Below are 60,948 nucleotides of genomic sequence, written 5' to 3' on the forward strand. Positions count from 1 at the left end.
TTTTCACTAAATCTTATTCTGCCGAAGGGAAATAGGACATCGGTAATTGTGAATAGTTGGCAATTAGGTGGGCCTTCGAGGAATAGCGCCACTTTCTCAAAGGTGCCAAACAGATTCACGATTATCACTAACCACCCAAATATGATCTATTTAGGATCAGCTAAAAGACTCAACCCTAGGAAAGCTAGATGAGCTTTGTTGTTTTCAAAATTTGATTTTGTTGTGACATTTAGACCGGGTCCTAAGAATATAAAGATCGATACACTATCCCATAGTTTCTGTCCATCTCAGCCAGAGGACTCTGAACCAGTTCTTATTCTTGCCGAAGGTATAGTGGTGTCTTCTGTTTCCCTATATCTCGTAGAGGAGATCTGTAGGTCTGGAGAGGAGATTTGTAGAGTTAGCCCATGACAATATTCCCACCCAAAAATTGTTTGTTCTTCCTCAGTTCCATCTGCGAGTTCTACAGAATTTCATGACTCAGTTCTTGTAGGCCTCCCTGGGATTAATAACACTCTTTGGCTTGTGACCAGGTATTTTTGGTGGCCTACTTTAGTTCAATACTGTAAGGAATATGAGCTCACTTGGGAGATTTGTGCCCGACCCAAAACGCTCCATACCAGTCCAGTTGGGCTCCATACCCATCCAGTTGGACTCCTCCAGTCCTTACAAACTCCAAAGAGTTCTTAGACACACCTCTCCATGGATTTTACTACTGACCTCCCACCCTCAGAAGGAAAGACTGCTATTTGGGTAGTTGTTGACAGGTTTAGTAAACAAGTCATTTTGTACCTGGGTTGCCTAACTATCAAACATTAAATTGTTTATTAAAAATATTGTATGTCTACATGGGATTCCAGAAAATATTGTTTCCAATATAAGAATTCAGTTGGTTTCCAAATTCTGGAGGGCGTTTTGTGACAAGATCAAAATAGATTTGTCCTTTTCTTCTGCCTACAACCTAGAGTCCAATGGTCAGACTGAACGTGCTAATCAGACACTTGAGCAGTTTATCAGTGTTATACCTCTGACCATCAGTTTGACAGGGTGGAATATCTGCCTTTAGCCAAATTCACTATAAACAATCAGTATCAAGAATCTATGGAGACCTCCCTGTTTTTCTGCAATCTAGGATGTCGCCCTCACTTTGGTTCCTTTTCGAATTCCGAATTGGACATCCCTGAAGTTGGAAAATCCATAGGCAAACTGAAACTAATCTGGTCTGAGATCAGAAAAAGGGGTGACCAAACAGGCTTCTTCTGCAGAAGATACTCTGATGGACCTTGTTTTGGTGGTTGGGGACAAGGTGTGGTTATTCACCAGAAATATTAAACTTAAGGTTCCCTCTGGTAAGCTAGGGCTCAAATTTATCAGTCCATATGAAATTATCAAGGTCATCAACATTGTAACCTTCAGTTTCAAACTCCCTTGTTCTTTCCATATGCCCAATGTATTCCATAAATCCCTACTCAAGATATACTGTTCGCCTGTACCCCCTATCAATAATCCTCCTCCCATCTTGGTCAGGGGCATTCTTGAATACAAGGTACAAAAGATCCTTGATTCGTGGTTTGTAAGACATATCTTCAATACCTCATTCTTTGGAAGGGTTATGGGCCAGAGGAAAGATCATAGGTGTCGGCTAGTAACCTCAATGCCGACAAACTGATCAAAATTTTCCATCAATCCTTTCATGATAAATCGAGCCCTCGTAAGAGGGGAGGGGTACTGTGACATCTGTCATTAACTGCCCTTCCTATCTCTGATTCTGTTGCCAGATTTTGCCGTACTTTTGTTGCGGATGACCAGAATTAACTACTCTGGTTCAGTGTTCTCAGGTACTTGTAGTCCTCTCCGTAGTGGGAGATAAATTAATTAAAATTTTCCATGTTAGCTTCCTTCTGTGTGGCCTGGCCAGGGCTGAAGGCAATTTAAGCTCCTGAAAGCCTACAGTCCACTGCCAGATATAATTTGACTTGCTGTCATTGATATTAGAGGGGGTAATACACAGTATTAAGAACTGGGGTATGTGAACTTTTGATCAGGGTCATTTGGATGTTTTTGGTTGTCAGTAAGATCTAAAAAGAGAAAACACAGTAGTTTGACAATAAATGGCTTCACCCAACCAATAACCATGAGTGGAGAAAGTTTTTTTTGTTATCATTCATATTCTCTGAAACAAGGCCAAGGAGGGAAACATTCTGCCGGGGTATGTAAATTTTTTGAGCACAAGTGTGTGTGTGTGTGTGTGTGTGTGTGTGTGTGTATATATACATACACACACACACACACACACACACACCTCAAAAAAATAAAGGGAACACTTAAACAACAGAATATAACTCCAAGTAAATCAAACTTCTGTGAAATCAAACTGTCCACTTAGGAAGCAACACTGATTGACAATCAATTTCACATGCTGTTGTACAAATGGAATAGACAATAGTGGTAGCATGAGATGGAGTCTACAACCCACAGAAGCTGCTCAGGTAGTGCAGCTCATCCAGGATGGCACATCAATGCGAGCTGTGGCAAGAAGGTTTGCTGTGTCTGTCAGCGTAGTGTCCAGAGGCTGGAGGCGCTACCAGGAGACAGGCCAGTACACCAGGAGACATGGAGGGGACCGTAGGAGGGCAACAACCCAGCAGCAGGACCGCTACCTCCGCCTTTGTGCAAGGAGGAACAGGAGGAGCACTGCCAGAGCCCTGCAAAATGACCTCCAGCAGGCCACAAATGTGCATGTGTCTGCACAGTTAGAAACCGACTCCATGAGGGTTGTATGAGGGCCTGATGTCCACAGATGGGGGTTGTGCTCACAGCCCAACACCGTGCAGGACACTTTGCATTTGCCACAGAACACCAGGATTGGCAAAGTCGCCACTGGTGCTCTTCACAGATGAAAGCAGGTTCACACTGAGCACATGTGACAGACGTGACAGAGTCTGGAGACGCCGTGGAGAGTGATCTGCTGCCTGCAACATCCTTCAGCATGACCCGTTTGGCAGTGGGTCAGTAATGGTGTGGGGTGGCATTTCTTTGGAGGGCACAGCCCTCCATGTGCTCGCCAGAGGTAGCCTGACTGCCATTAGGTACCAAGATGAGATCCTCAGACCCCTTGTGAGACCATATGCTGGTGCGGTTGGCCCTGGGTTCCTCCTAATGCAGGACAATGCCAGACCTCATGTGGCTGGAGTGTGTCAGCAGTTCCTGCAAGATGAAGGCATTGAAGCTATGGACTGGCCCGCCCATTCCCCAGACCAGAATCCAATTGAGCACATCTGGGACATCATATCTCACTCCGTCCACCAACAGACTGTCCAGGAGTTGGCGGATGCTTTAGTCCAGGTCTGGGAGGAGATCCCACAGGAGACCATCCGCAACCTCATCAAGAGCATGCCCAGGCGTTGTAGGGAGGTCATACAGGCACGTTGAGGCCACACACAATACCGAGACTCATTTTAACTTGTTTTAAGGAAATTACATCAAAGTTGGATCAGCCTGGAGTGTGTTTTTCCACTTTAATTTTGGGGGTGACTCTATATATCCATCTCTCTCTATCCTTTGTGTCTCAGAGTCTCCAAATGTTTTGATTAGTTGGAGGGGCCTTATTTATATTTGCAACTGCTAATCCTTTCTACCATGTAGTAGCCAAAAATAAAATGGCAAAAGTATAATATAAAAATAAAAAAAATAGATGATAATAGAAATCCTCCCTGAGCACTAAGCGCGGGGGATATAAAGTTTCATGTATTCCCCAGGGCTCACTGATTGAAGTTCAGTGGAATAGACAAGAATTTGTAATGACATGAAGAAAAGGCTTTGTGTCACCCCCTAGGGGGTCACCGGAGGCTGTACAGGAGCAGAGGAAACAGGCTGCAATAGGTAATAGGGGTTACAAAATGAAGTTCATGTGTCCTCTTCCTAGGGGTTCACTGGAGGCTGTGCAGTGGGAGAGATGGCAGTAACAAGCAAAGGTTAGCAAGAGGGTGATACCAAGAAGAAAAGCCTCTGGATCTCTGCTGCGGAAGCACTGGAGTCTGCACTGGAGTAGAGATCACTAACAAAATGAGAATGGTGATTGGGGGGTGATAAAGTTCCTGTAAACCCCTCTCCTCTTGTGTTCACAAGAGGCTGTGTACTGTAGAAGTAGAGATGACTGTTATAAGCTGGGATTGGTAAGAGGCATGATAGCAGGAAGAAAAGCTCCCGAGTGGCAGCCTTGCCTCACCAACTTCAGAGGATCACAAAGGCTGTGAACGTGACCCGATCCAGCCAGCTGTGAAGCAGCACTTGCTTGGCTCTTTCCTTAAGAGACCGACCACCTCAGACTGCAGGGGTGGCTGGCAACCTAAGCAACAAGCAGAAAGTCGTATAAAAAATTCCTTCCATTAAGAATGAAGAGGATTTTTTGAGGTAATTTTTATTTTTTTTAGGCAGCAACCTACCCCAATCACTGACAAGGATGGATTGCAGCTTTAAATCTGTCACAGGTGCAATTTTATAAAGTTATAGCATATTGCTAGGAACTGCCATAACTTAATGTTCAGTAGAAATCTAACATCTGACACTACCGATCTGAAAAACGAGGGGACGCAGTGCTGGCATCGCTAGATCATCACTTTTGGATCATGGTGGCCTTAAATCATTGGTCAAATCTAATCCTGAGGATGAAAGGGATGTAGGGATCTCTCTCCCTGCACAACAGCATCCCGGTCACACGCTATGCAAGGGAACTGCAGCAGGTCCCATATCAAGCAAATGGGTCTGGTCTGGCTTTAGTTCCCTACACATCTAGGTGGCTAGAAGCGTACGGCAGGGGAAAACTTAGATTTAATACTGCATTCACTTTCTATGAGGTTCCAGATGTCAGAACCCCAAGGTCATAAAAGGGAGTACATAGCCTAGCAAGTGTGTCTTGGAGAAATGACTAAAGAACACAGACGGTGCAATTAAATATTTTATTGTCAGAACCTGAGATGGGAGTTTTGGAGGAAGAAGAGACCAAACAATGGCTGCCATCTTCTCCCTTGCTGTACTGCAAATGGCAATCATGATCAGGTCATCAGATGCAACTGAAAAAAGGGTTTGCCCACTACTCTATTTAAAAAATAAATTAGAATGGGTCCATGTGAGAGAATTATATCAACCTATTTTACCTCCCCCTGTCGATCTCATTTCGCTTGCTCTTCTAGCTTGGTTGGCATCGGACACTTGACTGTCAATCAGCGATGTCCCCTGCTCGAAGAGGAAGCGAGGAACAAGTGGCAATCGAATAGGTGATAGGGGTGGGTTGTTTTTAAAGTGGGCTCAGAAAATGAAAAATAAAACTGGTGGACAATTCCTTTAAAATATTTTTATATATATATATATATATATATATATATATATATATATATATATATATATATATATATATATATATATATATATATATATATATATATATATATATATATATATATATATATATATATATATATATATATATATATATATATTTTTTTTTTTCAAGAAGCATTTTGGATGAGGAATGATGGCAGTACAGTAAGGAAGCACCAGACTATAGTAGCTGTAGTGGCGCACCAGACTATAGTAGCTGTAGTGGCGCACCAGACTATAGTAGCTGTAGTGGCGCACCAGACTATAGTAGCTGTAGTGGCGCACCCGTTCACCCTCAGCATTCACTAATACTACAGCCCTTATCAGCACAACTATTAATAAAAAAATTCACACAAATACCACAATGTGCAAACCTACCCCAGCACAGGACTATCCCTACAACTGTGCTATTACATCACTGTGCTACTGCCCTCTACAGGGCCATAGAGAAAGCTCAAAATGTAGCATGGCCTCTGCGCAGTCATGGTCACCAAGACTTAGTTATCTTCTTCCTTATAATTCAAAATATAGCAAACACTATTTAGGTGTCAAGACAGCAGCGGCGGGCGATACATCAGGTCCGGTCAGGATGGGACCGTTTTCGAAATCAGCAGCTCTTGGTCAGTTCATCAAATGCCGCCAGATTAAGAGAACGGTTACAGTAATGCAGCAATGAACTAGTGTTCTGAACGGCTTTTTATACACTTGGTTTGGTCCATCTCTTTTTCTTCTAAGGAGAGGTATAATCCACTTATCAATATGATAAGATAAATGTTTTAAAAACAGAGTCCTCACATCTCCACGACAGAGAAAGATGCAAATCGAGAGCAAGCAAATTACTGGTTTTTGTTGGTAACGGATTTCGTACAGGCCTCAAAATCAAATCACAGTTAGGAAGAAAAATCAGCAGTAATCCCTGAAGTCCAAGATTGCCACCCCAGAGGTGGAACAGCCACCCTGTACGTAGCAAGAAGGTCCTCTTCACTTGGTAATGAAATGGCAGCATTGTATGCACATCGTAGGGAGTCTCTTCTGGTACACCGGATTAACACTGCTGCACAATGCTCTTCCTTGGTCCGCTGTGGAGAGGCTGTATGAATCGCGAGTCACCTTCTTCGGCCTATCCCAGCTGGATCTGACCGGAGAACGTGGTCAGTAGCAGCATGATGGAGAACCCTGTGAGCAGTCCGGCGTTCTGTATGAGGAACGCAGTGAGGGGGCGTCCTCCTTCCTCATCCTCTTTACTCACTTCATTCATCTCCGGGAACTGGAGCAGAGAGAAGAGAAAAGAAAAAAAAAAACATTTAGAAGAGGAGGAGAAACTTTACCTCTCCATAACTATAAGGACTATACCAAGGAGTCTGGAGAACAATAGGAGATGCATCTCATTTCAGCTCACGTTACATGAGGTCTCTGTCTTTAATCTCCTTGGTCACCCGAATATTAACATACACTTGCAGAATAACCTACAAAGCAAGAAGATTATAGGAACCACGCAAGAACATTTAAGAAGATAAAAATGGAAAAAAACAGAATATGAAGGAACCCAAAATACCAGTGTGTAAGAAGGTCATAGCTGAACTGAAGCAGGCGACGAGAAGAGCAACCAAGGTTATTAAGAGAATGGGTGAACTGAAATACCAAGACAGATTATCAGACTCGGGGGTTATTCAGTTTGGAAAAAGGAAGGCTTAGGGGAGATCTTATTACAATGTACAAATATATGAAGGGACAGTACAGAGATCTTTTTAATAATCTTTTGACACTTAGGCCTGTGACAGTGACAAGGGGGCATCCTCTACATCTAGAGGGTTTATAAATAAAATTGCAGACTTTACTGTAAGAGCAGTGAGACTATGGATTCTTTACTGTAAGAGCAGTGAGACTATGGACTCTTTACTGTAAGAGCAGTGAGACTATGGATTCTTTACTGTAAGAGCAGTGAGACTATGGATTCTTTACTGTAAGAGCAGTGAGACTATGGACTCTTTACTGTAAGAGCAGTGAGACTATGGACTCTTTACTGTAAGAGCAGTGAGACTATGGATTCTTTACTGTAAGAGCAGTGAGACTATGGACTCTTTACTGTAAGAGCACACATGGTGGAAAGGCTAGAAAGAGTCTCAGGAAAAAGTGGCTCTCAAAGCAAGCACAGGTGCCACCACCAAAGCAATGCAACACTTAACAACATGGTATCTGGAATGAAGATTAGAGGTGTCCAGCCAACCCAAGCTATACCACCCCACACCATAATCCCGGAAGTAGGACCAGCGTAATGTTCCTTCTTCATGACATGGCCAGGTAAGATCTGAAGTATAATGCCCAGTGATCCATTCTGTATTGTAAGTGAAATTAAACATCACATACCGAGCCTAAAGGTGTCAAACGTGGTCTACACAAACCATCAGAAGGCGGTATGACATTGGGCTACGAGCCAGACGTCTGGCTACAGGTGATCCATTGACCTCACACCACCACTCTCAAATGCCATCATGGGACAGAGCAAGATGGGAACGAAGGTCTATCCTCTTCAGTGATTTTGTCTAGGATGACTTGGAGACCATGTGGACAACACCATGAAGAGGCCTTCACGGGGGAACATGAAAAAAACGTTCCTGTGACTCTTTCAATGCGACAGCACCAGGCCACATGTTTCTTGTGCTACTCTGTGCAACTTGCATGGCCTAAACTTGTCAACATGGCCTTCAGCGTCTCCAGACTTGTTTCCCGTCGAGCGCATCTGGGACGTCATTGGTCGGCCATTGCACAAGAGCTGCCAGCAGCGGATCTTGATGATTTACGAGCCCAAGTGCAATCATCATGTCAGAACATTCCTAAGTGCCGCTATTACTCCATACTGAATAAATTGAAGAGGTATTGAAAATTATGTTCTTTTTTTTTTTTTTTTTTTTTTTTTTAAATAACATGCAGATCATTAACTCTTTGGTCCATCTTGCGATTTCCATAAATTCCATGACTTTTTTTCTTGGTGTTGCAATTCCAATATTCGGGTGGGAAGGTGCACTGAACCGGTCGGCCACTGCCAAGGGTTTCTTCTGACGAAAACATGACCGGTATAAAGTCAAGGAAAGGGTAGTCTGCGGTGCTTCTTAAATGATACATAAAAGAAAAAAAAAAAAAGTGCACCCACCATACCTAGGAGCGCATGTTTATTATAAATCAGCTAGTATAAATGCACATTTAGTGTGAACAGTGCCTTATCTGTTTTTTTTACTCACCATATCGGCAAGAGCGATGTAGAGAAACATTCCTCCGGCTAAACCAAAGATCCAGTTAGAAGAGAAATGGCTACCGGCAAGGATCCCGAAAGCCAGGCCGAGGTAGCAGCAGCAGGCGGACAAGAAGTTAAAGAAGAGAGCCTGGGGAATGCTCATCCCGGCATTCAGCAGAATGACAAAGTCGCCTGCAACACAACATGGGAGCGGGTTAAATCCACAAACAGCAGGGGGCGCCAGTAAGCAGCCTATAAATAATACCCTCCTGTGACCCGTGTAGTTTATTTCCAAAGTTCATGGACATAAATATACAATTGTGCATCATCACTTCACTACAATAACTTTTTTCCCTCCGGCATACCTGGCACTAATGGTCTGTTAGAATAAGAAAATGAACGGATGACATTTAGCGTCTGATAACTTATTATTTTGTAGCACATGGCACTCCATATTCAGGATAGGATAGAAATTAATGAATTGGCTGTTGTGTATTTTCTGTGTGCCAGGACCTATTCTAGCAGCTGGTTATATGGAGGGGTGCGTCATCAGGTGTGATCGTAACAAAAATTTCCCCCATATATTGTTATAGCAATTAGAACTTTATTTTCCCGATACAAAGCTCCAAATCCCCTGCACAGCCCTAGAGTCAAAAGATACAATTCTCGTTTCTTGCAGCATCCACTAGAGGGAGCCAATTACATGCAGATTATTAGAGAATAAATTTGCTGGTTTCTGGTCCGGCGGCCAAGTGGGTATTTTGTAGCCGCTGGATGGAAAACCTACAAACCACCTGCATTACTAGCTCCTCTTGATTAGCCGGCTAATCAAGAGGATTAGCCGCGATGAGCAAATTAGGTCTCTGTAGGCCAGCCAATCAAGAGGTTTGCAAGGCTTTTGTCCAGTGGCCACAGAACTAGGGTCCTAGGAATCGTTTCGCTCAGACTTTAGTCATCACTTGCATTCTGTCATCCATTCAGAATACCCCTTTAAGTGCTAGCACACGACAGCAGACATCCCACATATAGGACGTTTTGCTTTGCATTAGGCAACATACCGAGTTCATGGGGGAACTCCTCACACAGGATGGCAATGGATGTGCTGACGCCTTGGAAGACAGACACTGTAAAGGAGGCTCCGATGGCCAACCCGTCTATGAAATTATGGAGTCCGTCGCTGAGGGTGATCATCCAGGCGAGCGTGCCGATGTCAGAATACCGGATCCCTTTGAGCCAGTAACAAGAGCTCTGCTGCCCGGGGAGGTCCTGCATCAGGAGATGACATGTAAGGCACGTACATCATCATAAGGGATGAACACCGTGAATGGCAGCGATTTATAACCAACCTGTACGGCCAGGGACCCCACCACCACCTTCTCATCACCCAGGTGTTGGCGGAGGTCAGACTCGCTGCCCCCTGGTGGAGGAATAATGTGATCCAAGTCGCCGTTCTGTAGCTTCTCTGTCACCCCTTCCTCAGCGTCCCTCTTATTGGTGTCAGCTGTATAATGACTGTGTCCATGCTGAGGGAGGGCGAGAAGGAATAAATCATTTATAAACCAGCATCGTGCGAGATATAGCCATCACTTTTTTTTTTTTTTTTTTTTTTTAAATTCTCTTTTCCATTTTAACTGGGGTATCCATAGGAGCCCCAGATACAGGGGAAAAGAAGCCCCTTCCAAATCGCAAATGTCACCGACAGCATACCCAGATCAGCTCTGCAAGGTCACCAAGATAACCAGCAATCATTAGATTGCCAGATCAAGCAGAAGCATTGGCGGCGCCAATACGGCTATATTCCCTATTCAATGAGTCCTACGTAGAGGGTAAAATAGAAGAAGAGGTAATAAATCAATTCAGCCTTCTCCCCAGGGTTCCCAGCTGTAGCTTATAGCAGGAGATATGATCTTTTCCTGCTAGACTGCAAGTACTTTAACCCCGCAATATTGTAAATTTAGGGCACCATTGACCCCCCCCAGTTATAGTGGAAATAATTAACGATAATGGGTGGGGTTTCCAAAATTATTATTATACATATTTGTATAAAAATTTACTACAATAGTCTAAAATATTAAAAGAAAGTAACAAACTTACCAATCTCCTGTGCTTACTCTTCCCTAGTCCCTCACCGGTCACCCGGCTCCATCAATGACGTGTGACTACTGCTGCCAATCACTGGCTGCAGCAATTAGCACCATGATGTCAATGTGCCACCACTGCAGCCAGTGATTGACAGCAGCAGTCATGATTCAGACACATCAATGGTGACTACAAACAGGCAGGAAAGCAGACACAGGAGATGACTACAGAAGTTTTACTTCTTTAGTTATCTTAGACCAGTGGGGTTTGATACCAGAAATTAGTCTACAGATCAGCTAACTCTTGGTGATGCCAGGGATGAAGCCATGCTGTAAAACATTAGAGCAGACTTAGCAATACTGGAATATATTTAGTAAACAGACTAAAACGCGCCAGATTTGTCTGCTACCTGTTCCTCCGCATGGATTTTGGTTCTTCCGATGCGGAGGCCCAATGTGGGCGATGCATAACCTGCCACATTGCCATGTGGCCCTCATTGCCTGAAGACCCACATGGAGGACGGGGGAAGCTGGGTCATGGCAAAAATAGTCAGGTAAGAATAATGCGTTTTATTTCAACGCTCATGGTCTTCATTTTTTTAAAAAATCCAGAAAGACGGTGGTCAGGTGGCTGCCATTTTTTCTGGAATTGTATTGCGGAAATTTTAGACTTGGCCAAATCTGAAAAATTCCTAAAAATAAAATATAAATAAAAATGTAATTTACTGGGAAAATGCAGCAGCAGCAATTCCCAAATTCAATGTTACCATTAGTATTGCTCGGTCTAACAGCAGAGCAGGGGTAGAGAATCCCAAATTGATGCCCCTTTGTAATGAAGGCTTTATAAATCATCAAATCATTTGCTTATGATCCGCAGAACTAATACAGAGAGAAGGAAATTTCCAGCATCTAAAAGTGACCAGTCTGATAATTAGGGAATAGCTAGTTATGCAATTTCCTCAGTTCGCCATTATGCCCCAGATATAGTCACCTAATGGACACAATGCTCGGAATCATACAACCCTACACAAAAGGAGACAGATGCCCCTAATACCCAGGAACGTGTGTGTGTGTGTGTGTGTGTGTGTGTGTGTGTGTGTGTGTGTGTGTGTGTGTGTGTGTGTGTGTGTGTGTATATATTTTTTTATTTTTTTTTTATTATACACACACACACACACACACACACACACACACACACACACGTTTCTCCATAAAAATGGTGATCCAATTAGCGAAAAAGAAAAAATGAAGTATATTTCATTACTTTTGATAATTATTTCACCATCCTCATCAGCAGCGATCGCTTTTCTTGCCGTCGGTTAGAACCCCGGTAACAATACTCCCGACCGTAACCATGACAACAGCCCACAGAAATTAATTAGCAGACCGCCACTAAACGCTGCACGGCCGCCGTCACGTTACCTCATGTTTCTGCTTCAGAAGCATCTTCAGGACCTTTTCAGTAAAAAAGAAAAGATAAAACCCTCCGAAGATGACGGTGGAGGTGGAGATGTAGGAGGCCTCCTGCGGGTTAAAGCCGAATGCCTGCAGTACAGTAAGAAATAAGAGGGTCAGTGGCGGGAGGGATCCAGATAAAGAATGGGAAGGGGGAAAACAAAAAAAAGAAAACATTTTCATAGCCTTATTGCAGTGTCCATTATGAGATTGCTTAAATAGCAACTCCCTAATACGTTACTATTGGAACGGTCTGTATACTGTGATTGGTTAGGAGTCGCTGATATTCCTGCCTCTCCCGCCTGTGTATCTGCCGCCAGCGGACTGACATGAAGGATGAGAGCTGTGTACAGCGCTGCAGAATACAGCGGGTACGGAAAGTATTCAGACCCCTTTAAATTTTTCACTCTTTGTTTCATTGCAGCCATTTGGTAAATTCTAAAAAGTTCATTTTTTTCTCATTAAAGTACACTCTGCACCCCATCTTGACTGAACACAAATGTAGAAATTTTTGCAAATTTATTAAAAAAGAAAAACTGAAATGTCACATGGTCATAAGTATTCAGACCCTTTGCTCAGTATTGAGTAGAAGCACCTTTTGAGCTAGTACAGCCATGAGTCTTCTTGGGAATGATGCAACAAGTTTTTCACACCCGGATTTGGGGATCCTCTGCCATTCTTCCTTGCAGATCCTCTCCAGTTCCGTCAGGTTGGATGGTGAACGTTGGTGGACAGCCATTTTCAGGTCTTTCCAGAGATGCTCAATTGGGTTTAGGTCAGGACTCTGGCTGGGCCAGTCAAGAATGGTCACAGAGTTGTTCTGAAGCCACTCCTTTGTTATTTTAGCTGTGTGCTTAGGGACATTGTCTTGTTGGAAGGTGAACCTTCAGCCAAGTCTGAGGTCCAGAGCAATCTGGAAGAGGTTTTCACCCAGGATATCTCTGTACTTGGCCGCATTCATGTTTCCTTCAATTGCAACCAGTCGTCCTGTCCCTGCAGCTGAAAAACACCCCCATAGTATGATGCTGCCACCACCATGTTTCCCTGTTGGGATTGTATTGGGCAGGTGATAAGCAGTGCCTGGTTTTCTCCACACATACTGCTTAGAATTATCACCAAAAAGTTCTATCTTCGTCTCATCAGACCAGAGAATCTTATTTCTCATAGTCTGGGAGTCCTTCATGTGTTTTTGAGCAAACACTATGCGGGCTTTCATATGTCTTGCACTGAGAAGAGGCTTCCATCGGGCCACTCTGCTGAAAAAAAGGCCTGACTGGTGGAGGGCTGCAGTGATAGTTGCCTTTGTGGAACTTTCTCCCATCTCCCTACTGCACCTCTGGAGCTCAGCCACAGTGATCTTGGGGTTCTTCTTTACCTCTCTCACCAAGGCTCTTCTCCCATAATTGTTCAGTTTAGCTGGACGGCCAGGTCTAGGAAGACTTCTGGTGGTCCCAAACTTCTTCCATTTAAGGATTATGGAGGCCACTGGGCTCTTAGGAACCTTGAGTAATGCAGAAATTCTTTTATAACCTTGGCCAGATCTGTGCCTTGCCACAATTCTGTCTGAGCTCCTTGGGCAGTTCCTTTGAGCTCATGATTCGCACTTGGTCTGACATGCACTGTGAGCTGTGAGGTCTTATATAGACAGGTATGTGCCTTTCCAAATCAAGTCCTATCAGTTTAATTAAACACAGCTGGACTCCAATGAAGGAGTAGAACCATCTCAAGGAGGATCACAAGGAAATGGACAGCATGTGACTTAAATATGAGTGTCTGAGCAAAGGGTCTGAATACTTATGACCATGTGATATTTCAGTTTTTCTTTTTTAATAAATTTGCAACAATTTCTACATTTCTGTTTTCAGTCAGGATGGGGTGCAGAGTGTACTTTAATAATAAAAACAAAATGAACTTTAGAAGAATTTACCAAATGGCTGCAATGAAACAGAGTGAAAAATGTAAAGGGGTCTGAATACTTTCCGTGCCCACTGTATGTCGGCGCTATATAAGCAATGGGCAACCGATTCTCTGTTACAGAAGAGCAGGATGGAGAGAGATCCTGGTATCGGATAAGAGAAGTCATTATATAGTATAGGTGCCCTGCACACCCAGCCAACTACGCGGCAGCACCCTCATCTACCATGTAACCGCACACCCGCCCCCAGCTCCATCATTCACTACAGCCCCACGCAACACCATGTATGGCGTCCACTTTGGCCTCATTCAGACTCCTGGGTTTCATTGATCGAACACATACCCATTAAGCCAAGTTCGCACTGTGCATTTTTGACTATGAAGATTTTTTTCTTCTGCATTAATTAGTCAAGTTAGGCTACATACGATTTTTTTGTTTGTTTTTTTTTTTTTTTATTATTTCAATTTTTATTTTTTTTTGTACGTCATGTTATAGGTAAAACTACTTTGCTTTGGACATTTGTTACTTAACTTTGGATAAAACTTCTCAAACTAATGTGCCTATGGCAGGAGTTTATCCCGCTCTGGAAATGTAATAAAAATAAAAATAAAAAAAAAAAATAAAAAAAAACACATTTTATCTGCGGATTTCCCCTCATTGTTTGGGGATTCTGCAGATAAAGCACATATTTTTGGAAAACAAGAGAAAGTGACAAGTTGGCTGTTTTCAAAATTGCACAAGATGGTCAGCTTGAAAATACTATTTATTATTAATAATATTATTTTAACATTGCAGCCATGAGATTTACATAAATCCCACACACTGCATGTCCGGCTGGAACTGTAATATGCTGCATTTTTGTGTACAAAAATAAGCAGCAATTTTTAAGATAATATATATTTATAATAGTATTTTTTTTAATTAATATCTATACCAGCCTTATAGTCTATCGAGCTGCTGTTCACATTTATTCTATGCAGACCATGCGTCCAAATAAGAGATATATAAAATAATATAAAATATATATATATATATATCTATATCCAATGGAGGCCTGGATTTGGAGTCACCCCCAAAATTAAAGTGGAAAAACACACTACAGGCTGATCCAACTTTGATGTAATGTCCTTAAAACAAGTCAAAATGAGGCTCAGTATTGTGTGTGGCCTCCACGTGCCTGTATGACCTCCCTACAACGCCTGGGCATGCTCCGGATGAGGTTGCGGATGGTCTCCTGTGGGATCTCCTCCCAGACCTGGACTAAAGCATCCGCCAACTCCAGGACAGTCTGTGGCGCAACGTGACGTTGGTAGATGGAGCGAGACATGATGTCCCAGATGTGCTCAATCGGATTCAGGTCTGGGGAACGGGCGGGCCAGTCCATAGCTTCAATACCTTCATCTTGCAGGAACTGCTGACACACTCCAGCCACATGAGGTCTGGCATTGTCCTGCATTAGGAGGAACCCAGGGCCAACCGCACCAACATATGGTCTCACAAGGGGTCTGAGGATCTCATCTCAGTACCTAATGGCAGTCAGGCTACCTCTGGCGAGCACATGGAAATTGCCACCCCACACCATTACTGACCAACCACCAAACCGGTCATGCTGAAGGATGTAGCAGGCAGCAGATCGCTCTCCACGGCGTCTCCAGACTCTGTCACGTCTGTCACATGTGCTCAGTGTGAACCTGCTTTCATCTGTGAGGAGCACAGGGCGCCAGTGGCGACTTTGCCAACCCTGGTGTTCTGTGGCAAATGCCAAGTGTCCTGCACGGTGTTGAGCTGTGCGCACAACCCCCATCTGTGGACGTCGGCCCTCATACCACCCTCATGGAGTCGGTTTCTAATCGTTTCTGTAGACACTTGCACATTTGTGGCCTGCTGGAGGTCATTTTGCAGGGCTCTGGCAGTGCTCCTCCTATTCCTCCTTGCACAAAGGCGGAGGTAGCGGTCCTGCTGCTGGGTTGTTGCCCTCCTACGGCCCCCTCCACGTCTCCTGGTGTAATGGCCTGTCTCCTGGTAGCGCCTCCAGCCTCTGGACACTACGCTGACAGACACAGCAAACCTTCTTGCCACAGCTCGCATTGATGTGCCATCCTGGAGGAGATCCCACAGGAGACCATCCGCAACCTCATCAGGAGCATGCCCAGGCGTTGTAGGGAGGTCATACAGGCACGTGGAGGCCACACAATACTCAGCCTCATCAGGAGCATGCCCAGGCGTTGTAGGGAGGTCATACAGGCACGTGGAGGCCACACAATACTCAGCCTCATCAGGAGCATGCCCAGGCGTTGTAGGGAGGTCATACAGGCACGTGGAGGCCACACACAATACTGAGCCTCATTTTGACTTGTTTTAAGGACATTACATCAAAGTTGGATCAGCCTGTAGTGTGTTTTTCCACTTTAATTTTGGGGGTGACTCCAAATCCAGGCCTCCATTGGTTAATAAATGTGATTTCCATTGATGATTTTTGTGTGATTTTGTTGTCAGCACATTCAACTTTGTACAGAACAAAGTATTCAATGAGAATATTTCATTCATTCAGATCTAGGATGTGTTTTTTGAGTGTTCCCTTTATTTTTTTGAGATATATATGTATATATTTTCTAGCCTTGAAAAACAGATGTCTGAATGAGGCCCAATCCCGCACAACACAGCCACCTTGAATAAAAGGCATCTACCCAATACCAGATGAGAATACAACAGACCGGCCACAGGGGGTATATAGTGTAGGAATGTGAACTGTAAGGGGCGCTACTGATCCATGTGACCTCGGTACCCCCCTCCCCCCTGAGCTTGTAACTCAAATCCCACAGTGAGGCGGCTGCACTATGTGCGATACTTCCATGGTCAGAGTGCGATTCGGGAACATACGTTGGCTGTTAAGACCAGTATAGTTGCAGTAATATCTTACGCCATTAGCTATACAGGTCATTAATGCTGCCTAAGACATATCCAGGATGTACAGAGGCAATGAGGGAAACCATACGCAAGTTGTGCCGACAGTAGCGCCTTCCATAGTAACATATTGGGAGTGCCATTGGAGCAATTACCTAGATGTCCCCCTCCAAAAAAGGAGAACACGTCCAGAGGTAAGCCATCTGTGCTTTTCCAGCCAAGACTACAACTCCCAAGTAGCTGGAAAGGCACTGGTTATCTTACCAGAAACCTTATTTCTAAACATTTTTAACATAATTTTAGATAAACCTGCACAATGTATGGAATAACACAGGGTTTTAATTCTCCATTCACATCTAAAGCAATACTTAACTACTGGATGGTTCTAAAGGGTCTTGAAGAAGGGGAGATCTCACCCAAAAAGCCAGCTGGCTGTCATTCTAGAAGGGAGTCACCAGTCATCACTTAAGCCAAACTTATATATAGACCCAAGAGATTACAGGAGAATGCCCTTTTCGCCTTAGTGGGGCTGGGATGGGGAACAAATGAGAAAAAAAAGAGGTTTTGGTGCCTCAGGTATTCAGCTTGATTTTAGGTATATTCAGTCCTCTGAATCAGAATAGGTCATTCGTTGTTTTGTTGCAGCTCTACTTTTTGCGATAATGTACTGTTGCCTACATATGATTTGGGGATTTTTTTTCCTATATTCCTGGGCAGCATCAGACTGAAAAACATTGGGCCGACCAGAGTATTTAATTCTCCTCCACTCAAGAGCCCCATAGCAGCTGCAAGGTTTGCACTATCAGCTCTCCTGAAGAAGAAGCCAGGGCCCAGCGGAGGATTCTCCATTTCTCTGGTGGGTGGTTCACACCCTGTTCCTGGGCAGATCACACCCTGTTCCTGGGCAGATCACATCTTATCTTATTAACTAGAGCTGATGGAAGAAAAATAAGGGCAGATTTAGAATAAGCAACAAAAACGGACCTAAAAAAACACAGGTTAATTGTCTGAGGCACCAATTTTCTTGTTCCCCATACCTATATTCTGGCTGTATAGGATAGCATAATAGACTATGTTATTCTTTGTTCTAACAAAGGTGCATAAAGGGCTTTTACGTATGGGTGCTAAGATATCAGAGGCACCCGGGCCCCTGCTATATAGAAGGGTACAGTAGGTGGGGGCCTGGTAAAAGTTTCATTAGTACCCAGGGGTTCAAGTTTTGCCTAATTCAGAAATCCCATTTTCATACACCCTATGGAGGAATTCCAAATTATTAGAGGGGGGGACTGGAGCAAATGAGGAGGATTGAAGAGCGATTAGACCATTTCTTGTCCTGAATTGCACAGATACCATTGATATGAACGGGAACTATAATAGACAAGTCATCAGGAGATTTACTTTTGCTGTGAATGGAGAAGAAAACTTGACAAAACTGTAGGAGCAAAACCAAATATAAGAAAAGTGTCCCCCCCCATGCCCCCATGTGGATTGTAAATGTTGTAAAAAGTGGATATCTGCTTTCCCAATCACATGCACCGGACCACACACAGTCTCAGGATCACACGCAGCCCCCCATACCTCGGGGATGAGCTGAAAGAGAGCGTTGGAATAGAGGGTCCCAATGGCGAGAGCAATGAAGAAGAGGAGGAGACGCTTGTAACAGGCTTTCTTCATGAAGGGAACCACGCCGGCCCCCAGGAGGGAGCAGAGAGAAATGACGGTGACACATAGGAAGCCATAACCCCACACTAGGGAAGGGAATCGGGGATGGGAAGAAAGAAGGACGGATGTTACACAAGAAGAACAGAGGAGGAGAACCAGACGGAGGGGAGAGAGAACAGAGACAATTCATGATTACACAGATACAGTCCAATCACATTTATCGATCACAGGCCCTGTGCACATATAACCTGAGGAGTGATATAGGTTTGGGTCCCATCTAAACTTATTTTCTAGTTACATTGGTTGAAGATAATATAAATAATAATAGTTACATAAATTTTAGCAGCCTCCTCCCAAAAACAGCGCCTCACCTGCCCAAAGGTTGTGTGTAGTATTGCAGGTCGGCCTATACATCCATTAAAGGGAATTGTCCCACTAAATACATTTAGTAAATATTCACAGAATCCTAACAACCACACTCCCAAAGTCCTGTGTAACCGGAGTGTATGGCACATGTGCGACCGCCAGAGACCAGCAATTCGAGTCGTGCAGGACCGGACCGGCGCAGCAAGATAAGACTGCTCGCCTGTAGCGACCACCTACAATCTATGGGACGGATGTTTTGGCCGTTTCCATCCATCCCATAGAACTGCACAGACGTAGGGCGCATGCGCGACCGCGCTGGTCCATTCACACCGGGTCCCACTCTCAAAATTAGTGGGAGGTCCGGAGTGATCGTCCATCATCCTGTGCATAGGCAATAAATACATTTAGTGGGGAAAAAAAAAAAAAACCTTTAAGCAAAGCTGCAATTACTAAACCTGTGGACTGGAGCAGCGCTGTTTCTGAAGGAGAGCACCCATGGTTTTTTTTTTTGTTCCGCGTTTTAATACTCAGTTTAAATGTGCACGAGTCCCACGATTTCCACCACTGTCCAGACCAAGGAGTAAAAAATGAAATTATTATAAGAGATGGTTCTTCATACTTGGATCCAATGACCCAGTCACATAACTGATGGATAGGCAACCAAAAACACCAAATAATTCTGCTGTAGCAGATACCCCCAAGAGGGCCGAGTACACCGATTTCAGACCCTGGGTATGTATGAGTTATACTTATCCCGGCCAGTGGGCACAGCCTCTCTCTCCATGCACTTTTATGGAGTGAGACCACACCCTCTAGTCAACCACATCCTCTAGACGGGGCGTGGCTTTGGCTCAATACAAGTGTATGGAGCGAGGCCGTACCCACTGGCCGGGATAGGTATAACTCATACATACCTAGAGTCCAGGGTCTGAAACCCGTGAATCCCCGCAGCACAGCTGAGGGGATTCATAAGTCTGCAGTCACACAGAGTGAATGCAGACTAATGGGTTTGGACCGGACAACCTCATTAAAGAGAACTTGTCTGTACAGTTTTGCCAGTTAATGTAAAAGGTATGGCTGTAATTACACTGTAATACTGATTAAATTGATGCCTTTAGTGAAGACCCTACGCACAATCCGGCCCTTGTGCACTGAAAATCTCATTACCAGAAAAATTCAAAGACTGATTAAAAGAACCACAAAGCGGATTTCTTCCCTAAATTGTATCAGTATTATAGCACAACTACAGCCATGCCTTGCAAAATCATGGTAACAGGTTCTCCTTCAGCCTATAAATGGATATGTGCACCCAGGATATTTTCAGCAGCAAAAAAAAAAAAAAAAAAAATCCACACTAAAATCAGCACCGAGTAGTGTGGATTTGGTGGCAGATTTCGTTTTTTGATCACGTTTGTGCCGAGATGATATCAGCCTATCCACAGTTTGATGTGCAGACTATTACCCTGCATCCAACCTTAGCTGAGGTCTCAGTCCCAACACAGAGCAAGGAAGGGAAGGAGGTTTCTGCATCAGCAAGCAGCCTCCCAAAAGCAGCCTCTAATGGAGGATCAGTTACAGCAGAAACATTAATTACACCCTGAAAGTAAGACATAGAATTAATAACAATGTCAGAAATCATTCCTATATTCTGATTGAGAGAACATATCTGCATTCAATTATCACAGTGGCTGCCATCTCAATTTGTGATTCATGAATTAAAAACACTAATATTATTATCTTCTGTCATTTTAGATTATATTTGCATTTATAGGCTCATCCCATAAATTAGCAGGCAGCCATCATGGTGCATCAAGAGCTTATCCACTGAATTAATGATAGATCTGTCAGCTCATCAAGGACATGGGGGATGGAGGCAGCACCTTCTGAGACGAGAACATTCAGCATTCCTAGATTTAAGGAATGGTATTAGAAGACATTAGCTCTGTGTATCTGTAGCGTTTCTGGAGCTGTAGTGACATGTGATTCATTATTCTCTACCACATATATGACAATTATACAATGGCTGCCCCCCCACCCACCCACCATTACACATATGGATTGTCAATGCATGTTGCATGTGAGTGTTCTGTAGAGCGTGGGCTCCACCCTGTGGTGAAAAACTGGTACTGCACCTCTGGGATCAACTGCAGGAGAGCATTGGACAGCAGCGTGCCAATGGACAGGCCGATGAAATAGATAAGGAATCGTCGGAAGATGGGTTTCTCAACGCATGGGGCAAATAGCACACCCAGAAGAGAGGCCAGGCTGATCACCGTGACTGCCAGGAACCCATAACCCCAGACTGTGGAACAAGAGGACAAAGTGAGGGATGTGAATGCAGTATAGGGTCAAAAAAAAAAAAAAAAAAAAAAAAAAAAAAAAAAACACGACAAATACTAAAACTAGAATTTTTGCAGATCTACATTTGGAATAACTTAAGTATTGATACAGAGTTCAACTAATAAAATCTGCTGGTTGTCAGGCGGCTGTAACATTTACTACATCTTAGGCAGTGGCATAGGGTGCTGCGGGCACAAAACTCTTGAGAATGCAGAATTTATTAAAAATATAATATATATATATATATATATATTTTTTTAAATAACATCTCAGGTGAAATAAGTATTGAACACGTCACCAATACATTTCTAAAGGTATGAAATTCTCACCAGATTTTGCTAACAACCCATCCAATTCAAACCTTAGGTGTGGCCCCGACAGTGCTCACTGCAACTTTCTACAGTTTAGAAATTCTTCTGTAACCACTTCCATCAGTATGTTTTGCAACAATAATGTTGTGGAGGTCTTGACACAACGCACTGGTTTTACCCATCATGAGATGTTTCTTGTGTGGCACCTTGGTAATGAAACACCTTTTTATAGGCCGTCAGTTGAACCACCTGATATTATTTTTCAGTAAGTGGCAGGATTGCTATCTAATTACTGATAGATTTCAGCTGGTGTCAGGATTTTCCATGGCTTTTTGCTCCTCTTTCTCCATGTGTTCAATACTTTCTCTGTGTCATTTCTCATTATTACACACGTTCATAAATTAAGTTCTGTGTAATAATGAGAAACGACACAGGGAAAAAGTATTGAACACATGGAGAAAGAGGAGCAAAAAGCCATGGAAAATCCTGACACCAGCTGAAATCTATCAGTAATTAGATAGCAATCCTGCCACTTACTGAAAAATAATATCAGGTGATTCAACTGACGGCCTATAAAAAGGTGTTTCATTACCAAGGTGCCACACAAGAAACATCTCATGATGGGTAAAACCAGTGCGTTGTGTCAAGACCTCCACAACATTATTGTTGCAAAACATACTGATGGAATTGGTTACAGAAGAATTTCTAAACTGTAGAAAGTTGCAGTGAGCGCTGTTGGGGCCACATCTATGGTGTGATTTCTTTGCCTAGGTGGATTGGATGTTAGTTACAGACATCTGGTGAGAATTTCTGATCCATACCACCTTTTAGAAATATATTTACTTAGAAAATTGGCGACTTGTTCAATACTCATTTTACCAGCTGTATATATTGTAGGGGGTTCACGCTCTCTGATAGGCATTAAGCCTTAGGTAGCGTTCACGCTGGCAATGCAGTTTTGGTCCAAGTATGTGCAGTTTTTATTGCTTTCCACAGGTTATCCAGCACCAAAACAAACTCAACCATAAATCCCTAGCCTTGTCCAGGAACTAGCTAAACAGAACAGACCCTGGCTACTCATACACGGCTGAGCTAGCCCCAGCTCGGTCAAACAAAATAGCAATTGTAAATAGCAAACAGTGATACTTGTAGTTCTCTGCAGACCCTTCTCAGAGAGGGATTCTGGCCGCTCTTCAGCCCCAAGACACATCCAGTCTGGTGCCCATGGTCTGTGCTCTCAGTCTCCTACATCCAGCAGACTAACTCCTCAATCACTCCATTCAGAGACAGACCGCGGAACGTCTCTCTAAGCTACAGCTCACATCTTGGCTCATCTTACAATGAGTCTACTTCTTAGAGAAACCATGCAGGTGCTTCTAATCAAACACTGCAGAGTGTGGATTTAACCGTGTCCTTCCCAGCTATGCCACAATAAAATAAATAAGTACACATATACATATATCAAAAAAGTCATCCTCATCTGATAAGATAGTAAAAAGGTCATTGGTTTGGTTCCTTAGCATTTCGGGGTCATGGGAAGCTAGGAGGCTACATTACACGAGTTATCACACAGCTTTCCTGGAGCCCAAATTGGCAGATTTGCCTTATTACGCAGTCATAACGGATCAGAGTATAATAATTGGGCCGGCTTTCTGCTCAGGACTCATCTGTCAGATCTCACGGTCTGTATTTTCTCTGCAGGATCAGTCTACAATCGGAGACTGTCGTAACCACATCTCTATAGTGGTAGCTGTGAGTTAGCAGAGACGGGTATACCATTAATGGGGGTTACCAGAAGTTTAAATAATGCTTCATCCCTTTATAAAAGTGAAAAGTTCTACAACTTTCTAAAAAAACTTTGTGTTTTAATTCCTCGCCCTTTACAAGCTATGGGTTTGCGGTCAGTGAATAAAAACACTGGCATTTCCATTGTACACAGCTACACCTACTCAGCAGATATCCGGGATATCCGGCAGACCGTGCTCTGTGAGCGAAATACAGGTCAGGAGCTGGGAAATTGGATCAGTAAGGAGTCCCCGCTCGTCAGCTTACAGAGCACAGGCTACACATAGCGAGCGCTGCTCTGAGGTTTGCTGCTTCTGAATGGAAACCGGAGCATTTTCATTCACTGACAGCAAAAACAACTTAAAAATGGTTAAAAAAATTTACAGAAAGTAACAAGTAAGTTGGTTTGGTAATGGAGGAGATGCCCTTATGATAACAATGTGACTCGGACAAAGACTGAAGGGCAGAAGTAGGAGAAAGAAAAGACGGTAAATAGGAACACAAAACTTATTATTACAAGGATAAAACATGGAAAAACAGACAAAACACAGCTGTAAGTTTCTCAGTAATATCTTTACACCTGTTATCTCAGCCATTACTTTTGAACAAACATTAATCAAAAGGAAAATAAAATAAAAGACCAAAATCTGGTGCCGCTGCCAATGTGTGAGTGCCAGACACCCGAGGGGGCTTTTAATTCCCTGAACACGTGGCCCTAAATATGGAATAAGACATCTGTAATTATAACTTCTATCCAACTATCAGAGCGAGCACAGATGTTCCACATGAAGCTGAACGCTCCCCTACTAGTAGTGCCGGCGGCCGCTTTCTTACCTTCCCCGCTGCTGGGCCGTCCCTCGGTCTCTGTCTCATTGTGGGGGACGGGGGTCTCCTGGCACGCTTTGGTTTCCAACTGTTGGAGGATTGATGGGCAGAGACTTTGCAGACCTGCTGCGTCCACCGCAGAATCGGAGGTCAGGTTGTAGGCAGAGAATAAGGTGGAGGCGCTGAGACACTGGAGGATGAAGGAGAAGGTACAAGTGATGTAGACGACGATCTGATCCAAGGAACTGGAGCTACAGAAAACCATTCAGTAACGTCAGAGACCGAGACCTGACAACTGGACCCATCTACGACCCCAAAAGTCTAAATGAGCCATACTTTGGGGGGGGTAGAGTCTACGACCCTAAAAGCTAGAAAGAGCCATGTGGTGGGGAAGGGAGGGGGGGGGGTCTATGATCCCAAAAATCTAAAAGGGAGCCATGTGGGGTCGGGCGAGCGATTACGCCCCCAAAAGTCTAAAGGAACCATATGCAGGGGGTGGAGAAGGAGAGTCTACGACCCTAAAAGTCAGAAGGAGCCATACCCTCCAGGACACTGAATGTGTAATGTCTGAATGTCATCTACACCACACAGATTAGGATTGAGGAGGGGGCGGCCGGTGTGACCTAGGCGCCACTACATGCAGAGACACCAGCTATGATGGAAGGTAAAGGGTTATTTCAATATTCACAGATGGACGCTAACAGTAAGTACGAGCACGTTTCAAATTTACCAGATTTAAAAAAAGGCAACAGTTATTTGGACACGAACACTTTTTCATTTGTTTACAGCTCGTTGCCTAGGAGACCGACCACCGCTGCTGTCTGGCTTGTACGCACTACACTGAACCTGGCCAGGATTAGGAAATAACAGTGCGCTCCAGCGACGTGTTCTGTCTCAAAAACAGCTTACAAGCTCAGTCGAAAAGAGCTTGTAAGTGCTGCACATGTTCTGCTCTCTATAGCAGCGGTCGGTCTCCAACGCAACCATTTCCCATGTTTGTTTTCTTTATTTTGAATAATAAATAAGTCACTTTTTTCCCCCTCTTTTAAAGCAAAATTAATGGCATGCCACTCCAAAAGACGCACAGGTGTTTTCCGAACATCTTTTGGGTTTTCCCACTGACTGATATTGTAATGTATTGAGCAGAAAACGCCAGAAGAACGGTCTGATGGCATTTTTTAGACGCCTGAACATGTGCACAGCGACTCGTATTACATAGAGATGCACATGTTCATTCATTTGCGCGGTTTCTTTTTTTTTCACACGAGTTTCCACCTGAAAACGACAGTGTGCACAAAGCCGTATAAGGCCAAGTGCCCACGATGCAGAAATGCTGCAGATTTTTTCCGCATCTCCCTGGCAGGAAATACACATGTGGATTGTACATGCGGATTTTACATGCGGTTTTCCTGCCAGGGACATGCGGATGTGAAGCGTTCTTCACTTGCATTTCCGCATGCGGGTTGTCAAGCGCTTTTCCAAGCGATTTTAGCATCACTTGGAAAGTGCTTGACAACTTGGTCACACTATATAAATCCATGCAACCAGCAAAGATTTATATAGTGTGACCAAGTCATAGTTATAAAAAATAAAAAAATAAAAGAATAAAAGTGGTAAAAATAAAAAATAAAGATTATACTTACCTTCCAATGTCCCCAGGTCTCCTCAGCGATGCATCTGGTGTGTTGGGCGGCTCGTGACGGTCTAAAAGGACCTTCCATGACGTCATTTAATCATGTGACAGGTCACGCGACCGCTGACGTCGGCGGTTGAGTGACCTGTCACATGACTAAATGACAAACAAAGTAGCACTCTGTAACGCTTAGTATATACAGTGGTGGCCAAAAGTATTGGCACCCCTGCAATTCTGTCAGATAATACTCAGTTTCTTTCTGAAAATGATTGCAATCACAAATTCTTTGGTATTATTCTCTTCATTTAATTTGTCTTCAATGAAAAAAAACACAAAAAGAATTGTCCTAAAGCCAAATTGGATATAATTCCACACCAAACCTAAAAAAGGGGGTGGACAAAAGTATTGGCACCCTTTGAAAAATCATGTGATGCTTCTCTAATTCATGTAATTAACAGCACCTGTAACTTACCTGTGGCACCTAACAGGTGTTGGCAATAACTAAATCACACTTGCAGCCAGTTAACATGGATTAAAGTTGACTCAACCTCTGTCCTGTGTCCTTGTGTGTACCACATTGAGCATGGAGAAAAGAAAGAAGACCAAAGAACTGTCTGAGGACTTGAGAAACCAAATTGTAAGGAAGCATGAGCAATCTCAAGGCTACAAGTCCATCTCCAAAGACCTGAATGTTCCTGTGTCTTCCGTGCGCAGTGTCATCAAGAAGTTTAAAGCCCATGGCACTGTGGCTAACCTCCCTAGATGTGGACGGAAAAGAAAAATTGACAAGAGATTTCAACGCAAGATTGTGCGGATGGTGGATAAAGAACCTCGACTAACATCCAAACAAGTTCAAGCTGCCCTGCAGTCCGAGGGTACAACAGTGTCAACCCGTACTATCCGTCGACATCTGAATGAAAAGGGACTGTATGGTAGGATACCCAGGAAGACCCCACTTCTTACCCCGAGACATAAAAAGCCAGGCTGGAGTTTGCCAAAACTTACCTGAGAAAGCCTAAAACATTTTGGAAGAATGTTCTCTGGTCAAATGAGACAAAAGTAGAGCTTTTTGGCAAAAAGCATCAACATAGAGTGTACAGGAAAAAAAAAGAGGCATTCAAAGAAAAGAACACGGTCCCTACAGTCAAACATGGCGGAGGTTCCCTGATGTTTTGGGGTTGCTTTGCTGCCTCTGGCACTGGACTGCTTGACCGCATGCATGGCATTATGAAGTCTGAAGACTACCAACAAATCTTGCAGCATAATGTAGGGCCCAGTGTGAGAAAGCTGGGTCTCCCTCAGAGGTCATGGGTCTTCCAGCAGGACAATGACCCAAAACACACTTCCAAAAGCACTATAAAATGGTTTGAGAGAAAGCACTGGAGACTTCTAAGGTGGCCAGCAATGAGTCCAGACCTGAATCCCATAGAACACCTGTGGAGAGATCTCAAAATGGCAGTTTGGAGAAGGCACCCTTCAAATATCAGGGACCTGGAGCAGTTTGCCAAAGAAGAATGGTCTACAATTCCAGCAGAGCATTGTAAGAAACTCATTGATGGTTACCGGAAGCGGATGTTCACAGTTATTTTGGCTAAAGGTTGTGCAACCAAGTATTAGGCTGAGGGTGCCAATACTTTTGTCTGGCCCATTGTTGGAGTTTTGTGTGAAATGATCAATGATTTGATTTTTGCTTCATTCTCTTTTGCGTTTTTTCCTTGCAAGCAAATTAAATGAAGATAATAAGACCAAAGAATTTGTGATTGCAATCATTTTCAGGAAGAAACTGAGTATTATCTGACAGAATTGCAGGGGTGCCAATACTTTTGGCCACCACTGTAATTATGAAGTATGAAATACGCATAGCATTACTACTGTGGAAAATAGAAATACATGAGAAATCTTGGCGCATGAATTGGCCAATTCATGTGGACCTGACAGCCGCGGTAAGGAGTTTCTCGATGTCAGGACCCTACCAATGCGAATACCTCTCTAAGGGACATCCGTCTGCTTATGTGTGGGAAAGTAAGATCCTGATGCAATTAAAACCAGCTGCGGCATCAGGGTGGAGTGCTCAGTCAAAGCTGAGATATAGAAATCAAAAAAACTGACGGCACTTCCAATACAAGAAATAGGTGTGAACAGGTGCTTACTAGGGGGAGCTACCTCCTGGTGATAGCTCCCCCTAGTAAGCACCTGTTCACACCTATTTCTTGTATTGGAAGTGCCGTCAGTTTTTTCTATGACGTCATGGAAGATCCTTTTAGACCATCGCGAGCCGCTCAACACGCTGGACGCATCGCTGAGGAGACCGGGGGAGGTGGGGGGCATTGGAAAGAAAGTATAGTTTTTTTTTTTTTTTTTTTTTTTATTTACAGGTACCATGGTACCCGGGGGTCTGGATGAGAGTCTCCTCTTCTCCAAACCCGGGTAACATCTGCACATTGAATCGCTTAATATCCTCATCACTACATGTATACATGCGGATATTAAGCGATTCAATGCAAGTCAATGGCGGCAATTACGCTGCGTGTCCGCAAAATTAATGGACATGCTGCGTATTTTTCCGCAATGATAATCCGCAGCGGCAATTTCACATGCGGATTATCATTGGGGACCATGGGGCACGTATTATCAAGTGTTTTCACTGCAGAAATTCCGCGGCAAAAACGCTTGAAAAACGCATAGTGGGCACGCAGCCTAAGGCTGTTGCAGTCACTTCACATTTATCTCAATCCCTCAAGCCGCCACTAGGGGACAGTGTGGTTCCAACAATGAAACCAGAAACGATCCAGTGGATTCACCTGGTTGCCGAGGGATAAAATCATATCTCACGCCAATCCTGTAATTCGGAAACTCTGATCGTCCAGCACATCTCCGCTCCTATTAATGAAGAATTTCTCAGGATTCATGTGCTACAATCAGCTAAAGATAAAAATACTTGGCGGTCATGGTGATTACGGTTTATATAAAGAGTTCTCTGTTCATTAAATCCTCGCTGTGTGCAGTAATCTATTGGGATCCCTAGAGAATACTAGTGAATAGTGTAAAGTAGTTAGCCCTTAAAGGGAATCTATCAGTAGGATCCACCCTCCTGAGCCGTCTATATGGACATGTAGGTCATGGGAAGCTGAATAAAATGATACCTTGATATCTGAGATCCGATGTTTTATTCCAGAGAAATCCACGTTTTTCTTAATATGCAAATGAGCTGTTAAGATCTATGGGCCAGACATAGATCTCCCAGAGAATCTGCCTCCAGGGATTACTATAAATGAAAGGAGAGTTACCAGTGTGATACCTGTAATGACTGACAGTCTGCTGTTCCGATCTAAAGGTCTCACACTGGTAGTGACCCCTTACATTTAAGATTCTAGGGCAGATCTACGTCCGGCCCATAGATCTTAACAGCTCATTTGCATATTAAGAAAAACGTGGATTTCTCTGTAATAAAACATCGGATCTCAGATATCAAGGTATCATTTTATTCAGCTTCCCATGACCTACATGTCCATATAAGTGGCTTAGGAGAGGTGATCCTACTGACAGATTCCCTTTAAGGGGTACAGTAGAGTCTTAGAGAGAACTTCTGGGATAGTTTTTACTTAGAGGGGCTGTTTGCTAAAGAAAAGTCATCACCTATCTACTTAAAGATCGTGTGGGTCCGACCGCTGAGACCTGCACCGATCAGCAAGGAAAAAGCAGAGCGAACATAGAAATAACTATACAGCACATAGGACCTTCTTATAACCCAGGAATAGGCTTAAAGTTACGGTGGTAGTTTAGGAGGGATTGGGTTCCCTTTAAGCAGTGTACAAATAAATAGTTCCCATCCTTCTCTAGACATTAAGGCCCCAAATTCATCATCATTTTCAGGGGGGTTTTTTTTGCTTAAAAATAAAATTAAGCGATTTTTCTTTTGCATTTTGTAGTATTCATTGCAGCATTTTTTTTAAATACCAAGTTTTGCACAAAAACAAAAGTGTTCATTTTTTGGTGTCTTAACCTTAACAAGTCGCATGTTAGTCTTCAACTGCGCAAAAATAAAATTCTACAGATTTAGTTCTGTCCTAGGGAGCTGGAGTAGAATTGCACCAAAGTTTTGAAAAGTTGCAAATAAAGAATTTGGGTCAAACATCTAGATAAGGAGGAAAACCACAACGGCGTTGGCCCCCTGTCAGTGAACATGTAGATAACTAGATGCCATTGTGTTCAGTCCTGACAGTGCTCTGTGAGCTAAACATCCTGGACTCCAGACTGACAGCAGAGAAGTAGAATGGCAGACCGATCACTCTCAGATGTCCACCACATCCTTAGTCCGCAGACGCCCACCTCTCCTGACGTCCCCATACACAAGCTTGATTCTGACACCTGTTACCTTATCTCCTGCATCGTCCTCTGACATTTAATCTGTTGTTATCCTCAGCACCTGCTCGGGGGTAGAATTACCCCACAAGTACGTGAGCAGAGTCAGAGATTCGGCCTCATGCACTGGACCCACCTGTGAGATGTTCCTGGTCTCCCCGGCTCCTCTTCCGACCTCCAGTCTTCCCAGCAGAGCCTGCAGCTGCGGCAATGACAGGGTCTCGTTCTCCCCATACCTCTCCAAGATGTCCTGCAGGAAGGAGGCCGCACTCAGCCGATCACCAGAGGTCACAGCCGCCTCCTCTGCACAGCTCGATAGCACAAGACCCAGCAGCACGGAGGCGAGAAGAAGGGCCCATGTACCGGCCATGGTGGGTTCTGGAGAAAGATACTGTATTAATGGCAGTACCAAGACCCAGAGAGTCAGACAGAAATGAAGGCGACCTTCCAGGAGTATTTGATTTAGTGCGGGCGAGAAGTGTAATCAAAGGGGTGGGGGAGGGTAATGGTAAAGGTGAGCAAAGGGGGGGGGGGGGCAACAAAAGGCAACAGAGGGTGAGCAACAGCACAGGGTAGCTGGAAGACAGGCAGCGAGGACACAGGAAAGGGGGTGACAGACCCCTGGGGGGTGGGTGACTGGCAGGAGGAGGGTGACAGACCCCCGGGGGAGGGGGGGGTGGGTGACTGGCAGGAGGAGGGTGGCAGACCCCCAGGGGAGGGGGGGGGTGGGTGACTGGCAGGAGGAGGGTGACAGACCCCCGGGGGAGGGGGGGGTGGGTGACTGGCAGGAGGAGGGTGACAGACCCCCGGGGGAGGGGTGGGTGGGTGACTGGCAGGAGGAGGGTGCAGAACCCCCTGGGGAGGGTGACTGGCAGGAGGAGGGTGACTGGCAGGAGGAGGGTGACAGGCCTCTGGGGTGGCCGGCAGGAGGAGGGTGACAGACCTCCGGGGTGGCCGGCAGGAGGAGGGGGCAGACCCCCGGGATGAGCAGGACACCCTGAGCGCTATCTCCGGGCTCGGCTCCCGTACACACAGGACTCTGCTCACCTAGCCGGACAGCCGTCCTCACTCGCACATCCAGCCGCTCACGACCTCCCGGTCACTGTGCACATCGCGGCCTCCTGTCAGCAACGTGGATCTCGGGAGCTGGCTCTTTAAACCTTGACGTCACTTCAACTTTAACTCCACCTCTTTTCCGTGACGTAGGGGGCGTTACCTGAGATACGGAGCCTCCTACACATCACCTGTACAGAAACACTCAGTGTGATAAACTCACGAGGTGAAGGGACATTACTTACACCGTGCACAGAATGTCTCCTCCGCAGCGTCCATATTACCTCACCCCATCCTCGACTGCTCCTACCGAATGGTCTCCGGCAATATGTCCTCTCCTATTACCCATGTACGTGACACACTGCGCCCTCTAGTGGTAGAGCACACGCAGTATGTATGAATGGAGACATGTTCGCTGCTCACCCTCCTCTGCGTGTGATTGGTTGTTCATAAGCACGTGATAGAATTTACAGTCGCTTACATTCATAGACAGTGGAATGTTCGCGTGGTCACGTGGTGTAATAATTGGCGGGAAGTGTACGTGACAGCAGAGACTAACAGAACATGGAGGCGTCATGGCATCACTGTGGCTTGCAGGTGACCCCATTATCATCCTAAGGGGTCGGCTCCCAACTTTGGGGTCCATAGGACGTTTTGATCACTGATTATTGCATTTATTTAGGGTGGTGACCGAACTCTGCCAGCTCATTTTTACGCGTAATGAACACCATAAAAATTAAAACACAAAAAAACAAAGGCGGAATTGCAGTGATTTCACCAGGTCGCCTACTTTTGTTTTTTTTCCCGTTTTCAGTACATTCTATGGTAAAGTAAATGGGGTCATTCAAAATTACAACTCGTCACTCTCTACCTGTCCTCCATGTGTAGTGCGGGGTCTGTCTCTCTCTACCTGTCCTCCATTTGTAGTGCGGGGTCTGTCACTCTCTACCTGTACTCCATGTGTAGTGCAGGGTCTGTCACTCTCTACCTGTCCTCCATGTGTAGTGCGGGGTCTGTCACTCTCTACCTGTCCTCCATGTGTAGTGCGGGGTCTGTCACTCTCTACCTGTCCTCCATGTGTAGTGCAGGATCTGTCACTCTCTACCTGTCCTCCATGTGTAGAGCGGGGTCTGTCACTCTCTACCTGTCCTCCATGTGTAGAGCGGGGTCTGTCACTCTCTACCTGTCCTCCATGTGTAGTGCAGGATCTGTCACTCTCTACCTGTCCTCCATGTGTAGTGCAGGATCTGTCACTCTCTACCTGTCCTCCATGTGTAGAGCGGGGTCTGTCACTCTCTACCTGTCCTCCATGTGTAGTGCAGGATCTGTCACTCTCTACCTGTCCTCCATGTGTAGTGCGGGGTCTGTCACTCTCTACCTGTCCTCCATGTGTAGTGCGGGGTCTGTCACTCTCTACCTGTACTCCATGTGTAGTGCAGGGTCTGTCACTCTCTACCTGTCCTCCATGTGTAGTGCGGGGTCTGTCACTCTCTCCCTGTCCTCCATGTATAGTGCGGGGTCTGTCACTCTCTACCTGTCCTCCATGTGTAGAGCGGGGTCTGTCTCTCTCTACCTGTCCTCCATTTGTAGTGCGGGGTCTGTCACTCTCTACCTGTACTCCATGTGTAGTGCGGGGTCTATCACTCTCTCCCTGTCCTCCATGTGTAGTGCGGGGTCTGTCACTCTCTACCTGTCGTTCATGTGTAGTATGGGGTCTGTCACTCTCTACCTGTCCTCCATGTGTAGTGCGGGGTCTGTCACTCTCTACCTGTCCTCCATGTGTAGTGCGGGGTCTGTCACTCTCTACCTGTACTCCATGTGTAGTGCGGGGTCTGTCACTCTCTCCCTGTCCTCCATGTGTAGTGTCGGGTCTGTCACTCTCTACCTGTCGTTCATGTGTAGTATGGGGTCTGTCACTCTCTACCTGTCCTCCATGTGTAGTGCGGGGTCTGTCACTCTCTCCCTGTCCTCCATGTATAGTGTGGGGTCTGTCACTCTCTACCTGTCCTCCATGTGTAGTGCGGGGTCTGTCACTCTCTACCTGTCCTCCATGTGTAGTGTGGGGTCTGTCACTCTCTACCTGTCCTCCATGTGTAGAGCAGGGTCTGTCTCTCTCTACCTGTCCTCCATTTGTAGTGCGGGGTCTGTCTCTCTCTACCTGTCCTCCATTTGTAGTGCGGGGTCTGTCACTCTCTACCTGTACTCCATGTGTAGTGCAGGGTCTGTCACTCTCTACCTGTCCTCCATGTGTAGTGCGGGGTCTGTCACTCTCTACCTGTCCTCCATGTGTAGTGCGGGGTCTGTCACTCTCTACCTGTCCTCCATGTGTAGTGCAGGATCTGTCACTCTCTACCTGTCCTCCATGTGTAGAGCGGGGTCTGTCTCTCTCTACCTGTCCTCCATTTGTAGTGCGGGGTCTGTCACTCTCTACCTGTACTCCATGTGTAGTGCGGGGTCTATCACTCTCTCCCTGTCCTCCATGTGTAGTGCGGGGTCTGTCACTCTCTACCTGTCGTTCATGTGTAGTATGGGGTCTGTCACTCTCTACCTGTCCTCCATGTGTAGTGCGGGGTCTGTCACTCTCTACCTGTCCTCCATGTGTAGTGCGGGGTCTGTCACTCTCTACCTGTACTCCATGTGTAGTGCGGGGTCTGTCACTCTCTCCCTGTCCTCCATGTGTAGTGTCGGGTCTGTCACTCTCTACCTGTCGTTCATGTGTAGTATGGGGTCTGTCACTCTCTACCTGTCCTCCATGTGTAGTGCGGGGTCTGTCACTCTCTCCCTGTCCTCCATGTATAGTGTGGGGTCTGTCACTCTCTACCTGTCCTCCATGTGTAGTGCGGGGTCTGTCACTCTCTACCTGTCCTCCATGTGTAGTGTGGGGTCTGTCACTCTCTACCTGTCCTCCATGTGTAGTGCGGGGTCTGTCTCTCTCTACCTGTCCTCCATGTGTAGTGCAGGGTCTGTCACTCTCTACCTGTCCTCCATGTGTAGTATGGGGTCTGTCACTCTCTACCTGTCCTCCATGTGTAGTGTGGGGTCTGTCACTCTCTACCTGTCCTCCATGTGTAGTATGGGGTCTGTCACTCTCTACCTGTCCTCCATGTGTAGTGCGGGGTCTGTCACTCTCTACCTGTCCTCCATGTGTAGCGTGGGGTCTGTCACTCTCTACCTGTCCTCCATGTGTAGCGCGGGGTCTGTCACTCTCTACCTGTCGTTCATGTGTAGAGCGGGGTCTGTCACTCTCTACCTGTCCTTAATGTGTAGTGCGGGGTCTGTCACTCTCTCCCTGTTCTCCATGTGTAGTGCGGGGTCTGTCACTCTCTCCCTGTCCTCCATGTGTAGTGCGGGGTCTGTCACTCTCTACCTGTCCTCCATGTATAGTGTGGGGTCTGTCACTCTCTACCTGTCCTCCATGTGTAGTGCGGGGTCTGTCACTCTCTACCTGTCCTCCATGTGTAGTGCGGGGTCTGTCACTCTCTACCTGTCCTCCATGTATAGTGTGGGGTCACTTGAAATAGATCACTCTGTTTGTAATGACTCTAGATAATATGTGAGTTTCACTTTTTGTATGGAAGAACTGAAATAAATGAACTTTTTGATGTTATTCTAATTTTGTGAGAAGCATCTGAAGTTATACCTTACAGGATGACCAGGTACAAACTTGCCAAGAGTTTTGGAGATGCATACTGACTGGAGCACCAACTGTTGGGTTGGGTTCATATAATTCCCTTTCCGCCCAAAACTCCCAGGAAATCTAGGACAGTTGATAACTACAACGTGCTGGGTGTGGAAGGCTGAAAACTGTGACTCCCTGTAAATCCGGGTGAGCGGATGTATGTGCGCAGGCTGATGTTTCAGCTCATGCTTGGTTGTTTTCTTGGAAAATCCAGGATATGCCTTCAAAAATGGGGTGATTTTCTGTAGTTACGGGAAGTCTGGTGTATGGTTTGTATTATTTTCAGATGTGGCAAAGGGGGCAATAAACACTATTAGTGATTTAGATAGGGTAGGTAGGGTATAAGCGTCCCGCGTTCCTACTGTTTGGTCCCATTGTTGAGATCTCCCGGATGACCTTGCTTGATTTTACAGGGCTTGTGTCACTCTTTCTGTATGAGTATCTCATACTTCTACACAGTTTAATAAATATCAATAATTTTATTTATATGGCGGCGACATGTTCCACAACACTTTACAATTGAGGGTTTACGCAGGACATCATCAATTAACCAGAGCGTAGAGCAGTTGTGAAGATCACAATCCGCGCTATCTTAGTAATGGATTAGTCAGAGGACCTAGTGATTTCAGGCAGTTCCAAAGGACATATATGTTTCGAGTTTGTATAACCCCTGTTATATTTTTTGGTTATGGCCAGTGTTCCACCTATGTCACAAAACTTGACCCATTTGCTGTACAGCACCAAGCCTTTATTGTAGACAGCTGTAGAGTGCACTTGTATAATGAGAAAGCACGGCTCTGTGCAGGGTGTCATTAGAGACTTCACCTTATAATTACCAGTATAGAGAGTCTCTATCATTAAACTCTATTATAAGTGTCTCACCTCCTAGATAAGATCTCCATACCTAAAATTATCTAATCAATAGACCAGTGTCCATTCTGTGCCCGTATAAGCGCTTCATCACACCAGAACAGTGGTCTCTAACCCGTGAGACACTTCAGTAACATTATAGGTCGCAGCAGCCACGACCAACTCCAGAGCAGCTGGGGAGATTGGAATGTGAGCCTGGGCTAATCCCCGGACCCTGCTGGTTTTATCACTTTTCTGCAAGGAGGACAAAGTGCACCACGTTAATAATATTACAGGTCTACAAGGGTAAAATTGTTGAAAAGTAAGGTGATTTTTTTTTTTTTATACTTTCGATTTGTTGAACTCAGTAAAAATATCGAAAAAATTCCATCACGTACAATTTTTTCACAAATACCTACTCCATAGGCATTTTCTTTCACCATACATTGACCTCTTTGTATAACCTTTGGTGGATGATTTTGGGGTTATTAGGTTGGTTAGAAATGGTTTTTCATGGTACAGAAGCAGAGAAAAGGAATTACTTCCATACCTTTCTCAAGACGGTTCTCTAGTGTATTGCACTGATGTTCCTGGGCTGATGGAAAAATGTAACATTGAGTACAATGTGAGAGTGGAGAGTCTTTATTGATTCATCCAAAAAAAACAGTCTGAAAGCTGTGCTACTGCACAATGGCAGCAAGTGTCTGTAGGGCATTCTGTGCACTTGAGCTATGAGAATTTACACTTTATTCTCAAGAAATGAACTCCAAAAATCAAGGATGGTCAATATGTGGTGAGATGTAACGATCATACCAATGTAGATGGAACGTGAACACGATGAGGGACTACTATGAGTACAATGTGAGAGTGGAGAGTGTTTATGTGTTTATTGATTCATCCAAAAAAAAGTCTGAAAGCTGTGCTACTGCACAATGGCAGCAAGTATGTTTCAGTGTCTGTAGGGCATTCTGTGCACTTGAGCTATGAGAATTTACACTTTATTCTCAAGAAATTAGCTACGAAAATCAAGGATGGTCAATATGTGGTGAGTTGTAACGATGATACCAAGGTAGATGGAACGTGAACATGATGGGGAACTACTACTGAATGCTTCACAGAGAAGCCTTCTATAAGAGAAAAGTTATCAAGAGAAGCTTTGAAGAGAAAAGGCGTAAGAATTAATTTCCAACAAAGTTGCAGAATGAATGTTCAATACATTTTTATATATAATATGTTGTACATTTTTGGCTACGATAAATACTCGCTTGTATGTAATTTCACACGCGTTTTGTGCAAAAATCCATATTTGATGGTTAAAAATAGAAGTGTATTTTGAAACATAAGAATCAGTCATTGGATTTGAAACTATTTTTATAAACCCAAATTTTGCATAAATATGTATTTATTTAAAGGGGATATCCAGTTTAAAAAAAATAAAAAATCAATATACACCATTAAGGGTGAATAGAGTGGGGGGATGCTCTGTTCGGGATCCTCTGTTTCTTGGCCAGAGCAGAGTGCGGTTACAAAGAAGTCCTGTGCTATATTCTGTGTAATTCTTAAAGGGAAGCCTTATTCATTCAGGTGATTCATACCACCCAAACCACAAATAGCATGAATCAGAGCCCGGCTGAGTGATTGCAGCCAAGTATATATTTCTCTGAAACACTCTGGTATTTCAGAGAAAATATAGTTTGAAGATCAAGATGATACTAATTAGTCTTGATAAATGACATAATGATGCAGGTCATCTTATAGATTGCGAGCACCAGGGCTCTCACTCCTCCCCTGTTTAACTATGTGTTACTTTGTGATGTCTTTATTCTTTGTACATGTCCCCACTTAATATTAATATGTTGGCGCTATAAAAATAAAATTATTATTCGTACGATGCTTACCCTGTACAGCTTTTCCAAGCTTTGCTCCATGTGATTGGCAGGTCTCTGGCTATGTTCACACTCCGGAGAGACATGTCAGTCAACGAGAAAGTTAAAGAAGTACGTGGACAACCCCTTCTCATACCCCAACACTTGGCCCGGATAAAATAATAAAGCTTATACTCACCTCCCGTGCGGGCGCTGTTCCAGCGGTGTCTGCACTCGCTCTCCCCGGGGCTCCCATGCGGTTGTTGTGATGGTGGCGCCCAATCAGCTCCGGTATCACTGTTCCCCACCTCCTGTTGAATTGAACATGAGGATGTCCGGGCTGCAGCTGATCTCTGACTTCCTCTTCATGTTCAATTTGTACAAAGGTGATGCCAGCGCTGATTTGGCACCAGCGTCACGTGTCACAACAACTGCACGAGAGCCCCGGAGAAAGTGAGTCCTGACACCGCTGGAACAGCGCAGGAATGGGAGGTGAGTATAAGCTTTTTTTTATTTTATCATAGGGTATGAGAAGGGGTTGTCCTAGTAGTGGACAACCCCTTTAATAAAGTACAAAAATGAAGCTACTTTGTAAATAGCCTTCAAACAAATTATCCTACCCTTTAGTGTTTACAGCTCTAGCAGACCTATATGTTCCCATGGTTACAGACTACAAGCAAACCCTATGATGTCTGATAATTCAATCATGACTTATTCCAGTCCATAAGTAAGCAAGCGGTAAGGACAAATAGAAAAAGGGGACCACATGACTGCTGGTTCTGACTACATAGGGTTTGTCTGTAGTCTGTAACCATGGCGACAAATCATTCTTACATAGTAGTGTATACCTTAAACAGTAGAATGCACTGTGAGTAGAATTATTAGGAAAGTGAGTATTATCACCATATCATAATTTTTATGAAGATTTTCCAGTACGTCCCCATGACAGCACCATAGGAGGAGTAATCCCATATCCTGTGTAGGGACAGGAAGCACAAGAGGCTAAAAGCCCTCCCACCCCCAACCCCCTCAGTGTTTTTCCTGTCCCTACACAGGACAGGGAGTGCAGGAGGAGCGCTGGTGCAGGAGCACTGAAGAAAAGGTTTTTACCTTGAGGGACCCCGGGGGATCGGGGGCGCCGCGGCTCTCTCCTTCCCGCCGTCAAGCGGGTCCTGGGCCGACACTCCCTGCTGGGAGTCCCTCAGCCCTCCGGTGTGCTGGAGCCTCCGAGTGCCGCTTCCCCATCGCCGGGGCTCTCGGCGTCCTGCTCTAGGCGGGTCCGGCTTCTCCCGGCTCCAGGACCGCTCGGCGTCGAAACCGGAAGTCCGGAGATGACTACTTCCGGTGGTGGTCGCGCGGGAAATTCAAACCGCGGTTAGACCAGGAGAAAATGACTGGGCGACCAGGTAAGGTATAAGAAGGGGGGCTGGGGAGCAGCATAGGCAGGCTTACAGCTTTGGCACCCCTGGCAGTACAATGGCTGACGTGTCACACCCTGATACCCACCCTGGATCGCCCCAGAGTCATGTAAGTGTACCATTACCCCTTTTTATATGGCTAATGGGGCTTACGCTTACCAGGCCCTCCATATATTTTATAGGATGTCTCTGGCCAGTTACCACCTCCTTCTTAAAAAAAGAAGGATATGGGAAAAAAGGCCACAGTAAAATCCAAGAGGTGCCTGGATTGTAACATCAAACTTCCCGACTCATATACAAAGCGTCTATGTGCTGAATGTAGAAACTCCATGCTAAAGGAGGAGCACGGGGCTTTATTAAATGAGATGCGCAGTATAATTAAAGAAGAAGTTTAGGCTTCTATCACGTCTCTACAGCCTCCAGATTCAGGAGTCCAGGAAGTCCCGGGACCCAAAAGACCCAGAGAAGATATAGCACCATCTTCTGAGGGTGAAATTGACCCATCTGGCGACTCTGACAGTGAGACCATTAGTCCACCTCAGGGCGGGGAACGGAAAAGATATATGTTCCACTCAGATGGTATGGATATTCTTCTACGAGCCGTCAGAAACCCGATGCAAGTAGAGGAAATGGAGAAGAGCAGTAACATTCAGGATGAGATGTTTGGTGGTCTTAAAACCCAGAGATCCATGGTTTTTCCTGTTAATGCTCATGTGAAGGACATGATACTGGAGGAATGGGAAGATGCGGAGAAGAGACTCTCTATACCACGAGACTTCCGCGCCCGACTATCTATTGACCCAGAGGACACCAACTTGTGGGACACTGTTCCTAAAATTGATGTCCCAGTGGCTAAAGTGCTCACAAAAACCTCTATCCCCTTTGAGGACTTGTCAGGACTTAAAGATCCTATGGATAGGAAGGCAGACGGACTTTTGAAAAAAGCCTGGGAATCTTCGGTGGCAATCATTAAACCTAATATTGCTGCTACATCTATTGCCCGATCCATGAGAATCTGGCTAGAAGAGTTAGAGAGTCACTTACGGGATGGCACCCCGAGGGAAACTCTCCTTCAATCATTGCCCCTGTTAAAGATGGCAGCAAATTTTTTGGCCGACACTTCGGCGGAATCGGTCAGATTTGCGGCCAGAAATAATGTGCTTTCCAACTCAGCCCGTAGAGCTGTTTGGTTAAAAACATGGTTGGGAGTTACAGCTTCTAAGAACAAGCTGTGCTCTTTTCCATTTTCAGGGCTCAGAGTATTCGGACCTGTACTAGATGACATTCTAGAAAAAGCATCCGATAGAAAGAAGGGCTTCCCCGAGGAGAAAAAGAAGTAGCAGCCCTTTCGTAAACCCTTCCCCTCCCGTAAATATAACACTCAGAAAAAAGGGGGGTTCACAAGCTGGAGTTTTAATAAGGGGAGCAAAGATAGGAAATACCAGCCCAGTACTAGCTCCAGTCAAAAACGACAATTACTATGTCAGAGTGGGGGGGCGATTAAAGTTTTTCAAAAACAGTTGGCATCGGGTCACTCAAAATCCCTGGATACTAATAACTATAGCACAGGGTTACAGGATAGAATTTTCTCAATGTCCCCCTCAAAAATTCCGCCTGACAAAGGGTTCCCCTACCTCTCTTTACCGTGTACAAGCAGACATAGAGAAGCTGCTACATCAGAGGGTTATTGTGCCAGTTCCGGAACACGAACAACATCAGGGCCATTACTCCTCTCTGTTTTCAATAAAGAAACTGTCAGGGGAGTTCCGTACAATAATCAACTTGAAACCCCTAAACCGATGGGTCCGTTACTAAAAATTCCGCATGGAATCAGTAAGATCAGCCATTCCTCTAATAGACGCAGATGCGGTAATGTGCACCCTGGACCCCAGCATACAACCACCTGCCAATACATTCCTCAAGTCAGCAATATCTGAGGTTTGCACTACCATCAGGCAGTCAGATTCTACACTACCAGTTCCGATGTCTTCCCTTTGGCCTGTCATCTGCTCCCAGAATCTTTACGAAGATCATGGCAGAGGTGGTGGCCTATATCCGACTCAGGGATATTACCATCATTCCATACTTGGACGACTTCCTGGTGGTGACAGGATCTCCTCTAGGTATGACGCAACATCTGGAAGTTGTCCTACAGACATTTACCAACCTGGGTTTGATTGTGAACAAAGAAAAATCCAATCTTATCCCCAGTACTTCACACATCTTCCTGGGAGTCCAGCTCAACTCCCGAAGGCGAATGTCTTATCTCCCGGAAGACAAAATGCTCTCAATTCCACAAAGGATTCATTCTTTTTCAAGAGAGAAGAAGCCTTCAATCCGAAAAGCAATGAGTATTTTGGGAATTATGACGTCATGTATCACCTGCGTCAGATGGAGACAGTTCCATTCCAGGCCTCTACAGAAATGCATCCTGGAAGTGACAGACGGACATCAGAATTACCTAGACAGGAGGATATCTTTGTCCAGAGACGCCCAGGACTCTACACTGGTGGCTCGACCAGAAGAATCTACAGACGGGAGTGCAGTGGATCCTGGAACCTTGTCTTTTAGTGACCATGGACGCAAGTCTCTCAGGATGGGGAGCTCGAGTGGGAGATTCTTATCTCCAAGGAACATGGTCCACAGAAATTCAGACCCTATCATCAAATTTTCGGGAACTACAGGCCATCTGGGAAGCCCTACAGAGAAGCCGGGCAGTCTTATGAGACAGACATGTAAAAATCCTGTCGGACAACATCACGGCAGTCTCGTTCATCAGACATCAGGGTGGACCAAGACATCCACTTCTCCAGTCCCTGACCAAAAGGATATTCTTAGGGATAGAGAAAATAGTGAGCTCCATTTCAGCAGTTCACCTTCGGGGATCCGACAATCAGGAGGCAGATTATCTCAGCAGGCGTCAGATGAAGGCTTCAGAATGGGAACTGAACGAAGAGGTGTTCCAGCAACTAACTCGCAGATGGGGTCAGCCGCACCTAGAACTTTTTGCATCCAGAACGAATGCAAAGACAACATCTTTCTTCTCTCTCGACCCAGGAGATCATCCTCTGGCAGTGGATGCTCTCTCACAATATTGGGGAGAAGGCCTAACATATGCCTTCCCACCTGCCCCTCTAATTCTGAGAATGCTGCGGAAAATTCAGGAGGATCGGTCAACAGTCATAGCAATTGTCCCGTTCTGGCCAAGGAGGAGTTGGTTCTCCCTTCTACGTCATCTAGCATTGGAAGACCCAACCATTTTACCATTTCAGGAGGATCTTCTGACGCAAGGTCTACTGTTGCATCGGAATCTTCAACAACTCCAGCTCTCAGCCTGGCTTCTGAAGGGGAGATTCTGAACAATAAGGGCTTATCCGCCAGAGTGATCCAGACTATGCAGGCTAGTAGAAAACCTGTAACTCAGGCCATATATAAAAAAGTCTGGAAGACCTTTTGTCAGTTCCATAGGACTGTAGACACCTCTCAGCCAGACATCCCTGCGATCCTTGATTTCTTGTAGGCAGGATTTGACGCAGGTCTTAGACCAAGTGCCTTGAAGGTGCAGATTGTGGCACTAGGTGTTTTCTTTGACACATCATTGTCCTCGCATCCCTGGATAATCAGGTTTGTCAAGGCAATCCAGAGACTTAGGCCTACCCAGAGAATTTCTTCCCCTCCGTGGGATCTGAATCTTGTCCTGAGAGTCCTTTGTAAGCCTGCCTTCGGCCTAGTTAATGAATTGGGAATAAAGAACTTGACTCTGAAAACAGTCTTCTTGGTGGCAATCACCACGGCTAAACGGTTGGGTGAAATCCAGGCTCTATCTATTGTCGAGCCTTGTATGCAGATTCGGGATGATTGCATCATTCTGAAGCTGGATCCAAGTTTCTCCCCGAAGGTGGTATCATCAATGACCTTAAACCAAGAAGTGGTTCTTCCATCATTCTGCGAAAACCCTAGGAATCAGAGGGAGGAATAGTTCCACCATCTCGATGTCCGCAGAGCAGTGTTGGCCTATTTGGAAGCCACTCGGAACTGTAGATTAGACTCTAATCTTTTTATACAGTTTGGGGGAAAAATAGAGGCAGGAAGGCTTCAAAACCATCCTTAGCTAGATGGGTTACATCCATGATTAATCTAGCATATCTTTCAGAAGGACAGCCTCCCCCTGAAACTATCAAAGCCCATTCCACCAGAGCAATTTCCACCTCATGGGCAACTAGAGCAGGGGCTACCATTGAACAAATATGTACCGCAGCCACATGGTCAGGACATACTACTTTCTACAAACACTACAAGCTAGATGTTCTCTCACAGCAGAGACCTGGTTTGGTAGGAAGGTACTTCATGCAGTTATCCCACCCTAAGCTATGAGTTCTTGGGTATACTCCTATGGTACTGTCATGGGAAACCTGGAAAACCGGAATTAGTCTTACCGTTAATGATGTTTCCAGAAGTCCACATGACAGCACCCTTATTTCCCTCCCTATATTGCTACTGTATGTGATTCTAACATAGGTCTAAGCAAGTCTAAAGATAACATTTTGTTGTACCCAGCCAATGTGGTTCTTGGAAAATCACTGAGGAGGTTGGGGGTGGGAGGGCTTTTAACCTCTTGTGCTTCCTGTCCCTACACAGGATATGGGATTACTCCTCCTATGGTGCTGCCATGTGGACTCCTGGAAACATCATTACCGGTAAGACTAATTCCGGTTTTCCAACTCCGAGCTGTATAAACGTGAAATTGTAAGAAGCAGATCAGGTGATGTGTATTTATGTAATGAGGTGGGGGTGAGGCCTAAGGATACAACTCCTTTTATCAAGGGGTGCAGAATTAATAGGCGGCTTGTTTTCCTCAAGCAAAATGGGCCAAAAAAAGAGATTTAGATGACTCTAAAAAGTCACATTTGTACAAGTTTTACAGAGGATGAAGCACTCTTGACATTGCTGAGATATTGGGGTAATCGCAGAACCAGAAATTTGGTTGCAAAAAGTCAACAGGGTCACAAAATACGTGGTGAGGAAAAAAACGCACAAAGATTGGAGAAGAATCAAACGTGAAGCAACCAGGAAGCCATTATCCTCCAGTGCTGTCATATTCAGTGCTCAGAGACATGGCCGAGGTGAGGAGGCTGAACCCGACCACCACTGAACAAGACACAGAAATACAAGGTGTTCAGTGCTCAGAGACACGGCCGAGGTGAGGAGGCTGAACCCGACCACCACTGAGCAAGACACAGAAATACAAGGTGTTCAGTGCTCAGAGACATGGCCGAGGTGAGGAGGCTGAACCCGACCACCACTGAGCAAGACACAGAAATACAAGGTGTTCAGTGCTCAGAGACATGGCCGAGGTGAGGAGGCTGAGCCCGACCACCACTGAGCAAGACACAGAAGTACAAGGTGTTCAGTGCTCAGAGACACAGCCGAGGTGAGGAGGCTGAGCCCGACCACCACTGAACAAGACACAGAAGTACAAGGTGTTCAGTGCAGAGAGACATGGCCGAGGTGAGGAGGCTGAGCCCGACCACCACTGAACAAGACACAGAAGTACAAGGCGTTCAGTGCTCAGAGACATGGCCGAGGTGAGGAGGCTGAGCCCGACCACCACTGAGCAAGACACAGAAGTACAAGGTGTTCAGTGCTCAGAGACATGGCCGAGGTGAGGAGGCTGTGCCCGACCACCACTGAGCAAGACACAGAAGTACAAGGTGTTCAGTGCTAAGAGACATGGTCGAGGTGAGGAGGCTGAGCCTGACCACCACTGAGCAAGACACAGAAGTACAAGGTGTTCAGTGCTCAGAGACACGGCCGAGGTGAGGAGGCTGAGCCCGACCACCACTGAGCAAGACACAGAAGTACAAGGTGTTCAGTGCTCAGAGACACGGCCGAGGTGAGGAGGCTGAACCCGACCACCACTGAGCAAGACACAGAAATACAAGGTGTTCAGTGCTCAGAGACATGGCCGAGGTGAGGAGGCTGAGCCCGACCACCACTGAGCAAGACACAGAAGTACAAGGCGTTCAGTGCTCAGAGACATGGCCGAGGTGAGGAGGCTGAGCCCGACCACCACTGAACAAGACACAGAAGTACAAGGTGTTCAGTGCTCAGAGACATGGCCGAGGTGAGGAGGCTGAGCCCGACCACCACTGAACAAGACACAGAAGTACAAGGCGTTCAGTGCTCAGAGACATGGCCAAGGTGAGGAGGCTGAGCCCGACCACCACTGAGCAAGACACAGAAGTACAAGGTGTTCAGTGCTCAGAGACATGGCCGAGGTGAGGAGGCTGAGCCCGACCACCACTGAACAAGACACAGAAGTACAAGGTGTTCAGTGCAGAGAGACATGGCCGAGGTGAGGAGGCTGAGCCCGACCACCACTGAACAAGACACAGAAGTACAAGGCGTTCAGTGCTCAGAGACATGGCCGAGGTGAGGAGGCTGAGCCCGACCACCACTGAGCAAGACACAGAAGTACAAGGTGTTCAGTGCTCAGAGACATGGCCGAGGTGAGGAGGCTGTGCCCGACCACCACTGAGCAAGACACAGAAGTACAAGGTGTTCAGTGCTCAGAGACATGGCCGAGGTGAGGAGGCTGAGCCCGACCACCACTGAGCAAGACACAGAAGTACAAGGTGTTCAGTGCCCAGAGACACGGCTGAGGTGAAGAGCCTGAGTCCGACCACCACTGAGCAAGACAAAGAAGTACAAGGTGTTCAGTGCCCAGAGACACGGCTGAGGTGAAGAGCCTGAGTCCGACCACCACTGAGCAAGACACAGAAGTACAAGGTGTTCAGTGCCCAGAGACACGGCTGAGGTGAAGAGCCTGAGTCCGACCACCACTGAGCAAGACACAGAAGTACAAGGTGTTCAGTGCCCAGAGACATGACCGAGGTGAAGAGGCTGAGCCCGACCACCACTGAACAAGACACAGAAGTACAAGGTGTTCAGTGCTCAGAGACACGGCCGAGGTGAGGAGGCTGAGCCCGACCACCACTGAACAAGACACAGAAGTACAAGGTGTTCAGTGCTCAGAGACTTGGCCGAGGTAAGGAGGCTGAACCCGACCACCACTGAACAAGACACAGAAGTACAAGGTGTTCAATGCTCAGAGACATGGCCGAGGTAAGGAGGCTAAACCCGACCACCACTGAACAAGACACTGTAGTACAAGGTGTTCAGTGCTCAGAGACACGGCCGAGGTAAGGAGGCTGAACCCGACCACCACTGAGCAAGACACAGGAGTACAAGGTGTTCAGTGCTCAGAGACATGGCCGAGGTGAGGAGGCTGAACCCGACCACCACTGAGCAAGACACAGGAGTACAAGGTGTTCAGTGCTCAGAGACATGGCCGAGGTGAGGAGGCTGAGCCCGACCACCACTGAGCAAGACACAGAAGTCCAAGGTGTTCAGTGCTCAGAGACATGGCCGAGGTAAGGAGGCTGAGCCCGACCACCACTGAGTAAGACACAGAAGTACAAGGTGTTTAGTGCTCAGAGACACGGTCGAGGTGAGGAGGCTGAGCCCGACCACCACTGAATAAGACACTGAAGTACAAGATGTTCAGTGCTCAGAGACACGGCCAAGGTGAGGAGGCTGAGCATGACCACCACACAGAAGTACAAGGTGTTCAGTGCTCACAGACATGGCCGAGGTGAGGAGGCTGAGCCCGACCACCACTGAGCAAGATACAGAAGTACAAGGTGTTCAGTGCTCAGAGACACGGCCGAGGTAAGGGATGCTAACCCCTGACCACCACTGAACAAGACACGAAAGTAGAAACGTCAAGACTGGGCCAAGAAGACAGATTTTTCAAAGGTTTTATGGACTGATGAAATGAGAGTGACTCTTGACGGACCAGATGGATGAGCATCAGTAACCTCCACTTTCACTCAGATGCCAACAAGGTGAAGGTGGGGTACTGCTATGAGCTGGTATTATTAAAGATGAGCTAGTTGGACCTTTTTTGGGTTGAAGATGGACTTAAAAATCAACTCCAAAACCTTCTGCCAGGTTTTAGAAGAAGCTTTCTGCAAACAGTGGTATTGGAAAAAGTCTGCAGCTTTCCAGAAAACCATGATATTTCTCGAAGACAATGCTCCATCGCAGCATCGTAGTCTCCACTGCTCGGCTGCCAGTAAAGGTTTTAACCATGAAAGAATAATGACATGGCCCTTCCTCACCGGACCTAAACCCTATGGAGAACTTGTGGGAATTTAAACGGGAAATTTACGGTGAAGGGAAACAGTCACCTCTCTGATCAGTGTCTGGCGGACTGTGGTCGATGCTGCCCAAAAAGTTAATCGTCAACACATTAAGAAACCGACAGACTCCATGGGTGGAGCGTATGACTGTTATTAAGAAAAAGGGCGGTTATATAGATCACTGAGATTTTTTGAAAATGTCGGAAATGTATGTTTTTAATTTTGGGTTGTTTGGTTATTATTCTCACTTTAACAGATGAAAATAATAAACAATTGAGATGGAAAATTTAAAGTTTTAATTTACTCTCCCAATAATTCTCCACCCAGAGATATTCTCATAAGAGAGACAAAACCTTACTTTTATGTCCTTGAATATTCAGGTTTATTATCCTTTTGGATTGACCCACAGCATGAACTGCCTGATAATTGTGTACACAGTGTATTATTCAAGAATATTTGGAAGATTGCTTTTGTTTTGGATGAATTGGAGCAATGCAAGAAATGGTTGTATTGTAACCGAGGATGTTTCGGTGCATAGCGGATTGGCTTTTTTTGCTTCATGTGTCAGATAGTTGCCCACTTTAATGCCACATCTCCAGTCACTGACTGTAACTTTGTTGAAGATGCAGCTATTAGATCTTGGGCCTCTGGATTATTCAGCCTCTTCAGCATGGAGTAATGTGCGATGTGTAGATGTGATGCTGAAATGTCAGCAACTTATTTATAGCAACATCCTTATCAGAAATATGTCCCTGTGTTATTATCAGAGGGGCCACTGGAAATGGGTCATCGCGAAAACAAAATGTGCCTCCTCCCATCAAATCTATTTCTAAGTAACCTCATTAAGTTTCCACAGCAGAGAGGCCGGGAATGTGTCCCTGTGGGGTTATAGGGTGCAGGGAGGAAGCGACACAACTGATCCACAGGTGATGCAACGACTACCGGCACAATTACTGCTGCTAAATAAGGACTTAGTGCAGAAATTCACAACTGTCTTCTGAAGAAAACGTGGTGTCATAGGTAATTACACATGGATTGTTGTAGAACTGATCAGTATACATGGATTACATCATGGATTGTTATAGCGGGAGTTCCGCAATTATCTGGAGAAGACTTGTGTTCAGTTCTGTTCTGCTTTGTGCTATTCATACTCATCTGCACAATACCGGCCACATAACACTATGTGTGTCCTTTTTAAAAACATACACTATATAGAGAAAAATATCGGGACACACGTCCTTAACCCCTCTACCCCCGAGGGTGGTTTGCACGTTAATGACCAGGTCAATTTTTACAATTCTGACCACTGTCACTTTATGAGGTAATAACTCTGGAACGCTTCAATGGATCCCGCTGATTCTGAGATTGTTTTTTCGTGACACATTGTACTTCATGATAGTGGTAAAATTTCTTCGATATGATTTGCATTTATTTGTGAAAAAATAGGAAATTTGGCGAAAATTTTAAAAAATTTTGCAATTTTCAAACTTTGAATTTTCATGCCCTTAAATCAGAGAGATATGTCACACAAATTGTTAATAAATAACATTTCCCACATGTCTACTTTACATCAGCATCATTTTTGAAACCTTTTTTTTTTTGTTAAGTTAAAAGGGTTAAAAGTTGACCAGCGATTTCCCATTTTTACAACAAAATTTACAAAACAATTTTTTTAGGGACCACATCATATTTGAAGTGACTTTGGGGAGCCTATATGACAGGAAATACCCAAAAGTGACAAAATGCTAAAAAACTGCACCCCTCAAGGTGCTCAAAACCACATTCAAGAAGTTTATTAACCCTTCTGGAGCTTCACAGGAATTAATGGAATGTGGAAGGAAAAAATGAACATTTAACTTTTTTTTTCACAAAAATTTTTACTTTAGCCACAATTTTTTTATTTTCACAACAGTAACAGAAGAAAATGAACCGTTGTGAAATTTCTCCTGAGTATGCAGATACCCCATATGTGGGTGAAAACCACTGTTTGGGCGCACGGCAGGGCTTGGAAGGGAAGGAGCGCCATTTGACTTTTTGAATGCAAAAATGGTTGGAATTGAGACAGGACGCCATGTCGAATTTGGAGAGCCCCTGATGGGCCTAAACAGTACAAACAAGCGACCCATTTTGGAAACTAGACCCTTCAAGGAATATATATAGATGTGTGGTGAGCAACTTGAACCCCCAGGTGCTTCACAGAAGTTTATAACGTAGAGCTGTGAAAATAAAAAATCAAATTTTTCCCACAAAAATGTTCTTTTAACCCCAAATTTTTTATTTTCACAAGGGTAACAGGAGAAAATTGACCCCAAAATTTGTTGAGCAATTTCTCCTGAGTACGCCAATACCCCAAATGTGGTCGGAAGCGATGCAAACCTCAGAAGGGTAGAAGCGCCACATTGGAGTTCAGATTTTGCTGGACTGGTTTGAGTGTGCCATGTCACATTGGTAGAGCCCCTGAGGTGCCAGAATGGCAGAAACCCTCCATAAATTACCTAATTTTACAAACTACACCTCTCAATGAATTCATCTTGGAGTTCAGCGAGCATGTTGACACCACATGTACCTCACTGAATTTTATACCATTGGACGGTGAAGAAAGAATAATTACTTTTTTACCACTAAATGTAGTTTTAGCCCCAAATTGTTAATTTTTATAAGGGCTAATAGAAAAAAAATAGACCTCATTGTTTGTCACTAAAGTCTCTAATGATCTACTAACAGCTAAATCTAATGGTCACTACTCCCTCCTGATTCTCCTGGATCTCTCTGCAGCATTCAGCACTGTGGATCACCAGCTCCTCCTCTCTATGCTCCGCACTATTGGCCTCAAGGACACTGTTCTCTCCTGGTTCTCCTCCTATCTCTCTGACCGCTCCTTCACTGTGTCTTTCGCCGGCTCCTCCTCCTCTCTCCTTCCCCTTTCGGGGTTCCTCAAGGATCAGTCCTAGGCCTCCTTCTTTTCTTATACACCGCTCCCATTGGACAATCAGCAGATTCGGTTTTCAGTACCATCTCTATGCTGATGACACCCAATTATACACCTCTGCTCCGGACATCACCCCTGCATTACTACAAAAGACCAGTGATTGTCTTTCTGCTGTGTCTAACATCATGTCCTTCCTCAGTCTAAAACTGAATCTGTCAAAAACTGAACTACTCGTCTTTCCTCCCTCCACTAACCTACCTGTGCCCGATATTGACATCTCCGTTTGTGGCTCAACTATTACTCCCCAGCAACAAGCCCGCTGTCTTGGGGTCATTTTTGACTCAGATCTTTCCTTCACTCCTCACATCAAATCACTCACTCGTTCATGTCATCTACACCTCAAAAACATCTCAAGAATCAGGACTTTTCTCACCTTTGACTCGGCAAAAACTCTTACTGTAGCTCTTATTCATTCTCGTCTGGACTACTGCAACTCTCTACTTATCGGGCTCCCTCTTACTAAACTCTCCCCTCTCCAATCCGTCCTTAACGCAGCAGCCAGGATCATATTCCTCGCCAACCGCTACACCGATGCCTCTTCCCTGTGCCAGTCATTGCATTGGTTGCCCATCCAATATAGAGTTCAATTTAAACTCATCACGTTTACCCACAAAGCGCTCCATGCTTCAGTACCCCCCCTACATCTCCTCCCTTGTCTCAGTCTACCATCCTACACGTGCCCTCCGTTCTGCCAGTGACTTAAAACTAAAATCCTCCATAATCCGAACTTCCCACTCCCGTCTCCAAGATTTCTCGCGTGCTGCGCCAATTCTTTGGAATGCACTACCCAGGACAGTTCAATTAATTCCCAATACCCACAGTTTCAAGCGGACCCTAAAAATCCATTTCTTTAGACTGGCGTATCGCCTCCACACACTATCTGTCCGTCCCAGATTTCCCCCATATTAAAATCTTCTTCAATTTCAGGTTCATACCAACCATGCACATAATAGCCTCGGTCAGGACTGCACACATACTGGCAGGCGACCAGTACATGTATTATTTATCCTATTCAGTATATCAAGGCTGCATTATACAATATATGTACATTCTACCTTTTGAGTCTCCCCCATTTCCTCATAGACTGTAAGCTCGCGAGCAGGGCCCTCACTCCGTTCGATATGAGATATGCTTATTCTGTATTGTCTGTATAAGTCCCCCCTAAAATTTGTAAAGTGCTGCGGAATATGTTGGCGCTATAAAAATAAAAAATTATTATTATTATTATTTGTTGTGCAATTTCTGCTGAGTGCGCCAATACCCTACATGTAATCATAAACTCCAGCCAGGGGCGGTTAATACTGGGGCACAATACTATTGTCTGTGTAGTGTATTGTGTATTTATTTACTAGTAACAATATGATGGCACCAGTATAAACAGTCTCAAATCAGCATGAACGCACTAAAGGAGCTGCAGCACTCACATCAGCCACTGACTGACCTATTTTAACAATATTTTAAAGATGGATGGATGACCCCTTTTATATGGCGGTATTGTTTTCTCATTATATGTCAGTATAACTCCAGGTAGAGATTATATGGAATATGTGAGAAAATAAACTGTCACCTTCCGCATATAATACCATATCTAAGATATATAGAGACATGGACAGTGTCTGTGGCTCCTAGTATGGACCTGCAGAGACTATTTTGCCGCCATATAGGCATCCAATCTGATGTGAAGCTTGGTTCACGCATAGCAGCTTAATGTAATAAGTAAAGCAGCGTAATATGACAGATTAGAAACAATTGGTCAGTCTATTATAATGTGTATATGTAGAGATCCATACAGCACGTTTGTAACTAGTGGATTGCCAGAGCTTTCCTGACCTGGCCGTGCTCATATAAGCATTTCTAATCAACTCATTCCTTACTAATGTGTAATTAAAGGACAATTACCTTTTAATGTTCCTCTTAATAACCATTTAACTACTTCCCATTTACTGTTCTACCATCTGACTATATATTAGTTAGGTAAGCTGTTGCTTTTCCAGCGATTGCTGCTCGGTATATCTAGAGTCAATATCATATGATACACAGACATGATAGATTTATAAATATACGAAATGCCAACAAATGGTTATAGTGGGACCACCACTAGGATGCTCCCAAGCAAATGCATCCTATAAGAGACATGGAGTTATAAGTCCATAAATGTAAAAAATATAAACATTTATTGAAATACAAAGTAAGCAAATTAGATAATTATAATAATCAAAAGAAAGTCAAAAAGAGAAAAGACACAAATGTTTAGGACTGCTGGGCCACTATAATGTGATGGGCATGGGGGTGTATACCCTAACAATATTACAAAAGGTAATATGTATAAAAATTGTGACTATCTACATATCGTAACCTAGCCAATTGCAAAATAGAGAAAGTGCACGTGCATGGGGTCTGTATCAAGTGATGATCCAGTTCAGACAGATTTAGTCAGATAAACATCACACAAATATCAGGTATAGTTCTAAAAGAGGAGGTCCAGTGGAAACCAGAAGTTTACATACACTATATAAAAAGACACATATGCATGTTTTTCTCAACATCTGACATGAAATCAGAATAAACCTTTCCCGTTTTAGGTCAATTAAGATTACCAGAATTTTTAATATTTGCCAAATGCCAGAATACTGAGAGAGAGAGAATGTTTTAAGGCATGTTTATTACTTACTGCAAAGTCAAAAGTTTACATACACTAAGATTACTATGCCTTTAAACAATTCTGGACTGCCCATATGATGATGGCATGTGTTTGGAAGCTTCAGATAGTTTTTTTGGCAACATCTGAGTTAGAGACCCACCTGTGTATGTATTTAAATGCACACCTGAAACACACTGCTTCTTTGTGTAGCATCATGGGAAAGTCTAAAGAAATCAGCCAAGATATCAGGAAGAGAATTGTGGACTTGGACAAGTCTGGCTCATCCTTGGGTACAATTTCAACTGAAGGTGCCTCGTTCATCTATACAAACAATTATACGCAAGTACAAACAAGATGTGAATGTCCAGCCATCATACCGCTCAGGAAGGAGACGGGTTCTGTGTCCCAGAGATGAACGTGCTTTGATCCGACATGTGCATATCAACCCAAGGACAAAAGCAAAAGACCTTGTGAAGATGATGGCGGAAGCTGGAGCTGGTAAGATTGTGTCTATAGCCACAGTGAAATGAGTACTGTATCAACATGGACTGAAAGGCCACTCTGCCAATAAGAAGCCATTACTCCAAAAGAAACATAAAAAAGCCAGATTAATGTTTGCAAAGGCACACAGGAACAAAGACCTTCATTTTTGGAGACATGTATTTGATGAAACTAAAATTGAACTTTTGGGGCATATTGACTATCGTTATGTTTGGAGGAAAAAGGGAGAAGCTTGGAAGCCTAAAAAACACCATCCCAACTGTGAAACACGGGGGTGGCAGCATTATGTTGTGGGGTTGTTTTGCTGCAGGAGGGACTGGTGCACTTCACAAAATAAATGCAATCATGAGAAAAGAAGATTATATGGCAATACAATATCTCAAGACATCAGCCAGGAAGTTAAAGCTTGTGCGGAAATGAGTCTTCCAAATGGACAATGACCTGAAGCATACTGCCAAAATGGTAACAAAGTGGCTTAAGGATAACAAAGTCAATGTTTTGTAGTGGCCATCACAAAGCCCTGATCTCAATCCTATTGAAAATGTATGGGCAAAGCTGAAAAGGCAGGTGCGAGCAAGGCGACCTACAAACCTGGATCAGTTACACCAGTTTTGTCAGGAGGAATGGGCCCAAATACCGACAAACTATTGTGAGAAGCTTGTGGAAGGATATCCCAAACATTTGACCCAAGTCATTCAGTTTAAGGGCAATGGTACCAAATACTAATGAAATGTATGTAAACTTTTGACTTTGCAGTAAGTAATAAAAATGCTTAAAATATTCTCTCTCTCTCATTATTCTGGCATTTGGCATTTGGTAATAATTATGGTAATCCTAATTGACCTAAAACGGGAAAGGTTTATTCTGATTTCATGTCAGATATCGAGAAAAACATATGTGTCTTTTTATATAGTGAATGTAAACTTCTGGTTTCAACTGTATGTATCCGCACGTACGCAGAAAGTCACATAATATAATGAAGAGAAACACAGTCACAATAGGGAGGACCCATCCTATACCCGTGGGGACCAGCAGAAAAAGCAGCCCCAAATTACGTATGTTGTGTATTTTTTATATATACAGTCATATGAAAAAGTTTGGGCACCCCTATTAATCTTAAGCTTAATGTTTTATAAAAATTGGTGTTTTTGCAACAGCTATTTCAGTTTGATATATGTAATAACTGTTGGACACAGTAATGTTTCTGCCTTGAAATGAGGTTTATTGTACTAACAGAAAATGTGCAATCTGCATTCAAACAAAATTTGACAGGTGCATAAGTATGGGCACCTCACCAGAAAAGTGACATTAATATTTAGTAGATCCTCCTTTTGCAAAAATAACAGCCTCTAGTCGCTTCCTGTAGCTTTTAATGAGTTCCTGGATCCTGGATGAAGGTATTTTTGACCATTCCTCTTTACAAAACAATTCCAGTTCAGTTAAGTTTGATGGTCGCCGAGCATGGACAGCCTCTTCAAATGATCCCACAGATGTTCAATGATATTCAGGTCTGGGGACTGGGATGACCATTCCAGAACATTGTATTTGTTCCTCTGCATGAATGCCTGAGTAGATTTGGAGCGGTGTTTTGGATCATTGTCTTGCTGAAAGATCCATCCACTGCGTAACTTCAACTTTATCACTGATTCTTGAACACTATTGCCAAGAATCTGCTGATACTGAGTGGAATCCATGCGTCCCTCAACTTTAACAAGATTCCCAGTGCCGGCATTGACCACACAGCCCCAAAGCATGATGGAACCTCCACCAAATTTTACTGTGGGTAGCAAGTGTTTTTCTTGGAATGCTGTGTTTTTTTGCCACCATGCATAACGCCTTTTTGTATGACCAAACAACTCAATCTTGGTTTCATCAGTCCACAGGACCTTCTTCCAAAAAGAAATAGGCTTCTTCAAATGTGCCTTTGCATACCTCAGCCGACTCTGTTTGTGCGTACTTGCAGAAACGGCTTCTTTCGCATCACTCTCCCATACAGCTTCTCCTTGTGCAAAGTGCGTTGTATAGTTGACCGATGCACAGTGACACCATCTGCAGCAAGTTGATGCTGCAGCTCTCTGGAGGTGGTCTGAGGATTGTCCTTGACTGATCTCACCATTCTTCTTCTCTGCCTTTCTGATGTTTTTCTTGTCCTGACACTTCTGGCCTTAACAAGAACTGTCCCTATGTTCTTCCATTTCCTTACTATGTTCCTCACAGTGGAAACTGACAGGTTAAATCTCTGAGACAGCTTTTTGTATCCTTCCCCTGAACAACTATGTTGAATAATCTTTGTTTTCAGATCATTTGACAGTTGTTTTGAGGAGCCCATGATGCCACTCTACAGAGGAGATTCAAACAGGAGAACAACTTGCAAGTGGCCACTTTAAGTAGCTTTTCTCATGATTGCATACACCTGGCTATAAAGTTCAAAGCTCAATGAGGTTACAAAACCAAAAAAAGTGCTTTAGTAAGTCAGTAAAAAGTAGGCAGGAGTATTTAAAACAAGAAAATTATAAGGGTGCCCATACTTATGCACCGGTCAAATTTTGTTTGAATGCAGATTGCACATTTTCTGTTAGCACAATAAACCTCATTTCAAGGCAGAAACATTACTGTGTCCAACAGTTATTACATATATCAAACTGAAATAGCTGTTGCAAAAACACCAATTTTTATAAAACATTAAGCTTAAGATTAATAGGGGTGCCCAAACTTTTTCATATGACTGTATACTAATTAGGCCACTATTGACACACATGTATATGTAGATCAGGGGTCTCAAACACGCGGCCCGCAGGCCGCATGCGGCCCCTGAGGCTGCTTTATGCGGCCCGCAGGCACAGACCCCTTGACGATCCCGACCTGGTCCAGGAGGAGCCGCCGACAGCAGCGCTGAATTGCCACACAGAGACTTTTTCCCAGCACTGCATTTCCAATGCCAGCCGCCGGCCAATCAGAGGCCAGCAGCTGATATCTGCGTGTCGGCGCAGCGAGTATGATGTCATTGCCATATGCAGATGTCAGCTGCTGGCCTCTGATTGGCCAGCGGCTGGCATTGGAAATGCAGTGCTGGGAGACAGTCTCTGTGCGGCAATTCAGCGCTGCTGTCGGCGGCTCCTCCTGGACCAGGTCGGGATCGTCAAGGGGTCGGACTCTGTGGTGCCTGCGGGCCACATCTGCAGGAAGGACGCCGAGGGAACGGAGGACAGGTGAGAATCATCTTTTTTTTTTTCTATTTTATGTGTGTGAAGAACAACACAGGGGGCACATAGCCACAAGAGGGGACCTGGATGGGGCACATAGCCACAGGATGGGGACCTGGATGGGGCACATAGCCACAAGAGGGGACCTGGATGGGGCACATAGCCACAAGATGGGGACCTGGATGGGGCACATAGCCTCAAGATGTGGACCTGGATGGGGCACAGAGCCTCAAGATGTGGACCTGGATGGGGCACAGAGCCACAAGATGGGGACCAGAGCCACAAGATGGGGACCTGGATGGGGCACATAGCCACAAGATGGGGACCTGGATGGGGCACATAGCCACAAGATGGGGACCTGGATGGGGCACATAGCCACAGGATGGGGACCTGGATGGGGCACATAGCCACAAGATGGGGACCTGGATGGGGCACATAGCCACAAGATGGGGACCTGGATGGGGCACATAGCCACAAGATGGGGACCTGGATGGGGCACAGAGCCTCAAGATGTGGACCTGGATGGGGCACAGAGCCTCAAGATGTGGACCTGGATGGGGCACAAAGCCACAAGATGGGGACCTGGATGGGGCACAGAGCCACAAGAGGGGGACCTGGATGGGGCACAGAGCCACAAGATGGGGACCTGGATGGGGCACAGAGCCACAAGATGGGGACCTGGATGGGGCACAGAGCCACAAGATGGGGACCTGGATGGGGCACAGAGCCACAAGATGGGGACCTGGATGGGGCACAGAGCCACAAGATGGGGACCAGAGCCACAAGATGGGGACCTGGATGGGGAACATTGCCACAGGATGGGGACCTGGATGGGGCACATAGCCCCAAGATGGGGACCTGGATGAGGCACATTAGTACAAGATGGGCGCCAGGATGGGGAACGTTACTACAAGATGTTTTCCATTATTACTATATGATGCTAATTGTAAGACAATATTACTGTATGTGGCCAATTGGGGGAAATAAAATTGTAAAAAAAATAAAATAAAGCATGAAAAAATATTGGGCACTATAAATGCTGTTTTATATGTAAACTAAAGTAAACACAAAAAAGTGCACGTTTATTATCGCCACATCCATAACGACCCAAGCCATAAAAAAATAAACACGGCAAAAATGTTCAAAAGGTGTATACAAAAAAATTGGTATCACTAAAAATGTCACATTGAACAAAGAATGCGGCCCCCCAAATTCAAATTTTTTCCATGTGCGGCCCATATACCCAGCCGAGTTTGAGACCCCTGATGTAGATAGTCAAAATTTTTATACATATTACCTTTTGTAATATTGTTAGGGTATACACCCCCATGCCTGTCACATTATAGTGGCCCAGCAGTCCTAAACATTTGTGTCTTTTCTTTTTTTGACTTTCTTTTGATTATAATTATGAAATTTGCTTGCTTTGTATTTCAATACATTTTTATATTTTTTACATTTAAGGACTTATGACTCCATGTTTCTTGTAGGATGTATCTGCTTCGTATATCTGTAGAAGTGGGTGCCTTGCAATGGTTTCACCTCCTTACACCCAATCCTAGTTTAAGGGGGTCCAGCTCATTCTGGTGTGCATCCAACTCATCCTGGTGTGCATCCAGCTCATCCTGGTGTGCATCCAGCTCATTCTGGTGTGCATCCAACTCATCCTGGTGTGCATCCAACTCATCCTGGTGTGCATCCAACTCATCCTGGTGTGCATCCAGCTCATCCCGGTGTGCATCCAGCTCATTCTGGTGTGCATCCAACTCATCCTGGTGTGCATCCAGCTCATCCTGGTGTGCATCCAGCTCACCCTGGTGTGCATCCAGCTCATCATGATGTGCAACCAACTCATCCTGGTGTGCATCCAGCTCATCCTGGTGTGCATCCAGCTCACCCTGGTGTGCATCCAGCTCATCATGATGTGCAACCAACTCATCCTGGTGTGCAACCAGCTCATCCTGATGTGCATCCAGCTCATCCTGGTGTGCATCCAGCTCATCATGATGTGCAACCAACTCATCCTGGTGTGCATCCAGCTCATCCTGATGTGCATCCAGCTCATCCTGATGTGCATCCAGCTGTGCATCCAGCTCATCCTGGTGTGCATCTAGCTCATCCTGGTGTGCATCTAGCTCATCCTAGTGTGCTTCCAGTTCATCATGATGTGCAACCAGCTCATCGTGGTGTGCAACCAGCTCATCGTGGTGTGCATCTAGGACATCCTAGTGTGCTACCAGCTCATCCTGATGTGCATCCAGCTCATCCTGGTGTGCATCCAGCTCATCATGATGTGCATCCAGCTCACTCTGATGTGCATCCAGCTCAAGCTTTGGTTGCTGATACCTAAAGAAAGAGAATAATCTGCCCAAACTATTCACTACCGAACCTGTGTGTAATGATACTTTAGGGGACCAGGGACAAGTACCAGTTGGCATACAAGAAGGGTGGTGCTACAATTTTTTTTAATATTCCTTTTCGATGGCCTTTCAAACTTGCCCTGCAGGCATAGTCGTGGTAATCTTCCATTGTGCCTGTCTGTGTATATTAGCTGTCAGTATCTGTGTGAAACTCACGTCAGCCAAGGGGTCCTATGTGATTCCCCATTGAGCATTTTACTAAAAGAAGTGGATGAGTGACACTGAAACATGAACCTACAAGGAGCCAGTTTTCCTACTTCTGGGAAAAAACCAACAAGATAACACCCTGAGAGCGAAGTCTTCTGGAAGATTGTAATTTACTATATATCTATAAGTGGACATATACATAGTGGAGAATAATGTATGTAAACGAAAAGTAAAGGAACAAGTATGGAGAACAGAGAAGACGCTCAGATGTGGCACTTACCTCTGCCCCAGCACTGACAGGACAATAGTCTATGCAGGAGGCTCAGTTTATATGAGGTCTGACACTCTTATCAGAGAGTTTTTGGTATTTTGCACCATAATGGGATTATGACTGCACTTTTAAGGAGTGGAAGTTACTAATTAATAGGCATGAAATACAATCGATAATAAGCTCATGGAAAAATATATAATAAACCTCCTATTAAAATCAAAAAGTCACGAGGAGGCAAAGAATAAAAAAAAATGTGTTTTATTAAGGCTGAGCAAAATCCATTCACCAGTTTGGCATGCAATATGAAAACTGTCCCTAATGACCTGTCTTCTCTTCTCAGCCATGTATACAGTTAGCAACAAGGTGCTTCTCAATAATGTCAACTATATTCTTCTGATGGGACCCCCGTGATCACCTGTAATCTATGGGTAAATCTGGCAGCAAGTGTTCAATTTTCCTGCAGCACCACCACAGGTAAAAAGTATTACACAGTGATAATTCAAACCAAGGGGCTGTCTATGTCATGCACGACAGGACAGGTCCTCCAGAGCAAGAGACACTCTTTATAACCGTCCTCCACACTGGATCCCAAACAGGGGATCCCCTCTTTTAACTCAGAATTTCCTAAAGGGTGTTTTAAAGGGGTTTTCCCACAAACAAAGTACATTTATATACATCACATAGGAGACACTGATACTGCTGTATACATTACATAGGAGACACAGGCTGCTGTTTATACATCACTTAGGAGACACCAAGACTGCTGTATACATGATGTAGGAGACACAGAGTGCTACATATACATCACATAGGAGACACCAAGACGGCTGTATACATGATATGGGAGACACTGAAACTGCTGTATATACATCACATAGGATATACCAAGACTGCTGTATATATGTACAGGGACTGGAGCAGTATCAGTGTCTCCTATGTGATATATATAGAGCAGCCTCGGTGTCTCCTATGTGATGTATGTACAGCAGTATCAGTGTCTCCTATGTGATGTGTATATATAGCAGCCTCAATGTCTCTGATGTGATGATTATAAAGCAGATGCTGGGGCTGGAGCACCTACCGTATTTTTCGGACTATAAGACGCACCGGACCATAAGACGCATCTAGGTTTTAAATGAGGAAAAAAAATGTAAGCAAAAATTGTGGTCATGATGCCCTGTTATGGGGGAGGGGGTCTGCTGCTGACACTGGTATTGGGGTAATGTCCCCCAATTCTGTTAATATCCTCCATCCTGATATGTATGGCCCCTCCTTCCTGGTATAGGTGGCCCCCATCCCATCATGGTATACCTGGCCCTCATCCCCATCCTGGTATGCATGGTACCCCTTGATCCCCCATCCTGGTATGCATGGCACCCCTTTATACCCTGTCTTGGTATTCATGACACCCCTTGATTCCCCATCCTGGTATGCATGGCACCCCTTTATCCCCCATCCTGGTAT

General features: G+C 44.9%; 1 protein-coding gene across 2 annotated transcripts; it reads right to left on the bottom strand.

Annotated features, from left to right (window-relative positions):
• Positions 1-6,206: 6,206 nt before the first annotated feature.
• Positions 6,207-59,608, bottom strand: SLC39A14 (solute carrier family 39 member 14). 2 transcript variants are annotated; one of them, XM_073654042.1, is made up of 10 exons: positions 59,494-59,608; positions 31,295-31,491; positions 30,384-30,625; positions 24,262-24,442; positions 18,542-18,711; positions 12,112-12,234; positions 9,958-10,134; positions 9,670-9,877; positions 8,619-8,803; positions 6,207-6,646 (listed from the first exon to the last, which is right to left on the bottom strand). In XM_073654042.1, the coding sequence occupies exons 3-10, from the start codon at positions 30,615-30,617 to the stop codon at positions 6,500-6,502; spliced, it is 1,425 nt and encodes a 474-aa protein (XP_073510143.1). In that variant the 5' UTR covers positions 30,618-30,625; positions 31,295-31,491; positions 59,494-59,608; the 3' UTR covers positions 6,207-6,499. The 2 variants fall into 2 exon arrangements, with proteins under 2 accessions (XP_073510143.1, XP_073510142.1); XM_073654041.1 differs by lacking the exon at positions 18,542-18,711 and adding an exon at positions 21,124-21,293.
• Positions 59,609-60,948: the final 1,340 nt, after the last annotated feature.

This window comes from Phyllobates terribilis, unplaced genomic scaffold (genome assembly GCF_046119375.1).
Source record: "Phyllobates terribilis strain yellow unplaced genomic scaffold, ASM4611937v1 Scaffold_11__3_contigs__length_659146591, whole genome shotgun sequence".
NCBI lineage: Eukaryota > Metazoa > Chordata > Amphibia > Anura > Dendrobatidae > Phyllobates > Phyllobates terribilis.

What these genes read in the sequence shown, in the direction of transcription:
- SLC39A14 (XM_073654042.1), bottom strand. Translation starts at nt 30,617, where the DNA reads ATGGCCGGTACATGGGCCCTTCTTCTCGCCTCCGTGCTGCTGGGTCTT. An exon ending in AGACCAGGAACATCTCACAG is followed by an intron (nt 24,443 to 30,383) that starts GTGGGTCCAGTG and finishes TTCATCCTCCAG; the next exon opens with TGTCTCAGCGCCTCCACCTT. An exon ending in ACATCGCTCTTGCCGATATG is followed by an intron (nt 6,647 to 8,618) that starts GTGAGTAAAAAA and finishes TCTCTGCTCCAG; the next exon opens with TTCCCGGAGATGAATGAAGT.